Genomic DNA, 72,089 nt, shown 5'->3' on the forward strand with positions numbered 1-72,089 from the left:
CCAGCTGAGGGCCAGGGTGGAGCCCACATTTGTGTTGAAGAAGAAAAAGTGTTTCAGTGGAAAACTGTGCATCATCCATTGTGTGCTCTTCAGAGTTGGTTACCAGAATCTAGCCCTGTTCATTACCTTGGAGCTGTTCTGCGACTCCTAATTGTAGGCAACTGGTAGATATGTAAATGGTGTCCTGTCTGGGAATGATTTAATTGGCTTCTTCCCACTTCCTTGGAAAAAAAAAAAAAAAACTTTTGTCTATTTACAGTCTATCCCAACATTGCTTTGCCCACATGAATCTGTGTTGTTTTGATTATTTGATAGTTACAACATCTGCTTGCATCCCTCCTATTCCGAGAAAAGTAAAATCTTTGATATTACATTGATTTTTGTATTTGTAGGGAAGTCATGATTTTACCTTTTTCCAAAGATATCTGTTAACACTGAGTGTTATGTGGGAGCCAGGAGATGACTGATGGCCATGGAGGGGCCCTTTGTCATGTTAGCTCTGGAGCTGGACTGGTCATGGAGGGAGTGGCTCCAGGTCAGAGAGCAACAATAATGGCCATGAAGACTTTCCTAAGGATTCTTATTTGATTGTGAGGAAGATTTAACTGAGATCAAATTTCTCACCAGCTCTGATTAAAGTATATATTTCTGTGATTGGTGGCTTAGAGGTGGGATGTGATCAGGACCAGGTTTAATCGGATGTAGGAAAATTAAGAAATATGAAGCTTGCATCTAAGAGTTATAGAACAAATGCTGTGTAGGGCAGGCTCAAAATGCCTATCGTTAGGCTCCTTTGCTGAGACTTCCAGTAAGCTACATTTTTAGTGTGTAGTCAAGGTCATAAACACTGATTCAACATATGTACTCGAGGTCATAAACATTTGCTTGTGAGTCTGCACCGTTGATATAAACTGTTGGCAGTGTGCCTTCTTTAAAGGCATAAAAATAAAGGCCTAAAGAAAAGACTCAGGGCCTAAATGGAAATGACTGGGGGCTGAAGCTGGAACCGGGGTTTGGCTAAAGGCTATTATCACCTCCAAATGAAGCACATCCACTCTGCCAACTCCATCTTCCATCTTCTCCCACCTTCTGGGATCTCACATCTCTGTCCTGAGACCGAGCCCCAGCCCAACAAGCTGTATGTGGCTGCTGGATTTTGGAGGTAGGTAGGTCTGGATGTGCAAAGATCATTTATGCAGCCTATATGTTCACTGACTCCCAGCGACTCCAGTTGATTTGAAAGGCAAGGCAGGTTTTGGAGAACTGGTGTACAAAACACTGCTAAGGGGCTGGAGTTGTGGCTCCATGGTAGAGCGCTTGCCTCGCATGTGTGAGGCCCTGGGTTTGATCCTCAGCACCACATAAAAATAAAAAAATAAAGATATTTTTTCCAAAAAAAAAACAAAAACAAAAACAAAAACAAAAAACACTACTAAGAAAGGGAAGGACAAGGAGGTGATTTTAAGGATATTGAAATAATATAGCCTCTGATGATTGAATCGCCAGCAACAATTACAACACGAAAACTTCCTAGAATAAAACAGAACTAATCTCTACAAACCGGAAACCCTTCCAGGAAAAAGAGGGGTTTGCACAGGCAGTCATGAGTGGGGTTGTGGGAAGACTTGCTACGATCCTGAGCCTAAATTGTGCAACAGGCATCGACCCACCTGATGGGTAGGGGGCACAGCAGGCTGCCTAGAAAAAAATGAACCACCAGAAATTGAGGGCATTTTGGAGTGATGGCATGCCACCTTTGGGGAGAAGGGTCGGAACTTTTAATGGTTAGCTCATCTGAGATGCTGGGGCACTGGCGATCCCAGGCAGCCAGGGAATAACGTTCATGAGGATATGCTTCAGGATTCACAAGGTGCACATTCCAGTGACATTGGGTGCATGACTGGGGCCTTAAAACACACCAAAACACACCTTTGGACACTTGCCAGAGAACTGATTGTTCTAGCTTCTTAGAACCTTCCCGGGTACAGGCTGAGCTTTGTGACATGAATTCACTGGATACCTGTGGAAAGTTTTTGGTCTTGTAAAGTGAGAGACTGAATATATAGATGAATACCCCAAAACATATAAAAACAGGATTCTGACCCATAATGCACAGCAACCAGCCCAGGAAACCCAGCCATTATTCACAGTGACCAGCCTGCTCTAAATTAGACTTGTAGGAGGGCAGGGTACTTCTCTAGCAACCCTGCCAGGAAACCAAACAATAACTCCCGAATAACGTGGCTCCAAAAAGCTAGCACTTGGTCGGTAACTGACAGCTCCCCCCTAATTTTTGCTCCTGCTTCCAACTTACAACCAATGGAAGGGAGGCAAACATGGCCCCCACCCAAGCACACAGGTTGCCCATTTCTAGTTAGCCTACCTGCAGCTCCCTGGGCCAACAGCCTCCAATTAAGATCCACTGGAAGCCTTCCCCATAGTCCACTGGGAAGCTCTCCCTGCCTACCAGCCTGCTTCGAAGACTTTGCCAGATGCAAGTGATGGAGGCCAACTCTTTGCCTTGGCTTGTTTCTACTGGGTCATCTTTATTTTTTTTTCCCCACAAAAGCATGATTCTCATCCACAAAGAAACCTCAAAGAAAGTGGGTCAGGTCAGCTTGGAGTGTGTCTGACTTTGTAATCCTCCCCTCTGCCTTTAACTCCTGGATTCAGAGGAGGAGGAGGAGGAGGCAGAAGAGGAGAAGGGGGAACCAGTCTTTGGGGTGACTTCGGTGGCTCCTCCCTCCTAGGCCCTGATGGCAGGGAGAGGTGAGGAATTGCCAGAAGAGCCAGAGTCCTGACTGCTGCTTAGGCTCCGGGGAAGTTCCTGAGTGTAGGCCCTGAAAGTCAGCTGCTTACAGGCAGCCCCCAGTGGATCCAGGCAGAGGGACTGAGACTGGGAGGGGGAGACCCAGACCCACCTGCAAATGGGAGAAGCAGCCAGGTGTGAATAGCCATCGGAAGCTGGTGATGGAATTTTTTTTAACTTAAAAATTACTTGGATATAAATTTATACCTGGAGAAATATTATATGAATAGGAAGCAGAATTTCCATGCCATTTACCCAGATTCCCCAGATGTCAACATTTTATTGGATTTACTTTTTCTTTCTTTATCCTCCACCCTCTGTGTGTATATTTGTGTTTTTTTTTCCTGAATTATTTAAAGATATAATTGCCCTTTTATTTTATTCTTTTTAATTTTTCTTTTTAGTTATACAAGACAGTACAAACTACTTGGACATATTAAACATACATGGAGTATAACTTCCCATTCTTGTGGTTGTACATGATGTGGAGTTACATGGGTCATGGATTCATATATGAATGTAGGAAAGTTATGCCCGATTCATTCTAATCTCTTTCCCATTCCCATACCCTCTCTTCCCTTCATTCCCCTTTGTCTAATCAAATGAAGTTCAATTATTCCCTCTTCCCCTATAATTCCCCTCTAAGACTTTAGGGTATATTTTCTGCAGGCAATAAATTGTCATATAACCACGGTACAATGATCAAAACCAGGTATGATACTATTATCCAATATACACACCTTATACAGATTTTCCCATTTGTCCCAATAATGCCTTTTTATAGAAAAACAGAATCAAGATCCTTTGTGCATTTGTCGTCTCTCTGGTCTCCTACAATCTGAACAGTTTATAGTCTTTCTTTGTATTTCATGTTGCTACACTTTGGAAGAATGTGGTGGGGATTCCCCTGAGTTTTCCTCCATTTCTGTCTGGTATCTGTTTCTGATTAGGTTCAGGTTTGCACCTTTGGCAAGCTCTGCAGGTGTGAGGCTGAACTGAGCTCTTCTGATGTGTCTGGAGACTGACATTTCAATGGCAGCACATAGGGGTGTTGTCTTGTGTGGTACTGAGATTTAGCTGTACCCCAGGGGCTACAAGCACTTCTGCAAAGAAAACACACCAAAAGGGTCCACTGGACTTCTAAGAAGCTCATACCCCAAAGAAGGCTTCTGTCATTTATATCTCAATCAACAGCCAGCCCAACATCAAAGAAGGTTTTTATTTGTAAAAATAAAGACTATCAATGCTCAAGATTTGAGTTAGAAGTGGACTCTCATTGCTGAGACTAAAGGTATTTGAGATTGAGTTGGTTGGCAAAACCATTTTGGAGAGTATCTCTAATGCGGCATACCTTGGACAAATGCACCAATTTAGGAAAGAAGCCTGTTCATTCTGTACTTAATCTGGTCACTGGTGGATTCTGGGTTCCTAATTCTGGCTTTTGGCTGGAAAAACGATTTCCTGCCAAGTAGCGGTTGGAGTGTGTACAAGGACAAAGAACTAGAACTTTCTTGAGCCTACAGAACAGGATGCATGAACACATTTCTAGCTTTGCTTGCTAATAAACATTTAGTGTAAAAAATGTTTGTATGTATATGAGGCAAAGCTTGGTCTTAGACTTGATGTCATGGCATCTTGATGGCGAGGTTGTAAAGGGAAATTGCCAGCCCTCCTTACCTTCCTGCTTCTTCCAAGGCTAATGATATCCATCATGAGTTTGCAGCAGAGGGAAATCCTTTAGCACTGTCACCGAGTATTTAAGGAAGCCCAAGAGTCCTCCTATTAACTTTATGTGAGGGAAGCTGGATGTCTCTTGATAACCTGCATTAACAGGACACACAGAGGGCAATGCAGATTGAGTGTTCCTTATCCAAAATGCTTGGGACCAGAAGTGTTTTCAATTTTACAAATTGTTTTTGGATTTTAGAATATTTACATTTACATAATGAGGTATCTTGGTGATAAGATCCAGATCTAAACATGAAATTCATTTGTTTCATGTACATCATATATACATGGCCTGAGGGAAAATTTATACAATATTTGAAATGATTTTGTGCATGCAACAAAGTTTCATGGCGTGGAATTTTCCACTTGAGGTGTCATGCTGGCACTCAAAAAATTTTCAGATTTTGCAGTATTTTGGATTTTGCAGTTTGGAATCAGGGTGCTCAACCTATATGAAAGCTAAGTCCTGCTCAGAGTGTAGGGCTATGATTCTCCAGCTCAGCCAAACATTGGAATTACCCATCCATTAAAAATCTTATTTTTTTTTCTTCTTTTTTGGGACTGGGTATGGAACCCAAAGGTGCTTAACCACTGAGCTATGTCCCCAGCCCTTTTGAAATGTTTTATTTAGAGAAAGGATCTCGATACGTTGTTTAGGGTCTTTCTAAGTTGCCAAGATTGGCTTCGAATTTGAGATCCTCCTGCCTCAGCCTCCCCAGCTTCTAGGGAGCATGCATCATGCCCAGCTCTTTAAAATCTTGATGCCCAGGCCAGCTTCAGGAAATCAGAATGTGTGGGGTCCAGACATAGTAGTTTTTAAACTTCCTAGTGATGAGCAGACGCAGCCAGGTTAGGAAGCACTGGAGGAAGAATCCTGGCCCCACTGGTGGTAAGACGGCTGAAACTTGTTCTCCTGCCACCCCAGAGAGGGCCAACAGAGTGGGTGGGAGGAGACTGGAATGGTGGGTGGGAGGAGACCTAGGGGTGGACGCCAGGTGGGCTGGGGGCTGTTGTGCTGCCAAGGCCACTGTTCTTTTCCTCCCCATCCCTTTTTTAGGGGGCTCTAGCCAACACCTTGGAAAGGTCCAGGTGTGAAGACCTAGCTGTAGATGGGGAGGGGGTGGACTCCAGTACTGGCCAAATACAGGCCTCACGTGCCTTGAAGGCCACGGTGGAGGTCTCTCAGCGGGAGGAAGGCACCATGGGGGAGGGGCTCGTTTTTAAGGATGTCTGGAAGCTCCCTTCTAGGAGGTGAGGTTTTCTCACGTTCTATTCCTCTTCCTGCCTGTGGACACTGGTGGGGCTGTGCTGGCCCAGGGCACTGGCATTGCTCTGTTCTGGGTGGCCCTGGGCAGGGGGCTAATGCCCCCCTATGGCCCACCCAGCTCTTTAATGCAGAAGTCTATGGGGATGTCTGTTACTTTCTGTCTGATTGTTGGGGCAAGAGGAGGGCCCTGAAAGAACAAATAAAGTGACATCTCCCCGCCCCCTCTGAAGAGGAAGATAGCAGGAATTTGGGTTCAAGTTCTAGATCCCTGGTTCCAGTATTCATGGCTTTGCATTTCAGGGACAAAGGCCAATGCTCCCAAGTGACATGGCTGGTGAGTGTGGGCCCACTGAAAACGGTTCCCTTGGAGAGACCTTGGCTAGAGATAGGAGAGACCCTTTGGACAGAGGGGCTGGGTGGGACGAGTCTGCGTGGGAGCAGCAGCTGGGCGTCTGCAGAACCAGGACTCTAGTGACCGTCTGAGCCAGGAGGCTATGGCCGCGAGAGGCGGCTCTGTGGCTAGGCTTGCCTGTGGCCGCAAGGGCAGCAACCACTAAGGAGACCACCATGGACTCATCTAGCCCTCAGACTGGACCAAGTTCTGGTCTGATCATGGTCACTCTGCCGGGGGGGGGGGGCGGTAATCGGGAGCACTCATGGGCCTCTTTTGGTGGAGAACTTTGTTGGGAAGATGGATGATTCGTCAGCTCCGAAGGGTCTGCTTCGAACCCCTTATCATGGTAAAGTGGCTCATGTGTGTGGCAGCACCTTCTGCCACGTGGGGGAGACCCTCTGCCTCCCAGTTGTCACCCTGAAACCCAGGCTTTCTTAGGAAGCCTCGTGCTCTCACTTCTCAGCTTCACCCATTTATCCTGCACAACTAGGTGTGGTAAGTTCACCACTGTGAGAACTAGGGCTCCGAGGACCCCAGGACTGGCCAGACTGGGGAGAGGTGGCCCTCAGAATGGACCCTCAGCCCCTGGTCTTCGGGGGAGGTAGGTGGAAGGGTCAGAAGGCAGAGGCCAGACCAGCTGTGGGCAGCAGGGAGTCCAGCAGGGGGCTCCAGAGGGCAACGTTGGCCCCCAGAGGAGAGTGGATCTGGGAGAGAGAGCAGGGTTTGGATTCCCAGGGGCTCCTGGGTTTCTTACTAGCTGTGTGAACTTCCCTTGCTGACTTAGGTTCCCTATCACCTCAGCCGGGTGAGTTATAATTTCTCACCATCAAACGGCTGATGTATGTTGTCTATGGAACCCGGAGCCTGGAGCACAAAGTGGGTTTGGTATTCATCAGTTCCCTGTCCCCCCTGTTGTGGGAAATGGGGTGCATGCTGGAGCTGGTCTTGTGAAAGAAGTCAAAGACTCAGTCCCTGGGACCTGGCATTGGTGGGGACGGTCTGCTTCCCTAGGGAACAGACCCCCATGGCCCTGCTGGACTCCAGGACCCACCCTAGCACCAGAGCTATCTCTGGAGGGAAAATGGACCCATTTTCTTACTTTCTTCATAAATCCCACTTGCTCACAGCCACCTCAGTTAGCCCCTCACATCTCCCAAGTCCTGGCCTTGTGTCCTGGCCTCTGCCCTTACTTCCTCCAGGTGCCTGGCCCTAGAGACCTGTGCCAGGGATCTAGAACTTGAACCCAAATTCCTGCCATCTTCCTCTTCAGAGGGGGCGGGGAGATGTCACTTTATTTGTTCTTTCAGGGCCCTCCTCTTGCCCCAACAATCAGACAGAAAGTAACAGACATCCCCATAGACTTCTGCATTAAAGAGCTGGGTGGGCCATAGGGGGGCATTAGCCCCCTGCCCAGGGCCACCCAGAACAGAGCAATGCCAGTGCCTTGGGCCAGCACAGCCCCACCAGTCACGAGAGAAGCTCCTGCAGGTCCTGGCCTGATCTGGGAGTGGGGCTGTGCAGGAACAAGGTCAGAAGCTGGTAAGGCTGACCCTGAGCCAGAAGCCTGGGGCTCCCCAAGTTCCCTACACCTGAAGTGGGTGGGTCCCTAGCGCCTTGGATGGGGCTGTGCCCATGGGTAGGGGCCAAGGACCTGAGTGGCCAAGGCTGGGCCTGCTTCTTGATGGAATTCATAATAAATCTTTCTCCGTTCCTGGAGTTGTGATGTTTCAGGCTGGGTCTTTGTGTCCTGCACATTCAATTACTCCACGTAGGTTTTATAGTAGTTGCTGACGCTCACTGGATGCCTTTTTTTTTTGTTGTTGTTTTTTGGTGCCCAGCCTTTCTAGGTGCTAATTTAATCCTAAAACAACTGTAGACAGATATTATGATTGTACATAGAGAAAACTGAGACACAGGAAGGCAAAGCCCAGGCCCAGTGACTAACTGGTACAGAGTCCCATTCACAATTGCATTTTGACGCCATGAATCAGGGTGGTGCTCCCTAAGTGTGTGTGAAACTGGACTGAATTGGTGGCTGATTCGACTCTGTGTGGCTGGCTCCTCCTCCTACTCACTGGTGCCTCTATTTTTAGGGTGACTGTTTAAGATCAGAGGTGTAGGTGCTCCTCCTGGGGTAGGGGAGGGGGCTGCACTTCCACCCAGCACCCAGCACCCAGCACTCCACGTTGGAAGGGGCTGCCCTACACTTGTGCTGACCAGACTAGAGGAGGGCCAGGTTGGAGAGGCGCTCTCGCCTACCCCACCTGGGAAGGAGTTTTGCTCTGGCCTTGTTCCATTTGGCAGGAGCAGCAGACTCATTTACTCTCTGATGGAATTTACTAGGCTCAACACCCCCGGGAGTGAAATATCGGTTATGAAAGGAAGGTGGTAAACAAACTCATCCATCTCTGTAGGGTACATGACACTCTCGATGGAACATATTCTGTTGCTACATGCTGGGGAGTCAGGGGATGGTTTCAGTCTTGTTAGAGATGCTTGCCATGTTTTCTTTGTTTATTTTAATCTTCTGAGAATGTGGACGAACAACCTATAAGATGTTGCCTCTTCCATCTCTGCAGAGTTCTTAACTAACCACCACCACCATGTGTAGATGAGGTACCTCATGTCCATCACTAGTTTTTCCAAAGTTGCCGTAGCAAAGTGCCACAAATTGGGTGGTTTGGAACCACAGTTCTGGAGGCTGGAAGTCTGAGATCAAAGTGTTGGCAGGGTTGTGCTCCCTCCGACGGCTCTAGGGGAGAATTCTTCCTTGCCTCTCCAGCTCCTGGTGTTGTTGTGACACTGTGGCATCCCTTGCCTTTAGGTGTCACCCCACTCGCATGGTCATCTGTCATCTTTCCCCTTGTGACTTTATGTCATCTTCTCTCTGTGCATGTCTGTCTCTGTGCTCATCCTCCTCTTTTGTGTAAGGACATCAGTCATACTGGATCGGGACCCACCCTAATGACCTCCTTTTAACTTGCTCTGTAATTCTGACATGGTGGGGGTGAGGGCTTCCCCATACCTGTTCCGGGATGTCATGACTCATCATCTTGACAAGTTACTTGATGTCTTAGTGTCTCGGTATCTTTACCTGGGGCTGCCAATGCAGCATAGTACATACTTCAGAGGGTTGTTGAGATGAATAAAGAGCTTGGAGGACAGTCAGATGCTTTTTCACCTTGACCTTCTTATTACAGGAGGTTTGGGCACTTGCTAAGTTTTCCAACAAGGACTAGAAACCTCGGTCACTGGGATCCGGGCCTGGATCAGGCCCAGCAGTGTGCCTCGTGGACTGACCCTGAGTGGCGAACTGTGCTCACAAGCAGGGAGCCCAGCCTGCAAAATGATTTTTTTTTCATTTGTTTTTTTATAGAATTGTCCAAGTCAGCAAATTCAAATGCACATGGGGAAGTGCCAGAGAGCTTCATCCTTCAATCTTTAGCATGGGGGAAATCCACCAATCCTCACCTACAAATAGAGTGTTTGGCCTGCAGTGAATCTGAGGCCCATCCTATCAAACAGTCTGTGGGTCCATGGATCTACAAATAGAAGGCCCCAACCCCCACTTTGGTCAGACTAAGTGCTTCCAAGCCCCAGTGCATGTTCTGCTTGGTCCCTTCAGGATTGGGCCTGGGGTGGCCAAAAGGCCTGGGAAGGCTCTTGAGAGTGGGCCAGAAGAATCAGAGCAGGGGCTGGGAGCACATGGGGTTCTTAGATGCTCCAGAAAATTAACAATGGTACCAGTCCTGGAGAGCCCAGAGCCTTCCTCCCACCTGTCAATCAGGGCAGCATCATCACTTTATAAAGGCGGAAAGTCCCTAACACCCCTCCTGGAGAGGCCTCCCTTGAGAGCCAGGCTCAGGAGGGCAAGGCACGTGGACTTGTCTGCCAACGTGCCATCTTCACGTTGTCTTCTTCGTGACCGTGATGACTGTATGACTGTGTGACCATGAGCCAGGGTGACTGTGGAGTCACCTGCTCTGCTGATGAGAGGGGAGGCCTGCTTCCTGGGAGCATCAGGACAGGGGCTCTCTCTTCCCCCACCAGAAATACCAATGTGAGAGTCAATAAGGGGTGGGGTCCTTGGGCAGTGATTGAGTCAGGAGAGTGGAACCCTCATCAATGGGATTAGTACCCTATAGAAAGGACCCCATGCAACATTGTAGTTAGCTGGAAGGACTGAGTTCTAGAGTTCTGTTGCACAGTGGGAAGTCTGTAGTTGACAATGATGAAACACACAGTTTAAAACAGATAGAAGAGAGGATTTTAGACGTGCTCATGAAGAAATACTGCAAGTTTAAGGTGATGAGTATGCTGATTACCCTGACTTGATCATGGTACATTATGGATATGAACTGAAACACCACCCCATAGATATGTACAATGATTATGTGGTCATCAAAAATAATAACTGAAAAATTTAGAAGGCTCTCAGAGAGCTCTCTCACCCTCTTTCTGTCTTGTAAGGACACAATGAGAGGATAATCATCCACAGTCTTGGGGAGGCCCTCATCAGAACCTGACCATCCGGCACTTTGATTTGGGACTTTTGTTCTTCAGGACTGAGAAGAAATGTCAAGTTCCAGCCTAAGGTACTTTTTAACATGCAGCCTGAACTAGTGAAGGCCCTGCCCTGCTTAGCTTTTAGTCATTGCTTTGAGAAACAGATCAGCCTGAATTAGTGTAGAACTTGCATGTTTTAAAAAGCATTTAAAAGTCTGTGAAGATACATTCTGGACATGAATCCAGGCCAACAGAATGTTCTGAAGAGAGACACCTGGAACAGATAGTTATGATTTGTTATCAATGCATGATCACTTTAAGGCGTGTGACTGTTCATCTTCAGTGTGTGGTGTGCGCTGTTCATCATTTTGTTTGTGATTTTACTGAGCAACCCCTAAGATGGAATCAGAATAATATCACCTCTTCCAACAACGTCAGCCTCATTGGTGCCCTTGCTTCTCCTGGATTAGTGTAGTCAGATCAAAACTCAGGAACTCCAAAGTAACGTATTGCAAATGATACGGGTGGCAACAGATAATGCCAACTGCCCAGAACAAATCCAGCGAGAACAGACATCTGAATGGCTCTACCTTGTGGAAGGAATTGTCCAGTGCAAGGGACCTGCCTGGGTACTGCATAGAGAACATCTCACTGGCTATAATGAAGATGGCGCCTGGTTGACATCTTTATCATTGCTATTGTATTGCCTCTGGAATGTGGGTCCTTAGGACCTAGAGCAATGCTGAGCTGGGCGCAGGTGCTCAGAGCAGAGCACGTTAGTAAAATAAGCGAAAGAATGAGGATGTTGACACAGACCTTGCTTTTTTGTGAGCTTGGTTAGTATAAATCAAGTCCGATTTCTCTGTTGCCCTGATTAGATGCTGAGGTTCAAGTCCTGTTCTCATCCAGCCTGGCAACCTTGGCTTCACCTCTGTCCTATTAGCTGTCCTTTATGATTCAGCCTTGGAATTTTTTTTTGCACTCACTTGCTTATCTACCCGCAGGAGCCAAGGACAAAAGCCATAGAGCGATGAGTGGTAGAGCTCTCCACCCTGGGAGGCAACACATCAGAACCACCTGGGGAGCCCAAGGAGTATCCATCGGCCCCACCTCCTGTGGGCTGAAAGTGGGGGGGGGCGTCAGGTTGTGGGGAAAGCTTCCTGGGTGACCTACGTGTACAGCCAGAGCAGAGAACCAGTGGAGTAGTGCTTTGCAAAAGTTTGGTACCATTGGAATCATGTGGAGGTCTTGTTCAACATAGATTGCTGGGCCCCACCCCCAGTTTCTGATTCAGTAGTCTGAGTTGGTGACTGAGAATCTGCAGCTCTCATAAGCTCCCAGGATGTTGCGACTGCTGTCAGTCTGGGCGAGGCTTCAAGAACTGCTGCCATGGGCCTCTGTCATGGCTGCCCCTAATTCCTTGATCCAGCATGTTTCCTGCTTCCTACCCCTACTGTCCTGGCTCTTTTCCTTTCTGTAACTTGACTTTTTCCCTATACTAGTCTGCCTTTTGCCCTGGGATATTCCGACAGGGTATAGAAAAAAATATTATTTTTTCCAGTCCAAAGGAGATGGGAATGATGTCTTTAGTCTGTTTCTGTTACTATAACAAAATACCCAAACTGGGTAATTTATAAAGAATAGAGGTTTATTTGACTCATGGTACTGAAGGTTGCGGAGCTCAAGGGCATGGTGCTGGCATCTGCTTGGCATCTGGTGAGGACTTTCTTGCTGTATCATAATGTGACAGAAAGTATCACACAAGTGAGACAGAGCAGGTGTGCTGGCTCAGGTCTCTCTTCCTTTTTTTTTTTTTTTTAATAAAACTACTAATGCCACCAGGGAGGCTCCACCCTCATGACCTCATCTAATCCTTAATTGCTTCCCCCAAACCTCACCCCAAATATTGTTAACATAGGACTTTGGGGATTAAGTTTCTAACGTATGAACTCTTGGGCCACACTTGCAAACCATGGCAAATGCTTCCACATGGTGTTCTACTGGGGGGGGGTGTGGTTAATGGACCACCCAATAGGGAACTGAGCACAGAGTGCTCACCGTCTGACCTCAGGCGAGGCCTTAGGGATGGCAGAATGGCCCCAGGATTGGGGGCATCTGGGCACCACAGCCAGGAATGCTGCCACCTGGAGATCACCCAGAGCAGGGCGGCGGGGCTGCTGGGACCTGTGCCATGCTCACCCTGGCTTCTCTCTGCGTTTCTCTTCTTTTTATCTCTCTGAATTGTCACCTTCTGGCTCCTTCAGGCTCAGAGGGATTCGGTGGACCTTTAACTCTGAGTTTACGTAGGAGAAGTCCAGCTTCTCACAGAAGCTAACCTGCCTCTTTCTGGGGCCCAACTCCAAATTCCTAAGAAAAAGAATGTGAGCCTATTTCAGGAGCCGGTCCCTGGGGCACAATAAACCCGTGACTCAGGGAAGGGTGTCCTAAGTACAGGTATATTACTACTGAGGTGTGGCAGGCCTAGCAGATCAGGGATGACTACTACTGAAAAGAGTACTATTGTACTCACAGTCCCCAGAGGAGGTGGCATGCCATGGAGCCGTATGGGGACACACCCGGGTTGGTGCAGGAGGCAGAGGGAGAACAGGAACCGCCTACCTTGGATTTCTACTGGAAGTAGCGGGCAAGGCAGGGTGGTTGGCTTTGGATTGGCTAGTTTGAATAGCATCATCGGGCTCTGGGGCTGAGAGGCATCCCTAGTTGTCTGGTATCTGGGCCTGGGGTGATTGAGTCAAGTGGCAGTGGCCCAGAGGGGGAAAGCCCGATAGAGCAGGTGGGTGGGCCATGGGCTTTGGATTAGTGGGTGGGAGAAGTGCATTCCTGGGACTCTGCCCATTATCTCTAGGAATTGGCTAGTCCCAGAAGAGGCCATCCTGCCAGGGCCAGCAAGCCCCAGAGGTCAAATCAACAGAACACAGAAAATAAAGACATGGTGAATACAGGGTGGTCTGCAGAGAAAAGGTGGAATTATTGGCTTTCCTCTGAGTGACACGGAAAAGGTATAATCAACAGAACCTTCTTAAAGTCTCTTTCTTCAAAACAATGTCTGATCAGCCCTTGGCCGAGATTTGAGTTATTCCTGACAGGTGTAGAATCAAGTTATTTTTAAAAATTATTTTTCTCAGCTCAAAGGAGAATGCTAAGTCCATTTTCTATTGCACCCTGGTGGGTAACTGCCCCCTTCTCTAAGCGCAGTTGGTCTCTCCACTGCTAGCTTAAGGGGCCTGGCCACCCACTTCTCCCTGGGGAATCTCTGTCACAGTTCCTGGACTGGCAATGGCTGGGATATCATGCATCCAGGGGCAAGTTCGAAAGCTCCCACAGCATGGGGTGTAGTGAAACCCTGTGGTCCCCATACTGAGTGTCATTTCCAGTGGAAGAAGGAGTGGCAACTACTGGCAGGATGCAGGAGGAACGTGGATTCCCCTTGGTGGGTGACCTCATTCCAGCAGCAAGGCCTTCTGAGCCAAGATGCTGGGTCTGCTAGTGTCCACCTGCCCTAGGGGAGAGGAGTGTTTTGAAGACGACAAACCAAAGGGCCCTGCCTGAAGTTTTTGTACCTGACAGCCAGACTAGCATGTTGTGCTACACGGGTGGATTTGTTTGAGGTTGTTATTTTATATAACAGGACACAGGTTGAGAAGCAAGGGGGCCCTGCAGTGGGTTCAGGCTCTATCGATGCTTTGCAGAAGCTTGGGGCTCAGATGCCAGCTGAATAAAGGAAACTGTTCTTCATGTGACTGAGAGATCATTCGAAAGCAGAGCAGGTCTTGTGAGTCAGGGAAAGGATTGCCTAGAAGCTGAAGGTGATATAGCAGCTGGGAATGGATGAGGTGAGTGGTCAGGGGATGGGGTGGGGGGGTGGGGGTGTGAGCAAGGATGGCCAGAAAGGCCACTGACCCAGGACTCACAGTCACAAAAGGTTGTGGATGATGACTTTCAGGTTTTATCTCAAACGAGTTATGCATATGAGGTTACTTTGAGACCTAAACCATTTACTTTCTAAAGGTAAACTTTTAAAATAAAGCCTGATGCCAGTCACTCTGCTTAGGCATGGGTCTTTAAGATTTAAGCTACTAAGAGTTTCAAAATTGCAGTGGCTGGGGTCTCTCTTCTTACCTCCCGGAGGCCCTGCCACATATTGGCTAGAAGCAGTGAGAATTGGTGAAGCATTGGGGGGCTGGGCAAGCCTTGGGGAAGCTAGAAGGAAGGGCAGCAATTCATTAAAAAAAGGATCAAACATATCACACACACGCGCGCACACACACACACACACACACATATCACACATGCACACCTGACACACATCTGGGAGTCCTAGCTTAGAGACCACACTTAAAAATTTGTTTGGTTCCACTTTCACTGTAAGTCTAAAGTCCATTCAGTCAATCAGCTATTTGTAATTTGCACTTCTAACAGAAGCTGAGAGGAGCCCAGGAGACATTGGCTAGAATAGCTGGTGGGTGGGGTGGTGGGGACTGAGAGAGGGAAGGGGAATGTGGAGGATGGGCGGGGCGGGGGGGGTGGGTCTAGAAGAATGGCCGAGGCCGGTTTGGGCATTGGAACCCCATCATTTTTGTCTGATAGTCTTCCTGCTGAGCCTGGTAGGAGTGAACGTAGCATCAGATCCCGTAATGATGAGTCCGTGGCAGACAGGGACCACCAGGACTGGGGCTTCACTTTGAGTGGAGTGAGCGCAAAGTCAGGTGCTGGAGGCGGCCGTGTCTCAGCATCTCTCAGCTCCAGGTGCCTGACAAGACTGACTTGGTTGTGTCTATGAGATCATCAGGACTGGGGTCTTCTCTGCTGGCAACAGATGGGGAAGTGAGGCATCTGGACCACTGGCAGGAAATGTCCGTCTGCTTATTCTAGGGGGGCGGGGGAGAGGGTTGAATGATGACTGTGCTGCCCACTCGTGCAGAATGAAAATCAAGTCTGCATCCCAAGACAATCGTCCCCCTTTCTGGTTCTTAGGGAAAAGGAGTTTTTCATCTCTTCTCTGGAGCAGCAAGAGTTGGGCCCACCTCCAGGAGTGGCCTGTTGGTATCCTGTGAGGTCTGCTTCTAGGGTTTCTCAAGGGAGCAGGCACCTCCATCCCATGGGTGAAGGTTATCGAATCAAGGTCATCAAAATATTTTGTAAAACCCCAACAACCACAAAAATAATGATAAATAAAACAGGGAAGTTGTGAAGGAAGGGGATCTTGTGCGCTTGTGCCTCATTAGAATGATGGCAGAAGACGCTGCCAGAACCACAGCTTTGTACATAGGCAACCACAGTCTTATTCAAAAAAACAAAACAAAACAAAACAGAAAAATACTTCTGCAAAAATTCTGTCCAACAACTTCCTGTTTCATCTTTGACTGAAGCCACTCTTGCTATTGATCCTTATAGCCAAAAGTTACTATTTCAAAATAAAGCATATAAAGCTCTTCCTTTTTTCCCTTAAAAACTTCCCTTGGCCTCAGCTTCCTTGAGTACAGACACACATTGCTTATGACACATGTGTTTCCCTTGCAATATCTGTTCCTGAAAAAATTAATTATCTCTGGAGACTCTTTGTGTTATTTAGTTTTGGACATGTGCAAAAAAGATTTGGGACCCCACCATCCCACCCACCAGCTATTCTAGCCAATGTCTACCCATGGGTGGAAGGAAGTCTCCATGAGTGGTCAGAAGAGCACTCTGGGTCGTGGGTGATAGACTGGGCCTGAGTGCTCGTGGGAGGGGCAATAGGCATGGAGATGGGACTGAGTTCCAGTTGCCTGCCACCTAGGCTTTGAGTCCTGGGGGAGAACAGGCTGGAGAGAGAGTGGCCTGTGGCCATCAGTGTTGCAACTGGCCTCCCTAGAATTCTTTTCCTTTCCCAGTTTCTGTCTTGAAAACTCATTATGGGGGAAAAGGAACCAAAAGGAAAGACTGGAACACAAAAGCTCTTCCACAATGAAGATGGGACTTTCTCTGTACTCACTGGCAAAATCAAATTGCTCCTGTAAATCTCAAGGCATAGTCCTATCTCCTTTTCCCAGACAATCTTCACCTTGGGCGTGGAAGGAATTATGGCATTCCAATCCATAACTATGCAGAGTCATTTTCTTTCTAAAGAAATAGGGTCTTCCTGTGTTGCCCAGGTTGGCCCGACACTCCTGGGCTGCAGTGGTCTCACAATGGCACACCACCATGCAGGCCAGAACCTCTTTGTAAAGTCTCTGTTTAGAATTGTAAAGCTCACACTGAAAACTGGAAGGAAACTTTCAGCTCATGATGGGATGAACAATGGAGTCAAAGATGTCTATGTCCCTATCCCTAGAAACTGTAAACATGCCATGTAAGTTAAGGATTTGGGGAGGAGGGAAATTATAATGGGTTATTTGTGTGGAACCCAAAGGTGATCAATAGAGTCCTGCTAAGAGGGAGGTGAGAAACCCAAAGGAGAAGAAGGTGATGTGATATACTATGGGGTTACAGAAAGGAATGAGAAAACCTGCAAGTGCTCAAGAAGGCACAGGAACAGATGCTCCCGGGAGTCTGCACAAGGAAGTCCGCATTGCTCATATGTGATCATATCCCACTGAGACCCATGTCAGACTTCTAACCTCTGGAGCTTTAAGACAATTGTTTTAAGCCACTAGTTGTGGTCATTTGTTACAACAGCAGTAGCAAATGGACACAGAGCACTCACTGTACAGGTGAGGAGACTGAAGCCCACCTGGAGTCAATATCTAAATTGTCAGTATGTTTGTAAGTTACGTATGTGGAGGGAATAGTTATCCTTCTGCTCCATGAATAAGACGTAGAGTTTTTTTCTGTGATTGACAAGTTGACCAGGGCAGGCCTTAAAATTCTCTTTGTGAGGTTTTTATAGCTAAATTTTGTCCTAGGGGCTTAATGACTATATTTTCTAGCCGCTCAATTCTGGAACTCTGATCTGATAAGAATGAGTGAGTTGGTGACGGTAATATGCTGGAGTATTTGAAGCTGAGGTTGTCCTAAAAAAACTGGGGACACATACATGACATAGTGACCAAGAGGTGCCTTCCTCCTCTTTCCAAGCTTCCTTCTTACCTTCCCCCGTCCGTTGGCCGGCACATCACGAGGAAGCACAGAGGTCAGGGCCTAGCCACAGGGTTTTTAGAGGGCGCTGCTGATTTGTGAGCCAGAACTGACCGTGGAAAGGCCTCCTTCATTCTAAAAAGTGAAGGATCATTGCTTCAATCAGCGCAATAAACACCCTGAGCAACGTTCACCTCAGAGGATTTCGAGATACTCTAGAACATTCTGTGCCTTGCGCATTTCCCATCAGCTAGTGGAGAAGTTGAGCTGAAAGTTGCCATAGATGGTGGCTCATGAGTAGATGATGACAGGAAAAGTAGCCATGGCCCAGTGACTCCTACAGCAGGCTGGGGGGTTTAGTCGCAGGTGACCATCGAGTTCGAGGATTAGTTCTTGAAAGGACTCTTCAAGCAATCCTGTGACTCTGTGATTGACTTGTCCCATAGAAAAAAAATAAAAAAGGAAGGTTATGCAAATTCCTCTTTCTAGGTCACAGGATCAGCAGTTACCCTTCAGGCCAAGGGCAGATTGCATGATTTCACTTCCCCTCTGGGCAGCATTAAGCCTTGGGCTGCCTGTGTTAGTTAGCAAAGAAGATCCCCAACAAGGAAGATCCGCTGGGACGGATGTGTTCACTCAGGTCCAGTGAGCGTGGCCAGGAGGACTGGATGATTTGCATGTCCTTTTCTTCTGGAGAGATGATGGTATTTAGGAAAAGCTTCCTGGTGGGGGGGGGGGAATTCATACCCTCAAAATTTATTTGGTTTAACCCCAAATTTATAGCTTCCTTTTCAATCTTACCATGTCAAAAGGATGGGACAAGTATTACTCTCTCATCCGATGTTTGCAAAATGAATACACGTATGTGGGAATGTAATATATCCTTTGCCCAACAAACTCCACTTTGGGGTATTCCCAGCTTCCTTAAGAATGCTACCCTTCATGAAGTCAAAATCCATCAAGTCATTTCACTCTTGGCCCTCCTAAGTGCCTGTACCCCAGTTTTCTCATTTTAAACTGGAGAATGGATTTTATTATCCCTGAGTTTCCATCTAGTTCTAACATTTCTCAGATATTATTTACTCAATCTGAATTGAAACCTCTGAGAGTTACCTTTCTTGCTAGGAAGAGAATAACACTAGGGCCAAATGGGCCCTTTGACTTTGTGCCATTTGTTCTGGGTATGAAATTCCCAAGATTCCTGCAAAAAAGTTTTCATATCTGCCTTTTTCACCTATAAGAATGTGAAGATTTGAATAAACCAGGCAGAAAGTGTCATCAAAGTTAATAAGTTTGATTTTAAAGTATGTTTTGAAAAGCATTCTTCTTTTCCATCCACCAATAGGCGGACCCTGAACTACACCCCTTTAGGCTATGTGACATTTCCTAACATTTGTGAGAGAACCCAGGAGACTGCCGAGGCCGTGCAGGGCTGATGGCTCAGGAAGGTTCAAGTCTGGTTCTCGCCTTTTGGGGGAGGCCATGGCCAAGTTCTTATGCTCTTCTTCTTGGCTTCCTGTTCATAGCAAGGAGAGCCCTGGACCACCAGTTCTTTGAAGTCCTGTCTGGACTGACCCACATGGATTTGAATCAAGGAAGTAGGAGGTGTTGGTAGAGAGGACCAAAATTGGTTCTGTGCATGGTGTGGTCTGTAGAGGACCTGGGGGTCTATGAACAAGCTCCAGAGGCAGCTGCAGGTCAGGCTCACCGTTCATGGAGGGGACACGTGTGGGTCAGAGGAGCAAGCCAAAGCACCTTCAGGCCCCGTAGAAGGTAGATGAGATAGTTGTTTTATATGGATGTAATTTAGTGACGTAGTCCACTATCAATCGGAATAGAAACTACTCAGACAAATTCCACAAACTGGAAGAAAAAATTAAAAAAAATTAACACCTATCACCTGGCAATGAAAAAGTCATGTAAGAATGAAATAAAAGAGAAAGAAAAAAGAAGAAACCAGGGGCTGGGGTTGTGGCTCAGTGGTAGAGTGCTCACCATGCATGAGGCACTGGGTTTGATCCTCAGCACCGCATAAATGTAAAGTAAAGATATTGTGTCCACCTAAAACTAATAAAAATAAAAATAAACCTTAAAAAAAAAAAACAAGAAGAAACCATAGACTTAGCCTTAATCTTCCCTAGATCCCAGAATGATTCCTTGGAGGTGGGATTGGGGACCAATTGCGATGCTGGTTTAAAGATCTGCTTTTACCTTTAATGGGACCATGGTTGAGTCGAAAAACACATAGCACTTTAAAACCACTTCTCAGCTGGAAATACGTAATTTTTAAAAAGTCACAAAAAATAGGGAAACTTACCCAGAGTTTCCTTGGCCACTTCCCCATCTGGTGATCATGCACCAGGGCCTGGGGCGCTGCTCTGAGGAGGAAAAAGGTGTGTCCACCATCACCCAGCGGGAGCCAGTGACACAGCTTGGTTAGGAAATCCCAGTGTGCAGGAGGGTATAAATCCCTGCCTGGACAGCTGTGCTTCCACTGAAGGTGAAAGTCTGGCCTGGCAGCCGTCCCCAGGCAAGAAGCAACAAAGGGCAAGAATGCAGAGCTGCAGGTAAGAGGCTTTGGAGAGCAGGAGGGAGAGGAGGAGGAGAGGAGGAGAGGAGAGAGGGAAACCTGGGAGTCAGAACCCCAGAGTCTGCTTCTGGTACCACCTCAGGCAACTCTTCTGATTTCTCCTGACCTCAGGTAACTCATCTGGGTGACCTTCCTCATTGGTGACCTTCTTCACCTGTGTGAAGGTGACCTTGAGTGTTCCTTGATGTTTCTGGGCTTCAGTTTTTCTTCCATAAAAGGGGCTGGATCAGAGGTTTTCTAAGGACCTTCCTCAATTCCTCTGGAATGCCACAGGAGGAAAACGGACTGACCTATGCCCAGTGTGGAGGCTTTCTCCCCTGGAAGGCTCTTGGGACTTTTCTAGTGTAGAATGCTTGATCTTTTAAGAGCATGTGACTTCTCTAATACCTTAGCTCTCAGGGCTAGCTGGTGCTCACGTTTGTCTGTGAGAGGAGATACAGTGGTGTGAATTGTGTGCCCCTGGGGCTAAGTGGACTGGATGTTCAAAGTCCAGCTTTGCCTTTTACTGGCTGTGTGATGTTAGGCAATTTACCCTCTCGGTGCCTCAGTTTCCCCATCCCAAAGTAGTGATCATACCGTCCATGAATCTGAGTAAGGCTAAAACCACTTGGAATAGTGCCTGGCCCAAATAAGGCGCCACAGACGTGTTTGTTTGTACTCTTTTTAAGTAAGAACCCCATCCCCTTTTGGAGGGCTTCCCTCTTCAACCCCCAGCCCCTCAGGATTCCTCAACCCCTACCCTCTGGCTTGGCCTCCTAGCATGGTGTGATCTTGGGCAAAGCTCTTCATCTCTGTTTTCTCTGGTGTCAGCTGAGGTGGTGGATTTAACCAGCTATTCCCGGGATGTCCCAGTGCTCCCTGTCTGCAGTGGAAGGCTCCAGGATTCCCTCTAGGTGCTCCATCCCACCTCTCACCAGACCCACCCTTTCCCTGCCCTGTTTTTCCCTGCTTGGCCTCCCAGAGGTCCTGGGCTTGTTTTTCCCCAGCTCAGTGTGGTATTCCCACATGCACAAACAGAAGAGAGCTCCTCCCTTGAAGCCACAGTGAAAAGCATGTCCATTTTCTTTGTATTCTTCTGTGGCTCTCCTAAGAATTAAGAAGGAAGCCTGGCTTAGGGATGGTGGGGCTGTGGGGATGTAGTGTCAGTTGATCTGGAAGCTTCTCCACTCCTGGCACAACCTCCAACTGAGGGACAAGTAGAGCCAGGTGATCCAAACACCCACAGAGCCCAATCCCTCCTCTCTGTATCCCAGGATAGCAGAGTGGGTTTCGAGTGACAACGCGGTCCAAGTAGTATGAGAAGTGCAGATTCAGGTGGCCCTTTTATGTTACTACCAATTTCTTTCCACCTGGGGACACTTCATCTGGGCAGTACCTTTGGCTGGGGTTCTCAGACTAAAGTCTGCATCAGAGTCGCCGGCAGGTTCATTACGGCACAGATTGCTGGGCTCACTTACAATTTCTAATTAGTGGATATGGGTGAGGTCTGAGGACTTGCATTTTAATAAGTTCCCAGGTGACTCTGGAGTTGCGGGTCTAGGGAGCACACTTTGAGAACCACTTCTTGAGGAGATAGGTTTCATGTCCAGTGGAAGCCTGTCAGGGAGTTATTTTGAGACAAGGGTTTTTGAGATCAATGTTTCTCCCATCACCTGGGAGTCTTGTTAATATGCTATTCCTTAGGTCTCAAATGGGCCCTGAGAATCTATATTTCTCACGATTGCTATTCATTTTGCTGGCCCATGGACTACACTCTGAGTAACCAGGCTTTAGATAATTTTGAGAGACTGTTCCTATTTGGGAGCAATGAATAAGTGAATGTAAATATTTGGGTGGATCTTAAATTTCCTAGAACTAATATTCATCAGAAGGCTTTCTTATATGTGTGTGATAGGTAAAATTCTAGGATGACTCGAACTTCCACTGATTCATGCCCTCAGTGAGGCTAGGATATGTGACTAGATGGAAGAGCACACCCATGGATTAGGTGACCATATATGGTAAGGGCAAAAGGATTTTACAGATGACATTTAGGTTCCCAGTCAGTTGACGTGAGGATCATCAAAAGAAAGAGCATGCTCAGTGGCCTGACCTAAGCAGTGAGACTCTTTGTAGGAGGGGTAGGGGCCAGGGCCAAGGGACCAGAGATGTTGGAAGCAGCGACAGATCTTCTGTGAGCCTTGAAGAAACAAACTGTCCTGTGGTGGAGAGGATCATGGGGGTAGGAGAGCAGGTGGCCTCTGGGGCCTGAGCATGGCCCCTGGTGGGCAGAGATCAAGTGAAGGGAGACCCGAGTCCTCCAATCACAACCACTGTGTGGGCGGGGAACAGGGACCTAAGCTTAGGGAAGGAGCAGAGTTCACGCTTGACTTCAGTTTTGTGGGATTCTGTGCAGAGACTCTGGGTAAACTCAGCCCAGACATCTGATTTATAGCAAATAGGTTAAGTTGGCTGTGCAATCATACCATGTCCTTTGAGGATACTTCTCTTTGAGTGGCATGCATCCAATTTACACTGCAGGGGTAACATGGAACAGATCAACCCAGGACACTACCGTATTATTTCCTGTTCATGCTATGTCGTCATTGTTGGTCAACTGTGTCAGACCATGACGGCTCCACATAGCCACTCGAGGGCACGGGCCGCTTTGCAAACAGTACTTGCGCAGTCCACTTGCAGGAATCATACTGTTTTGATATGAGTGCTGGAAGGGGTGGGGATTATTCCTATTTAACCAGAGGAGGGACAGACAGGAGTCCACGGGTGGATCAGTAGATGGAAGCAGACCTCAGCCTGTCAGGAGGGCATGACCATGTTACCAGGGCAGCATTGATAGAGGAGGGCTCAGCCATCACCGTGGCAGGAGCAGAGAGGGCTGGAGGGTTGAACACCAGCAGAAAAATGAGTGAGTCTGGAAGTGGCACGATTCCTCCCAGTGCTGTGTCGCGCCTAACGCCAAAGGCATAGAGGCGAACTCTTTGAGTGCCCCAAAGTCAAAAAGAGCCAAGTGTTTTTGACATTGCCTGTGCTGTAGCTACCCTATCCTGCTGTTGAGGCAGGTGGGTTGGAGTGGCGGGGCAGGACACAGGGTTTCAGAATGTCACCTTCCTGGAGCTGTTGTTGCCAATGGCAGCGAGCTGGTGGAGCCTGGGGAAGCGGAGAGAAGCCAGAAGGGTGAAGTGTGGGTGGGAAGGGACACGGACACTTACCCACAGCCCCAGCGAAGAGCCAAAGGGTTCCTGGGGGGAGCTTCTGGAGCCTGTGGAAAACCCAGAGAGTTTTGGGCTGTCTTTGGACCAAGGACTGGGTTTTCTTGTGGCAAGGGATTTTCCCACACAGAATGCATGAAAAACTTCTTGGTATTTTTAGGCATTTGTTGTTGTTGACTTTTACTTTTCCCATCGATATTCTGGATTCAAGGGTCAGGATGGCTGCTGCCCTCGGTGACCCTCAGAGGACAGGCCATGTTAGGGAAACACATTTTCCAGTGAGTGGGAGATAATTTTTCAAAGCATAAAAAGAAAAAAAAAAACCCACATCTTTTCTGAGAACTTCACAATCTTGGAAGGAAATATTTCTAAAGTAGATGGAGCCTGGAGAAAATTTATTCTTATGACAAATCATTGTCCCCAAAGGTTACCTGGACTCACTCTTCCAGTGGGACTCTCACGGGGCTCCTGAGGCCCCTTCCTACCCAGGAAGAGGAATTCAAGCTCCCACTGGGTGTTATCTACCCACTTCCCCAATGCCACGCTGCCTCTCTTGGATTTATCCAGTTTCTTTTGGGTAGATGCTCAGACTTCCATGGTCTCACCTGGCCCTTTCTTCTAGCGAGGAGGATGTCTAGAATAGGGGGCGCAGTGTTCCTAGAGAATGGTCCTCTAGGAACACTGCTTCCTCTATTCTATCCACAGGGTGGCTGGTACACACCTGCTGATCTGGGGCTCTTCCTGGCTTCCCCAGAGATGTCCCTACATCTTCCTGGTTATGAGGTGATTCTACTACTGGGAACCATGAGTGGAATCATCTGCGATCTGGTGCTCAGGTGTGTCAGAGCCAGTCTGTGACCAGCTGGTCTTCTCTGTGTCTCTCACTGGCTCCACAGGTCCTCGGCATCTTGGCTGTGGTCTTGCTTCTCTCCTCCCAATGTCCAGGTGTGTCTAGATATTTAGCAACCGCAGGACACCAGCGCCTATCAATCAGAACAGATGCTGCAGCATCTGTTGCTGGACTACACAGATCTCTGGGGAGCCTCGGGAAAGTAGAGGTAGCAGAGGGCAGAGAGCTCAGTGCCTTGACAGAGTGCTTCTTCACTAACTGCTACGGCGGTGCTTTCTAGGGTGGCCCCCCTCTTTCTGAATACCCTGCAGCCTATCTCTCGGGGACCTTGTGCTTCAGCAGGGTGGCCCATCTTAGCCCAGATCTCAGTTTACCTCCCTTTCTCCTCCAGATACATAGCAGAAAGTCTGGATCTCTCCACAGGGACATAGAACTGAGGGCAGTAGGAAAGGAACACTCACATCCCTTCTATCAACACGCCATATACCATTCTTTCCATTCTTCCTTAGTGCCCCCATCTTGGTCAGGGCTCCTAACCTTAACAAAGAGGGGTTCCTGCAGACACCCAATTTGGAAGTGGGGCAAAAGTTCCTCTGCGTTAAGCTTCACTCTTTTTCATCTTTATGTCTTTGCTTTCAGGATCTAAGTCCAGAATAAGAAATAGGAACCTCCTGCAACTTCACTGTTTTCACCCTGGATCCCAGAGGACCTTTTCTTCTACTTCTCCTTCCTAGCAGCAAGGAATATCTTCCCCATTTCCTTCCCTCCTTCCTGTGGAGGGCTTTGTTCTTCCTCTTTCCTGGGAAGAATAATGGTAGAATAATATAGGATAGGAATGTATTTTAATTCTATTGAGAGGTAATTAAAATGTTATTTTTTGTAAAAAGTGTTATATCCTGTCCCATTCTAGAGAAAGAGGGTTTTGAACACAATTTGAACTGTTCTTTATGATTCAGGGAAGTCATTAGGAACCTTGGCTGTTTTGTACCCATAGCTCAACCAAAGCCCCTATACGTGGCCTCCCTAAAAGGTGGTCTCCAAATGGACAGGTTCTGTGCGTGATGGCCAGCTCTCCAGAGAGTGAGCATCCCACGGGAAGCCAGTGGAAGCTGCCTGGATTTTTCTGACCTAGCTCCAGAGGTCACATAGTATCACTCGGCTGCATTCTGTTGATCACACATGGGATACAGGCCAGCCCGCATTCAATGGAGGTGAGCTGGCCTCCACCAATTGAGTGCAGAGATTGTGACATTACAGAAGACCACGTGGGATAGGAGATGTGGTTGTGGCCACCTGCGGAAAAGACAATCTACTGCCCTGAAAGACTAGCCACACTCATACCAGTAAAGGGAAAGAACATCTGGAGGAAGCCTTCAAAGATGGTTTTGTGAGTAAATACACATGCCCTGTGTCAGGATCCTATTGGTTCTGTCAGCTCCTTAGGTCTTTTTGTCTTTGTCTCTTCTGTCTGCGTGGAGTTTTAGATGGGCAAATTTTCTAGATGTTTAATTATTCAAATATTTGAGTTGTTTCCTATACTCAGATTACAAGAGGTTGAAAGCAGCATTTGGTCTAAAGATGTGCAACCAGCCCCTTTCCCATCACCCTCAGAGCATATCTAGCAGTGGTCCAACAGTGCTAGAACTCTAGTAGCCAGGAGAACGCCAAAGTCCTGAGTGTTGGCTCTGCCATATGCTGGCCATGGAACTTTCAGAAAAGTTCTGTGTCTGATTAAACCCCCTGATTTGATGCTTTTGAAATTGAAGCTATGCCCAGGACCACAGCCTAAGCTCCAATCCAGATTGTCTTAGAAATCTAGGGTTTTTGTGCCTGGGAGTGAGTTCTCATTAGCACAACCTTTATATTTTGGAGATGAAGAAATTGTGGCCCAGATTGTGTAAGTGATTCTGTGGTTGCCTAAGATCACATAGCCAGTAAGTGGTAAAGCCAGGATCCAGTTCCAATCTCCAGTTCCAGATGCGCAAGGGCTGTAACACTAAGATGTTGGTCTTTGAATTCATAGCAGGCCTTATTAATGTGTATGTGTGTGTTTCTGGGTGTGGTACTTAGGATTGTGTGTTTATATGTCGAATATTTATAAAATTTGGATTTATGCACTTGGAGTTATTTGGTTCCCTTAGGTAATGATGCACTCATTTCTAGTGTAGTAACACAATTCTAGTATAGTATAGTAACTGAACTGACTGTGACATTAGAAAGTTCTCAGGCTATGGGATGGACCCAAAGCAGGAAGGAGGCAGAGTACAGACAGTAGAGCCTCTGCCTTCTCACTCAGATCTGCCAGCAGTGTGCCCTTCATCAAGTCACCTCCCCAAGTACCTGAGTCTGCTTCTGTGAAATGTTGGTGAAAGCTACTATTGCTTCAGTACTTTTGCTTTGCCGCTCTGTGCTGAGGTCTTTATACATCAAGTCATCTAACCTGCCTGAGATGTCCTTTAGATTATGTCAATTTTACAGACGGAGGCAGGCTATAAAAGCTGCTCAGGGTCATCCTACTACATGGAGGGAAGGCAGGACGCACACTTGCTCTCTCCTGTATTTTCCATGGGCTCTTCTGTATGGCCTCTCTAGCACTCAGGGACTACTGGAGAGGGCAGACAAACTCCTGAGCTGCTCCCGATGGTAGAATCTGACTAATGAATGGAGTTTAGTGGGAGGCATTTCAGATACTTCCCCAGACGAGAAGTGGACATCTTGTAAGGGGATAGGCTTAGTTGCTATAGGGGACCCTGGGAAGACTGGGTGGGTAGGCTTTGATGTTTCTACAGAGCAGAGAGAGAAGGTATTGAGACTAAGGACTGCACAACGTGGGTTCACATCCCACTTTATCATGCTGCCAGCTCTGAAGCCTTGGGCAAGTGACTTTGATAGATCTATTTCTACTGTTCCATGTTTACAGTGGGGATGCTGCACTCGGCTAGACTCAGACCAGACTCACGAGTTTTATCCCCTGGGGTTGTACAGAGCTGCAAACTCCTCTTACACAACACCAGGTTGGGAGAAGTTGAGGCCTGGGGGGATTTGTTCTGTGGTTGCCCAGAGGCTTGTGGGCAAAGCTTCCTCATCAGCCATTTTGGAGCATGTTTTTTTTTTTTTTTTTTTTTTTTTTTTGAGCTAGAGGAGTGCTCTTGTGAGGGCCTGAGGCAGGAGGAAGGTGAAAGAAACCTTAGTTGATGGTCCTTCATGCTGGGGGTGATGAGTAACCCAAGCTTACTGGGAACGGAAACTGTGACTAGAGGAGTGGAATGAACAGGCACATGAGTCGGGTTGATTGATGGAGGTGGCTCTTCATCAGTGGTTCTTGGGACAGAAGTTGGCCAAGGTTTGGTGAGAAGGAGTATTTGCTGTCCAAAAAACAACACAAAACAAAGCAAGACAAGATAAAAAGCCACAGAGGGTGTGAAGCACTTGGTGGAGCTGTGTTTCAGCCTCTCCAGGCCTGCTTTTCCTGGACCAGGAGGGATCTTTCTAGGCCATGACTTCCAGGAAGTGATTCTCTCTCCCCAGTCTTCCCCAGGGAGCTGGAGAGCCTTGTCAAGGATTTGCCAGCTGTCACATCCAGGACGAGGAATTCCCTTCATCCTGGACAAAGTCCTGCCCAAACTAGCTGTTCTCTTCTACAGAACAAAAGTACGTTTTGGACAAACCATCAGGAGTTCCACTTTGAGCCAGTGTCTTTTCCAACCAAAGCTGCCTCGCACCTGGCCCTGTGTTTCTCTGCATTTGAACCCAGCAGATATTCCCTATCCTACATACCTTTAAAATTCTGTGGCTTCCTGAAAGCTTGTCTTAAGACTTTTTTTTTTCCTACATATTTTGGATTTGTAGGAAATTCCCAAGCTTACTTTTGATATAAATATTTATTTTCCATGGGTTTCCAATGGTTTTTATATGATGAAACATGTGTGGGTTTTTAGGAATTCATTTGATACACTGGAAGTGACTAAGTGATGGGAGGGAATGAGGTCTGATAGCTAGTTGACCTCATTAATATTCAACTCCTGCCATCTGTTTTGTTCTTTAAATGACTGTTCCACCTGACTCAGAGCTGGGACAGTTGCCTGAGACCTAAGAAAGAGAAGTTTAATCTTCTGGATGAATTCAGTCCTGGATATATTCAAATATAACATACAATAAAAATTTTACTTCTTTTAAGTGCTTGAGATTCATTCCCAGAGCTATCATATATCTGCTCATTCTTAATCTGTTAAAAAATGTATTCCTACACATATTCTGAAGTGTTCAGGAGTGAAGTTTGACTTTCAAGTGTTAGGTGAAAATATGTACATGTACACTTGTGTGTGCATGCGCCTGTGTATATACATGTATACAGACAGACACACACAGAGACAGAGAGAATGAGGATAAAACAAACTCAGCAAAATATTAACAATTAGCAACTAAGTGGAACAAATAAAAAAATTTCAAAAAAATATGGAAATTGGACAGGATACTTCAAAAATATTTTCAACTCTAGGATTTAAAAGAGCATATACAGTGGGCTGGGGCTATAGCTCCGTGGTAGAGCACTTACCTTGCATGTGTGAGGCACTGGGTTCGATTCTCAGCACTGCATGTAAATAAATAAAATAAAGGTCCATCAACAACTAAAAAAAACATTAAAAAATATTAACAGTAAATCTAGGTGAAATATATACTGGTGTTGGCCATCCCATTTTTTCAACTTTTCTATCTCTTGGTGACTTTTAAAAATGAAATTAAAAGGTGATGTAGGAACCAGAGGAGGGAAGACAGAAGGTAAAATGGAAATACTGGGGATTGAGATGGAGTAAATTATATCTCATGCATGTATGAATCTATCAAAATGAATGTATAGCTAGAATGTTCTAATAAAACAAAATAAAATGTAAAAAACCCCATGTGGTGTCAATATCTACATATGCTTAGGCTATGCATATTGTCCATGAACAGGAGTCTGGGGCCAGAAGTAGACAGTCAGGGATCAAAGGTGACTTAGTGTCTCGGGGGCCCCAGGATGGTTGTCATGGCCTCGGGCACAGCTGCATTATTAGCCCTTTCTCCTTCCTTCAACTTTCTACTCATTTTCCACTTTTTGTCATTTTCTTATGCCCAGTCTTCCTTTTCACGCTAACCTTCTGTTTTCTCAGAGTGAAGGCAGTGAAAGAAATGTGGTTATTTGACAAGGAAAAAAAAAAACAGGGTCATAGATTTAAAACTCAAATACTTGGATTGAACAGCCCTTAAAATTTATTTCTTCAGGTAAGAAGGTCAATTCAGATTCCAACAGGAGCATCAAGTTGTCTGTGATTTTAGAACGCATTTCGAGAAAGTAGGGCAGGAGAAGAGCCTTTTGCTGAAAATCTCTGCAAATTAATTCTGCCCCCTGCTCTGGGCCTGCCAAAGACTTACTGTTTCCCACACTGCAGCAATTTTGGTTCCAGCCTTTTTCTGAGGTTTTGATTATTGAAAACTGTTACTACTATGTGCTTGTGGCTTGTTTCTCTGAAGCCACTTCCTGCAGAATCACAGTACAGCGCCTCTTTTTGCCCCAGTTCAGGGAGAGAAACCAAAACAAACCCCCCATGGCTGGGGGTAAGGGTGCCGGAGGACAATATTTTAGGATCTCATTCCATTGGTGCAGGGTTCTAATTGAAGCATCTCCTCCTTATCTGACCAGTTCTGCGATTTGGAGAAGAGGGTTTACTTCAAACTCACTTTCATGACTTGTCCAAAGAAGAGACTGGAGTAGCTTTCTCTAAGGCTCTTCAGCTCCATAACTCTGTGAAGCTTAGGGAGTGACTGCCCCTGAGTGGACACAGCTGGACTTTCTGGTGTTAGGGCCATTTAAAACACATTCATAGACCTTTGCATAACCCCAGGCTAAGCCTGACCCAGATAGAACGTGAGCCTGGGGGTGGGGGTTGCTTTCATGGGAGGAGAGCCTGAGAAGGGACTCCTGAGTCAAAAGGACTTTTCAGTCAATGAGCAGGAACTCTTCTTGAAACAGCTGAGTGTCAGAAAGAGGGCCATGAGAATGTGGCACCTGGCAGGACACAGAAGGGCACCATCCCCGGGGTTCTTTCTACAAATGCAGAGTCAGACAGATGACATCCTGGGACTGGGTTTGGTTGCGTGAGCCAGAAAGCCTGGGCTTATAAGAGAAGCCCCTCCAGGGTGGTGAATGGCTTCACAAGGCACCGAGGACTCAAGTTCCCTTCTCGCTGTCCCATCACTTTCAGTTAGCCATCTGTACCTTATGGTCCAAGATGGTAGCCACAGTCCAGCCAACATATTCATACCGAGCTGGAAGAAAGGATGGTTAGTGGAAGGATGATTTCTGTTGTTGTTACTTTCTTTAATGGCACATAATAATGGTGCACATCTTTTTATTTATTTTTTTTAATATTTAATTTTTAGTTATAGTTGGATACAATACCTTTATTTTATTTATTTATTTTTATGTGGTGCTGAGGATCGCACCCAGGGCCTCGCATGGGCTTGGCAAGCACTCTACTGCTGAGCCACAACCCCAGCCCTATGGTGCATAATTTTGGGGTACAATGTGATGATTGGATACACGTATATTATATGGTGGACCAAATCAGGGTAATGAGCATATCGGTTGGTATATTTATCATTTCTTTGTGGTGAGAGCATTCAAAAACCTATATTCTAGCCATTTTGGAATGTACAATACATTTTTGTTAACTAGAGTCATACTATTGTGTACTTAGAACAATTGTACTTCTTCCTCCTAGCTCCTTGTACCTTCAGACCCCCATTGGCCAATTTTTCCCATCTTCTTTGACCCCTCACTCTGGTGGCCACTGTTCTACTCTCTACTTCTATGTGGGCATCATTTTTTTTAGATTCCAAGTATGTTTAAGGTCATGCAATTTTTGTCTCTGTGTTTGGCTTATTTCATTTAACATAATATCCTCCAGTTCTGCCTTTATTGTTGCAAATGACAGGATTTCACCCATTATTATGGCTGAACGATATTCCATGGTGTATGTATATATACATCACATAATCTTTATTCACCCATTGTTGGATATTTAGGTTGTTTCCAAATCTTGGCTATTGTCAATTATGCTGTAATATGCATGGGTGTGCGGATATCTCCTCAATATACTCATTTTATGTCCTTCGGATATATACCCAGTAGTTGGATTGGTGAAAGGAGACTTTTAAATCTCCTTTTAAGGAGATTTACGAGGAAGTTCACACATTTCCACATTTAACTGGCTAAATTATTATTTTTTTTTAAACTGGCCAAAATTTTGTAACGTGGCTACTCCTACTTGCAAGAGAGGAGGAAATGTGGTCTTTGCGTGGGTTGTTCATGGGCCCTGTTGAGGATATGGGGTTCTGTTAATGGGGAAGCAGGAGGACAGCTAGAAGGAGAGGAAACTGGCTGTATCTTCGACAGAAAGTCCATTTTTGAAGATCAAGGACTTTGGAATAACCAATCCTGAATTTAAACTACAAATCCTGCTTAGTAGCTTTAAGACCTTGCCTCTTAACCTCTTTGATCTCTTCTAATACATCATCATAGAACTGGCATGGTGCTCACCTCCTGGAGATAAAATGAAAGAATGGATTTCTAATATTTGTCCTAGTAGCTACTACACTCACCCTTGCCTTGGCATCTTTGACTTCATTCTCCTATTCAAATACACATTATTGGCTAGACACAGTGTGTTTAATTTCTACTTCTTTTCATCCTTACTAGAAAACTCATGGGTCTGGTAGGGGCCAGTACAGATGTGGACCTCATACCCTGATGTGTGTCCAAAGAGGACAAAGCAACTTGGCTGACATTTATGTGACTTTTGTGTTGGCAAGCTTGAGAATGGGGTTGCAGCTGATGTTGCAGGAAATATTTGTGCTTCAGAAACATGAGAAGGAGAGAACTGCGTGGAAGCAGGCAGAGCCCTGGGGAGACAGCTCCAGTTCAGACACAAAGCTAAAAAGGGAAAACCTCAGGTCCCAGGGCTCCTTGTTCTGAGAAAGAGGAGCTGAGATGGCATTTCTGAGCCCTTGGATACTGAAGGTTCCCTAATCCTGAGGGAGGGTTTCTAGAGCATCCTCAGTGCCAATCCTGCTGGTTAATGGAGAACCATCTGGGTTTACTGAGAGTCACTCACAAGGAAACGCAGGACTGTTGGTGGTTCAGACTTTGTGCTTTTTATGGATTCACTTACCCCTTCCACAATCTTTGGTAGACCTTCAATTATAAATATTCTGGAACTTTCTGGGTCTACTAGGTGGACCATGAGGGCTGTGAACAAGACCCAGCCTCTGCCCTCAGGATTGTCACCACCCCCAGAGAGCCAGGTAAGCAGCAGGCGTGGTGGATGGCATGGCTGCTCCCACCTCTTTACCCTTTTGGGGAACTATTTTCCCCACCCCACTGATGACAGGTTTGACCCTGTGACGTGCGGAGGCCAATGGAATGTGGGCAGACAAGAGCGAGGTGGTTCTGAGCATGGCCTGTGTGCTTTGGTCCATGTTTGTGTTTCTGCCATTCCTTCCTTGAGATCATCTCCCAGAAGTTCACGGGTCCAAGCAGGATGAGAGACACAAGGAGCAGACTTGGGCCTCTGCCTGTAACTTGGAGCCAAGCCTAAGCCAGCCTGGCCTAGGTTTACCAACCTCCACCTGACCCGCAGACTTGTGAGCAAAAGAAACGATCATTGTTTATCCCATTCCCTTGGGGATGAAGGGTGAAGCTGCATGGTTGTGGCAGTGGTTAGCTGGTGAAACCAACAACTGTGATATGGCGTGCGAAGGACCACATGGGTGTCTGATACGCCCATGTTGGGGAAGAAATGATTCATGAACTTGTGTAAAATGTTCACTTTTTGTACCTCATGTTGCTTTTATTTTAATTTTAATTTTTTTTGGGTATTGGGGATTAAATCCAGGGGTGCTTTACCATTGAGCCATATCTTCAGTCCTTTTTAGTTTTTATTTTGAGACAGGGCCTTGCTAAGTTGCTGAGACTGATCTCAAACTTGCACTTCTCATGCCTCAGCCTCCCCATTAAAAGCATGTGCCACCATACCTGGCCTCAGGTTGTTTTTAAATATATGTTACAATGATTTAGAAAATAAAGAGTTAATCCATAGGGCATATAGCAGCTTTTCTATATCCATGGGGAATTGACTCAAGGATCCCCAGGATACCAAAATCTGAGGATGCTCACGTCTCTTATATAATATGGCTTATTATTTGTTTATAACCTGCACACACACACACACACACACACACACACACCCTCCTGTATACTTTAAATGATCTCCTAGTACCGAATACAATGGAAATACTATGCAATAATTCTATACTGTCTTTTCCAGGGAATAACGACAATAAAAACTCTGTGCATGCTCACTAGAGATGCTGAGACAGTATAAGGCCTGATTTCACAAGCACACTCTTTAAGGAAAAGAAGGTTTTTCTCAAGAGAACTCCATTTACACCACCTGCTTCCTTCAAAGCTTATGAAAAGCCATTGCTGCAGCCTTGATGTGAGCCTACTGCATGGCTCTGCCTGCCCGGGGGCGTGACAGTGAGCGCCTCAGACTAAAACACCTTCCTTCTTGCTTCCTCTGGGAGCCAGGCCTGTAGCTCTATCCTGGGTGCTGCTTCTCTTATGATTGAACATGAACCCCAGCAAAGTCTCAGTGGGGTGGAACTATTTGCCTTTTCTTGATTTTTGTCTCAAATTGAGCAAAAGAAACCAAGGCTGAGCTGGTAACATTAAGGGCTGGACGACAAATTGGTAACATCACTGGCAACTCTGGTCTCCCCTTAGACAGTCCTCTAGGGACCACCAACGTGGCAGTAGGTGCAGACCTGCTCACAGCTGATCGGCAGGGCTTCCTGGTCCCATGACTTGGAGGTTTTGCCCCGGCTGGACCCAATTGTGCAGCTCTCCCCATCTGAGCAAGGCTTTGTCCCTGCCCGCTGGGTCCCTCTGTAGTCTTCCTGTTTCTGTTGAGCAGTCTGTGGGCTTAGTTGTGCTTTGCAGTGTGTATTGCACAGTACAGGCCTGTGGGGAGCGCCATGGGCTCGGTCACCCTGGCATTTTAGACTGTCGCTCTGGTCGCACGTCTCTAGTCTTTGCAGGCTATTTGGAAATGCTTCTGGTACTTTCCTGTTTTGCAAGTGTTTCTGATTTTCTGCTCTTCCCCCCTCCACTCTTACCTGCTTATCTCTATCCACGCCTTTACTCTGGGGCTTTGGGAATCAGGAATGGCCACATATTCACTCAGATGCCTGCTCCCAGGCCCTACACCTGTCCCAGCCATTAGATTGTCAGTAAAAGAAGATGTGATGTCTCAACTGAAAATGGCAAACACATGGAAAATAGCTCCCTTCCCCAGCTAATGCAGGGAAAAGTAACTGTGGGCGAGCCGTGTGGCTCTAGACCTCAAACTATGGCACTGTGGCTTAGGAGGAGACAAGTTTACAGACACAAGGGGCAGGTGGGGAGAAGGGTTGAAAAACACCAAGATTCCCCAAAGTCAGCTTTCTTTCAAAATAAGACTAGAAAGAAGGACCAGTTGCTGAAGCCATGGTGACTTCCTACAATCATGCTACACTGGAAACCAGTTCTGAACAGTCCTGCAGGGGTCTCACCTGTACCTGCGTCCCTTCACTGACTGCAGAACTTTTCTGCTTCTGGGAATTCCAGGAGCTGGTATGCTGGTGTCTTGCTTTGGCTGACGAAGCAAACCCCATGTGAGCCTAAATTACCAAGGCTGTGTCTCCCCAGCCTTCTCCTCGTTTCTGTAAATCTTACCAACTGCTGTACCTTGACACACACACACAGAGCAGCAACTTCTGTGCACTGGTGGTTTCTGAAGGGAGTTACATCTTGTAGAAGCTTAAGGTTGGGTTTCAAATGAAGGTTTCTTATGCTGATGTTTTTTACTTTCTAAGAAGACACGTGTTCAATTTTTTTTAAACATGCCTTTGACTTTCAACACAGGGTGCTTCAGCAGAACCACTGTTTTAGCTAACTGAAGTTTTTTTTTTCTTAAAAGAAATAGGTGTAAATATTCTATGTTGAAGATAACAGCAGCAATCTTATCTTTAGGAGGGATATGTGTTCTCTAGAAGGAAAATATAGACTCTCTGAATTCAGCTGCCTCGGAGGGTAGGTATATACATTGTGATGATAACGAAGAGTAGAGCTATCTTCAAGCATCCTGTGGCTTTTAAGTCTCTCACCATTTTAATCTTAGAAAACAGAAGTCAGGTTTGAAGATACTTTAGAACCTGTGGCCTGACGCTCACCTTTCACTTGGATGTGAAATTAGAGAGGTGTTACCTCCTCTTCAGCTCTGAGGTCATTGCTAGACTCACCTGGAAGCATTTTTGTGATAGGTGAATGATCAGGAGAAGCTTTTTGTTTTTGGTATAGTGAGCAAACTTCATCTAGTAAGACAGATGGTGGTTACCTGGGACATTAAAGAGGTATTGTGAGGCTTTCTTAGGCTAACTGGAAAACACAAAAACCAAATGTCACAGGAAAGGGAATTAAGTGGCATCTTAGTGACAAGCTCTCCCTCCCCCCCCCAGCTTTATTGAGGTAAAACTGAAGTATAATAAAATGCATATAGTGACAAGCTCTTTAAGAACATGATATTTGTATTATTCAGCTTTCTGTCACTGTGACAAAATACCTGAGAAAATCAACTTAGAGGAGGAAAAATTTATTATGCTCACCTCATGGCAGCTGGGAAACAGAAAGAAGGAAAGAAGTCAAGGACCAGATATTCCTTCTAAGGCATGTCTCCAGTCACCTAACTCTTCCAACTAGGGATTACTTCCTGAAGTTTCTATCACCTCCCAATAGTGCTACCATCTGGGGACCAATGGACATGCTCATTATCCTGATTAGAGTGAACTTTAAATTGTTGGCCATCAACTCTATTGGCATTGGAAATACTCCCAGGATTCCATTAGGGAGCCTAAATGTTAGTGGGGATCAATTGACCTAGATGACGTCAAGCTTAGAGAGAAACCAATTTCCCTTTGCAATATCGCATGGCCTCAGTACAAATTAGGGGGCCAAGAGCCTGGAGAGTGGGTCTTTAAGTTACAGTGCTATTCTTCAGCTCCATTTGTTCTGTAAGAGGGAAGAGAAGTGGGGAGAAATACCCCCTGTGCAGGCCTTTATGAAAGTAGATAGGACCCTGGATTGAGAGACTTCTGTCTGGTCTGTGTGGTGACAGCCTCCAAGTCCTGTAGACCTACAGACCTGACCCAGGCGTCCTGATTGATCGTTGCCTTCAACCAGTGCCTTGGCCAGAATCCCGCCTCCCTTCTCAGAATTCTACACCTCCCAAATAGTAGAGTGTGTGTTTCCCTCTAAAGCTCTTCCTGGTGGAATTTAGAAAAAGCAAAACTATTTAGATTGGAATTCCATTCACCTACAAGCAACAGGGGCCTGAAGGGGCCACATCAGGTCTGCATCCTGGATACCTGGGGAAACTGAGAAATCTGACCCTGGGCTCTCCTCTCCAGGTTTAATTGACTGGGGAATATGGTAATTTTCGAAAGATTCCTGATGATTTCAATGTGTGACAGAGCTGAGAACCACTGGGGTCTAAACTGGAACTTCTTGAGAACACCCTAAATGAATGAGAATCTGGTGTTTAACTTGTCTCTTGTGCTAAGCCAGTAAATTTATGAATGCCAATCCTGGTTAGCCTTCATCTGAAGTCAGAAATGACTCTAGGGCTGTCACTTTTGGGAATTGGGCTCAAGTCCTTTACTAGTATTATTTTAGAAAAACACGGTAGGCTGTGCTTCTCCATGCATGATAAATTACACTGTCGTACCATGATAATTTAGTACAAGTAAGATTTGATTGATAAACTGTATTTTTTCAGAATTTTTTTTTTCATTCTCGCTATTGCTTTTTGAGTCAGTTTTTCTTCTCTGACCTCCAGATCACCTGCCCCACGATCCCATCTCTAATGAGACTGAGGTTAGGAACTGATACCTTACCCTACTCAAGGGAATCTGTTTCTACTATGGGAAATGCCAACGAAGACAGAGGAATTATCAAGATCCATGTCCCCTTTTCAGTAATGGAAATGACTCAGTGAAAGGAAAGTTTTGGTAGCTGCTCAGAGAACCCTGGCAGATTCAAGGATGAATTCCTTAACTTTTGTCTTGACGTGCAGGGATATTATTGCAGTATTAACCCATGGTCACACCCTGATAAAAGGAACGGATTCTTCAGAAGACTGCTGGTGTAGCTGACCACCCAGCATCCTGGACAGAATGTTCAGTGACCTGGGGAAGATGCAGTTCCCTATAGAGATTCCATCTGGGACCCTGCAAACTCCAACAATTCAAGCAAGAATGGAGCATCTTGTAACCCGTGTTTCTGATGGAATGAAGAGAGGTTTAGTCGAACAAGATAATTATAAAAGTAAGAAGGTCGTCCGAGAAAATCAAGAAAATCCTGCAGTTCTTCAACTGCTTATCAGAGACTTTCTGAAAACAACCAACTGATCCAGAGCCTTAGTGGTTATGTGTTTCATGACAGAGGTTGCCACAGCTTTATGGGGACGTAACAAAAGGTTGAAGAAGGACCCCACATCCTGCCGCTTTCCTTGATAGATGAGGCCTTCGCAGTCTATAAAAACAGACTGGGCACCTTTTTGGCTGTCCCGATTTGACCATCCCAGGTAACCTCACAGCTCCCTGAAGATCTACAGCCAACTTCCAATGGGAGGCCTGGTGCCTGGGTGAAAACCAGGGTGACTACCTGAGAAAGAAGGGTGCTAGAAGGGAGGTTGCCCAAATCACCCTCAGGAGGGCTGGCCAGACAGCATCCCACTTCAAGCCCAAATCTGGGCCTGATCCCACAATGGGTAAGATCAGCCCTAGACCGAAAAGAGGTCCGAGGATACTTCAGGCTCCAGTGCACTCAACAAATATCACCTTTAGGTCAGTGGAGCTTTGGGTAACCCTTGATGTGACACTTGGGTCACCTATTCTGTCCTGACTCAAACTGTTGGCCCTCTTCCCATTGTTGACTGTGTTACTTTTCCCCTCGGCTGTGAACCTTCTTATATGTTAAACTGGATGCCTTTGTTTTCCTAAAAGGAGAACAAATACAAGTTTCTGTAGACCCGAAAAAGGGATTCATTCACCAGCTCTCCTTGACAATTCTAATTCTAAGCCCCAACACATTCTTGATAGCCCACTAGAATACAGTTTAAGCATGGAATAGGTTATGAAGGAGATTTCTATAGATTCAATGCAATCCACACCAAAAACACCAATGACATTCTTCGAAAAAGTAGAAGAAACAGTCCGAAAATTCAGATGAAAGAATAAAAGACCCAGAATAGCCAAAGCAATATTGAGCAATAAATGTGAAAGTAGAGACATCATAATATCCCATCTCAAATTAGACCACAGCCAGCTATCGTCACAAAACGGCATGGCATTAGCATAAAAACAGACATGAAGGCTGATGGGATAGAATAGCAGACACAAATAAATATAGACACAGGCATCGGACAGTCTTTGAAACAAATGGTGCTGGGAAAACTGGTTATCCATATGTAGAAAAATGAAACTAGACCCTTATCTCTCATCCTCCACAAAAATCAATTCAAAGTGGATCAAAGACTTTGAATTAGTTCAGAAACACTGCAACTGCTAGAAGAAAGCATAGAGTCAACACTCCAATATACTGGTACAGGGCAATGAGTTCCTTAATAAAACTCCTAAAACTCAAGAAATAAAATCAATAATCAATAAGTAGGATGGCATCAAATTAAAAAGTTTCTGTACAGCAAAAGAAACAGCATGTGAAGAAAGAGCTTACAGAATAGGAGAAAATCTTTTTCAGCTACTATTCCAACAAGGGATTAATATCCAGAATGTATAAAAACCAAAAAAATCTTAACACCAAAACCCCCAAATTTCTACAAACAACCCAATCAATTAATGGGCAAATGAGCTAAATAGTCATTTCTCAAAAGAACAAATAAAAGTGACCAATAAATAAATGGAAATATTCAACCTCTTTTCCAATCAGGGAAATGTAAATCAAAACACACTGAGATTTTATCTAACTTCAATTAGAATGGCAATCATCAAGAAAACAAATATAATTTTTGGAGTGGATGTGGGGGAAAAAAGGTACATTTATACATTGTTGGTGGAACTGAAAATTAGTACAAACATTTTGGAAGGCAGTTTGAAGTTTCCTCAAAAGACTAGGAATGGAACCACCATGTGATCCAGTTATTCTGCTCCTTGGTATTTATTCAAAACAACTAGAATCAGTCTATTATACTGATATAGGTACCAATTCACAATAGCTAAGTTATGGCCCTGGTGCCTGTCAACAGACAAATGGATGAAGAAAATGTGGTATATATACACCATGGAGTTTTACTTACTCATAAAAAAGAATAAAATTTGTCACTTTCTGGTCAATGGATGAAACTAGAGAATATTATGCACCTTTTGACTTCCAGTAGTTCATTTGCTTACTCATTGACCCAACAAATGCAGTTGAGGCTAGATGGTGGATGAATGAAGCAGTCATCCCACACGGTGCTCACAGTCAGGCTGTGGGTGCCATTAGTGATGATGAAGCCGCAGCGAACACAGAGCCACAGAGGACCACAGGGTAAGGGGTGGAGGGGTGATGCGATTTTGCACAGGAAGGCGAGGGAAGGCCTCAAAGCCATGGTTGTGAATACCTCGGGGAGGGGTGGGCAGTGGCCTCTGCCGAGGAAAGGGTGCCTTGGGGAAGGAGCAGGGGTCTGTGAGGTACATTTCTGGGCAGAAAGATACAGGATATGAAACTCCTGCTTTAAGGAGTCATTAGGCCTTCCAGGGTTGCCTGAAGGAATGATCAGTGAACAGAGCCATCGAGAAGCAAACATAAAAGTTTTGAGTTTTCTTATTAAAAAATCTAGGAAGAAAATTTCCATCATCAGGGGAAGCGCTGAGATGATTCCCTGGGACCATCTTCAAGGGATTCTCTCTGTCGGGGCTCCTGACTGTTGGTGACCCCTGGGTCTCCTCCTTTAGGCTACAGCAGGCTGGACCTCAGATCTCCACTTCCTGTGTCCTCTGGAAATTACCAGGAACAATGTGCATCTTGTATGTGTTGATAATGGGTATTTCAGCCTTCACCGTTCAGCCCGAAGAGCACACAGGTAAGGAGCAAATCTTGTAGGGAAAGGGCTGGCCTGAGCTTCTCTGGGGAAAGTTCTCTAGTGAGGTTTTCTTATTATCAAAAGGCAAGATATAAATATGCATGCCTTGGTGGGTGGCAGGGGCTTCTGGCTCATCCTGTGTGCTGCAACCTGGGTGAGGGTCCTGCCAAGAAACTCAGCAAAGAAGTGGTGGGCTTGCCCTGAGCACATGGTTCCTTTGAGTTTTAACCACACAGCTTGTCAGAAGTAAGATTTTCCATCTGAATTTAGCTGACATCTATTTTTAATGTCAACAAATAAAAAACATGTCCAAAATTTTGAATTTTTTGGGGGGGAGAGGGGGTCACAAAGTAACCTGATTTAACTTTCCCAACAGAATGTGGATTAGAATTGAGAGTAGCCCTGAACTTGTCATCTGAGATTGCAGCAGAGGGTGTTCATGGCCTGTGGGTGCAGTCACTTTCTCTCAGAACATGGGACATCTTCTTCAGATGTGCTATGTCCCTCTGTCAGGACCAGCCTTAGTCTGGGACCCAGGGAGGTTCTGTGATCTGGGGAAGTTTGGGGCCCAAAGCCTGACTGTCACTTCTTTGTCCTTCAGTGGCTGCAGGAGACTGCCAGTTTCGTGGCCAGCATTACAAAACCGAATTCAGGGTGGAAGGGGAGCCTGTGGTTCTGAGGTGCCCCCAGGTGTGGTCTCAGTTTGGGGCCTCCATCAGCCCCCAGGCCCTTCTGACCTGGCGTAAGAACAACTCTGCTCAAATGATCCCAGGAGAAGGGCCACGGATGTGGGCAGAGGACGGCACTCTCTGGGTCTTACCAGCCTTGAGGGAGGACTCCGGCACCTACGTCTGCACTGTCAGGTAGGCCCCTGTGGGGTGGGCCTGGGCAGTGGGGCTCTAGCAAAAGTGGACCCTTGGGCTGTGCTTTAATTAGCTTTTTTTTTTTTTTTTGCTGCTCTGACTAAAAGACCTGACAAGAACCACTGTAGAAGAGAAAAAGTTTATTTGGGGGCTCACGTTTCAGGGGTCTCAGTCCATAGACAACCTGCTCCATTCCTCGGGGCTCAAGGTGAGGCAGGACATGATGGCAGGAGTGTGTGGCAGAGGGAAGCAGCTCACACGATGTTGAAGAAGCAGAGAGACTCCACTCAGCTGGTACAAAATATATGCCCCAAAGGCATGTCCCCAAGGTCCCTCTCCTCCAGCCACACCCTATCTGCTCGCAGTTACCACCCAGTTAATCCCTAACGGAAAAATTTACTGATTAGGTGAAGGCTCTCATAACCCCACCTTTTCATCTCTAAACCTTCTTGCATCCTCTCACACAAGAGCTTTTGGGGAGCAGTTCATATCTAAACCACAAAAGGAGCTTCTTCCATGTTAGTCTGGATTTCAAAATCCAGTGCACAGGTAAGAATCCACATTATGTTCATCTCACTGCTCCTGAAATACCCCTCACCTGTCTCATTGTGGTTTTTGAATCGTATTTTGCTCATTATTAGCATCTTCTGATGTGTTTCTTGGCCATTTGTGTATCTTCTATGGAGAAGTATCTATGCAAGTTGCCCATTTTTAAAATTGTATTTGTTGTTATTGTTGAGTTGTAGGATTTATTTATATATCTTGATATTAACCACTTATCGGATATATAACTTGCAAACATTTTCTCCCATTCTATGGGTTGATTATTCACTCTAATAGTGTCCTTTGATGCATATACTTTTTTTATTTAATTTTTTAAACTTGTTTTAGTTAGTTATACATGACAGTAATTCCAGTTTTACCTATTTTTTTTTCCTTCAATTGCCTGTGCTTTGGGTGTTAAGAACATTACTGCCAAATCCAATGTCATGAGACATTTGTTTCTTCTAGGAATTTTGTAGTTTAGCCCTTACATTGGGTCTTTCCTCCATTTTGAATTAATTTTTATGTAAGGTGTGAATGAGGGTCCAGCTTCATTTTTCATGTGTTTATCTGGTCTTTCCAGAACTATTTGTTGAAAAGACTGTGCTTTCCCCACTTGAAGGATAAAGTTCTAGGCCTGCTGGAGGTGATATTAAAAGTTTCCTGCCTGAGTTCTTCTGAGAGGGTAGGGCAGCCCCTTAGCTTGACTGGGAAATAGCATTTCTGGACTTTTCTCTTCATCCCTCCCCAGGGTTCTGTTCACCCCCTTCCACCAACTGGCTTCAGAGTCCTTGAAGATTTCATAAACTCATGTAAGGAGTTATTGTACCCAGGAATATTTATATGTAGAATGAAAACCAAAGAAATTGACATTCTTAGAACAGGGAATTACTGGTGAATAGAAGAGCCTCAGACATCAGTCTCAGACCTAGGTAGTGTGTGTATGTGAGAGAAAGAGAGAGAGATGGAGTGGAGTGTGGAGAGAGAGAGAGAGAGAGAGAGAGAGAGAGAGAGAGAGAGAGAGAGAGATTGTGTGTGTGTGTGTGTGTGTGTGTGTGTGTGTGTATGTGTGAGTGATGCCAAGAATCTTCAAATCAATCCCATCCTGACACTACCATCTATACACCTAGTTCCTGCTGTAATTTGGGGCCAGGTTCAAACCTATCAATGAACTTCACCTGGGAAGCAGGCAAGCCATCTCCTACTTCCATATCAAGGAAACCTGGAGGTGTGATTTCAATGCATAATTTTTCTGTCTTTTTTTCAGGGTAAAAAATTCTAACTTTCTCTCGGGGGCATTATTTGGAAAACATAATGGTATAGTACAAAGAAATGAAACTTGGGGTCAGAAAAACAGAGGAGAATCTTAGCCCTTCTCTTTCTATCTGGCTGGAACCTTGGTCTTATTACTTGACTTTTATGGGTCTTAGTTTTTCCCCTGTAAAGAGATTTCTTAAGATGGCTATGTGAGGTAATAGCATGTGAAGAATTCATGGGGAAAGTCCAGGTTGGTGGTTAATAAATATGGAAATGCCCGGTCCTTCTTAAGGAAGTACTTAGGTCTCTCTTTCAACTGTAAGAGTGGGATTTAATAGAGTGAAAATCACCAGCAGTTGCTATAACATTCTTTGGCATTTACAGTCATAGGGCATAAGGCTGCCCTATCCTGTGACTTTTATGATCTTGTGATTTAGAACCCATGTAGCCTTTCTGTCACTCAAAATAGTCAAAATGATACTGCTGGAGCAAGCAGACCTCCCAATCTCCGTTTCTTGCCCAAGGGGAATTACCAGATCAATGATGTGAACAAGTTTGTGACTCTAGTTATGTCTGGTAAATTTGGTTTGCCCTAATTTATGTTTTTTTTCTCAGAAACCCACAGGGTTTCCATACTTGATTTCATTTCTTTGTAGCTACCCAGCCTTAGGAAATTCATTTTTTGTTATGAATTTCCCTCATCTGAAAATGATATAATAACCCTACCTCAGAGGACAAATGAAATGATGCAGGTAGAGCACCCAGCTCAGGACCTGGCATGTGCCAAGTCGCCGTGACCAGGTCTTGATGATGATTGTTCAGGTGTGCACTGTTCTTTGAACCTGTCCCCGTTTGCATTTCTTTAACCTGCAGTGAAATTATGTAATTTTAAAGGTGAGAGTTAATTTTTTTTTGCATTTCTTTGTGCATAAAAGGTTTGTTTATCTATTTTTCCTTTTCCCCCCCAAACCAGATATGAAATATAATACAGATACTGACTGGCCTTATACATTTGAATTAATTATTTTTTACTCTCAGATAGTACCTTCTTACCACATTTCTTTCATGTATTTTTCACACTTTGTAGCTTCTTTGAATAGATGTTGTTATATATTTTTCTGGGCAACTAATTCTTACCCCACATACAAAACCCATCCTCATTGCCTCTGTTGATATGTCATGTGTCTTAGGTAGCTAGGAACTTAGCTGAGATAATTATGTTTTCCTACTTTATTGTATATTTTGGATGCTGGGATTGAACCGAGGGTCTCACACATGCTAGATGAACACTCTGCCACTGAGCCCCAGCCCCAACCTTTTTATTTTGAGCTAAGTTGGTGGGGGTCTCGCTAAATTGCTGAGGCTGGCCTTGAACCTGCTGTCCTCCTAAGTCTTGGTATTGCAGGTATGTGCATCATGCCCAGTTTAGTTAAACCCTTTTGAAGAGGACTTGGGGATTTCTTAATGGCTTTGAATGGTATTGAAATCAGGCTCATGAAGGGTCCCTTTGTGAAAAGTGTAGGCCACATTCCTGCTTCTGTATAGCAATTATGATGTTATGTTCTTTGTACCTAAAGATTTAAAAGAAACAGACAAAACTAACCAAGAAAATGCAGACTCAGAATTTGGTAGGGTTGGGGAAATTATTCTTAATTTCGTTTACTTTTACTTTGTCTTGCCATTCATTATCTCCCCCCGCCTTTTTAAAACAGAAATGCTTCTCACTGTGATGAAATGTCCATTGAGCTCAGAGTTTTTGAGAACACAGAAGCTTCCCTACCGTTCATCTCATACTCGCAAATCCTAACCTTGTCTGCCTCTGGGTTGTTAGCGTGCCCTGATCTGAGGGAATTCACCCGTAACAGAACTGACGTGAAGACTCGGTGGTACAAGGTACAGCTCTGAAAATTCCATTTGATTAAAATGTGTTTGGACAGTCATAGAAAAGATACATGATATCCATTTCTGAAGACAATACTTTCACTTGTATTCATATGTGTATATGTCATATACTTATCTTTGAAATGCGTATATATTAAATGATTAAAAATTGTTATAATTAATGTCTTCTTTACATGGCTTGAGAAACATTCCTCAAAATTATGATTTGTGAAGTCAGAATTTAAAATGAACCCAGAATAGGAACAGCTAAAAAAAATATAGATTTTTACTTGGTCATTTGTTATTTTATGTGACAATTGTATACATTTTAAAGTTTTTTTTTAAAGCACCTGACAATTAATCTTTGGGCTAAAGAAGTAAATATGAACACAGGTTTCCCCCTCACTGGTTGAATAAATATCAAAAATGATAATGGTTCTCAGTGAGATCATTGGAAAGTTAAAGAAAAGAGCCGGCTCTTAGACTCATCAACAGGGAGCTATGTGTAGACCTCACCTGTTTTTGTGCAATTCATAAGCTAAGGATAGTTTTCACCTTTAAAAATGCTTTTTTTTTTAAAAAAATGGAATTGTCCCATAGCATTAACTGTTATCTAAAATTCAATTTTCAGTGTCCATAAGTAAAGTTTTACTGAGACTCAGCCACGGGCATTTGTGGCTGCACTGTCTGTGGCTGATTTCACACTGCAGAGGACCAGGCAGACTGTGAGCTTCCAGAAATATTTACTATCTGGCCCTTTCCTGAAAAAGTTTGCCAATATTTGACATAGGCCATTGACCGGTAACTGAAAACTACATCTACAGATAGATATATATAATTGGTTAACAGTGGAAACTATGAGATGATTTTCTTAAAGTAGATATTAGCCATCTCCTATGAAGAAGCCCAGTCAGCTGTATAAGACTTCTCTTTTGTTTTAGAAAGAGCTTGAAGAGGGCAAATAAAACATTTTTGCCTGGAGAGGAAAAAGAGAACAGATCTGGCGAAAATAGGTCTGGATTTAAACCCTGTTCCTTCATTTAGCCTAAGCCAAACGACTTTCTTTTTCTTTTTGTTTTCCCCTTTGGGACCAGGGATTGAATCCTGTGATATTTAACCACTGAGTCATCTCCCCAGCCCTGCTTTTAATTTTAATTTTGAGACAAGGTCTCACTAAGTTGCTTGGGGCCTTGATAAATTGCTGAGGCTGGCTTTGAACTTGCAATCCTCCTGCCTCAGCCCATTGAGCTGCTGGGATTAGAGGTGTGGCCACAGTGCTGGGCTACTTCACCTCTTTAACCTGTTTCTGTTGTAAAACAGCATTTAGTTAATCTGCTTTGAAGTTTCAATGGAGTGGTATGTATGAAGCTTAGTTCAGTGCTTGATGGATAAAGAGGCTGGACGGCACTGGCTCCCTCCATAATTATGCTAAGCATTACTGAGCATGCACTATGTCCAGGCCCCGTCTAACCTTGCCAACAAGTAGCCCAGCCAAGCAGGGATTGTTGATCTCTCCGCTTCCCAGATGACAGGAAACATAAGGAATTTACCCAAGGTCTCCCAGCTGGTGGGTGGTGAAGGCCAAACCCTAACCCTGTTCCCCACATAGCATTGGAACAACTACCTTGCATATTTGACTACTCACGCTAGGAAATATGAGATCCCTCCTTTTAATTAGATGTATGATAAAGCAATACTGCGTGAGCCGTGTGGCTAACTATTTCAGTTTTTGTCTGTGTCATTTCAGAGTAAGATTCTGAAATGACTCATGATTTCATTTGACTATTGTAAGCTTTGGTTTTGAAAGAGATGTCCCCCAGGACATGGTGTTCTCATTAGGATGTTTTCTTAAATTTTATTCCACTTCTCTGAGTGTATTGGAGGTCTCATTCTTGTGGGTTCTATTCTTCAGAGAATCCGCAGAACTTGGTGTTTATAGGAAAAGTGTAGATCATTTCTCCCACTTAGTTTTTTTTTCCCAACAAATCTTTCTTTATTGTACCAACTCCTAAAATTGAAATAATTTTTAAAGTAATTACCGAATCATTATCTTTTCTAAATATTGTTGTCCAAAGTCCTCGTGACGATTTAATAGTGATCTTCCTGGGTATTTCCTGAAGCCAGTAGGAAGCAGTTGAACAAGAAATAAAGTTGTATTTTAAATGGCCTATTTTTCCAAGAAGAGTTCATCTCTTTTTCATATCTGTACTTGAACAAATATGCTTTAAATATCTTGGCTAAACAAATCAAGCCAGTTTATTTGTTTTATATGTTGACAAATTTCTTTTCCTAAAAATACAGCTAAAATTATGCCCAAAGCAAAAAATCAGTGAAGTAAATGCCAGGGCAATTCTTGGGTTGCAAATTCAACACTGGTTGATTTTGATGATGCAGATCATAGCTTTTGAGGTATGTATTATTATATAATGTAATTATCAAATATATTTTCCCTCAAGGGTTCTGTCCCTTTGGATGAAAACAATGAGAAATTTATAAGTGTGGAGGGGACCACACACTTACTCATACATGATGTATCTGTGGAGGATGCGGGCTACTACAAATGTGCCATAACATACGCCCATGAGGGCAGGCAATACAACGTCACTAGGAACGTCAAACTCCGCGTCAACAGTAAGTACTTACCACCAAGGTGCCTGTCCTTCCTGGTTCAAGAACAAGCGTCAGAGCAAATTCAGTTCACAAAGAATCCCTAGAATATCTTTGGTATGAAAGCAAAGGAAAATAGATAGGACTGTCCCAAAGCATCAGGCTAATAAGCCATCAGGGTGGTGGTGTGAGGAAAGGTGAATTACCCTGAGTGGTAATAAGATGGAGGCTAAAACTCACCACAATGGTTTCCTTGGATATTTTCTTCCAAAAGTCAGCCTCAAAGATTTGCTCCTACAGGCTGGCGATCAGAACATGGCTGCTGCAACTTTATATATAATTTAGAATATTAGGATTTTACTGGATTTTTCAACCAGAAGGTTCTGCATCAGCTTATCCAGTGGAAATTCCTTTCTCTACTTTTTTTTTTTTTCTCCTAAGGTGTGTTGGATGGCCTTTGGTACAGGTTGAGTACCACCAATCTGAGATACTTGGGACCAGAAGTATTAAGGGTTTTTGATTGTTTCCCTCCAGACTTTGGGATATTTGCATATACACAATGAAATACCTTGGGAAGGGATCCAAATCCGAACATGAAATTAAATTATATTTCATGTACAACTTATGCACATAAGATTAATTTTATAAAGTATTTAAAATAATTCTATGTATGAAACAAAGTTTCATGGTGTGGAACTTTTCACTTGTGGCTCAAGAAATTTCAGATTTTGGAGTATTTCAGATTTTGAATTCTCGGATTAGGGTTGTTGGCCTGTACCAGGATTAATGATACTTGAAAACACTGTCGTGAACAGGATTGGCTAGCAGTTAACATTTGCTGGACATATATCGCTTACCTCCTGTGTGCCAGACATAGAATTGGGTGCCAGGGGCAGAAGATGCGTGAGTCTGGGACTCTGTCCTGGGAAGTAAGCCACTTTCCTGACCTACCGAATGGCACAATGGGATTCTTCTTTAATGAGCCGGTGAAGGAGACTTTTCCTAGAGAATCCAGAGATTGTTTTATTATAAGGAGCATCGCCTCTCCCCAAAGCGGAAGTCCCTAGATTCCATTTCTTTCTCTTTCATCCCGTCCCTAAGGACCATCCCACTCATGCGATACTGCCCACGAACACTAGGGGGCGGCCGACCGACGTCTCGCACGGCGCAGCGAAAGGACCCGCTGCCGCGCAGTGACTCTCCAGGGTGGCTGGGTGGGGGGATTCTGGACCAGCCGGGGCCCCATCACCTGGGTACGGAGGACCCCAGCAAGATCTCAGGTCCCACGCAGAAGTACTAAATCAGAAACTGGATGCCGAGGGGCTGCCGTCGGTCCCCTCGGCCCTCCCTAGGGCGAGGCTGGTGCACCCTCGCGCCGGAGTCACGGAGATAGCAGTCTGGGAGGCTTCTTCTCTGACCCACTGCCTCCACCGGCCTCCGACCGCAGTGTGACGTTGAAAGAGGAATCAGCCTCTGGCCCCAGTCCCGAATCCCTCTGCTCCCCCGCCCAGGCCGGCCTGCAGGCAGCTCCCAGCTCCCGCCGCACCCACCCCGTGGTCGGTTCTGCGCCACTTCAGGTGTCCCGTGCGTTCCAGCTGGCTCCCATTCCCAGAGTCGGGTCTCCTCAATTAACAAGACAGGGAGCGCCACAGCTGGGTTCCTGCGTTTCTCACCCAGGATGGCATTAGCTTTACAAACACATGGCCCTCCAGCCCCGTGCCGGCTCTTGAAGAGCTTCAGTATTCTGCATCCTGGGGTGGGGGGACCTCTGTGTCAGGCCTCTCCCGTGGGCATCATCAACACACATGCAGGAAGCCTGGGAAGGCCAGGGTTAATGGTTGATCACCAAAGAACAAAGCCCCAAGGTCAGAGGGATGTGTCACTGTGGCCTCTTCCAGTAATGTCTCTGCTGGGAAAAGCATTGGCCAAAGATGCTCCATTTCGTGGAGAGCCTATTTCCTTTGCCAGACAAAAGGTCAGTTCCCACAATGACCGGCCCCACTGTGAAGGAGAACTTGGTTGATTAGCTGAACAATGAAACCTGAGTCTCACATTGAAGTGAAGGCTTCCCTAATGGAATCTCTTTTCCTTACATCTTTCTCAGAAAGAAAAGAGGAGACCATTCCTGTGATTATTTCTCCCCTCCAGACCATATCAACATCTCTGGGTAAGGCATGCCAGTACCGTACCACCCATGTTCCTGCCGTGGTGCCTGAAATCACAGAGTCAGGGGGTTGGGACCTTGTGTCTGCTGACCACACCATACCTGTCCCTGGAGGGTGGCAGTGTGCCCTGGCTGGGGACCTTAGAACTCAGTGTCGGGGCTGAGATGACAAACGGGAGGGAACATTTTTGTTGTTTAAAACGATATGATTAGAAAGCAAGGATACTTCACTTCATGAATATCCTACCTACAAAAATTTAAATGTAGAAAGCTGAACATTTTGCCAGCTGTTATTAATTGTAGGAAAAGATGAACAGCACAAAACCCTTACAGAGCTTCACTTTTAGTAAATTTAAAGTAATTCACATTACCAAAATGTGGCTGATCTTTCTGAGACTCCACTGGTTAGGTGACTTCAGCAGTGGTCAGAGACAGTTTCTTGACACTGCAGTAGCTATCAACAGGTTGAGTAACATGTTGAAGATGACCAGCGAAGTTCCCTTTTTTTCACCCTAATTGAGCACAGGCTGTCCTGGTCGGCACACTTCCTTTTCAGTCCCTCGTAGTAGGCAGTGAGGGTGCATAAGTGGGCGGTACTAACAGTGGTAGATGAGAGTGTTGAATTGGGATGGCTGTGTATTGAGCATTTACGGTGTCTAATGGGATCTATTTGATCCCAATATCCTCTCTGTGGGAAGGTGCTAATTCCATTTTTCACAAGGAAAAGCCGCCCAGGGAGACATGGCAGCTTAGCGAAGTTCAAAAAGCCACACTCAGGGGCAGGCTGGGCTAGAGATTGAGGTCTGTATGTCAATATGCACACCCTTTTGTGTGTTTGTGTTGCTATAATAGACTGGTAGGTCTGATGCTCATTTATCAAGCCCTGGCTATGGAGTGCTTTAGAAAAATGGTTTTTCACTTCTGTTTGGCCTTGGGTTTGAGTTTTTAATTTTAAATGGAGGCCATAGGAAGAGGGCTTTTGAGCTGTTGCGGGGATAGCTGGCTGCTACATGAATTGCATCCTGCATGGCCACCTTGACTCTGGAAACTACTAGGAAACCAGGGTAGTGGGGACACTGGTTGGTGCTCCCTGGATGCCAGTTACCCAGCTCCCATTGTCCCTCTGCTGAGTGAAACCTGGTTCCCCACCAATTGCTTTCAGCGAACTGCAGTGCATGGTGCGGTCATGTGACCTGGATTTAACGCACTCCCATGGCTGGGGGAAGCGTTTAAAGTCACTGGAGTGGCAAAGGATGGGGAAGGGAGGGCATTCTGAGCCTGAAGTGGAACTAGGTGCATTAAAAGACACCCCATAGGATACATATTCCCAGGAGGAAGAAACAATTGGGCAGGATTTACCTTTTCCTTTGGTGACTTACCAAGAGGCATTATAGGGGTGCCCAGCGCCATCACACTACATAACTGTAGAGGGCGCTGTCCTTAGAAAATGAAATTGGAATTTAGAGGGTTAATCCTAAATGCCAGCCACCTTGGAGTTCTCAGGGGGAAATGTTCATGTTGAGAGCAGCCGTGGGCAAAGAGAGAGAATCTGCACATGGATCTGGATTTGTTTTGGATCCATGGTGGAAGAAGGCAGCCACTGAATTCAGAATGTCCCAGAGAAGAGGAGTGGTCATGGTGAAGTCAAGCTGAATATTAAATAGTAATGCTCTGTGTGAACAGAATTATTTTGGGAAACTAATTTTCCTTCTAGAAAATAACTGGCCAGTGAGGAGTGTTTGAGAAGACAAGGAGGGGGGTCCCCTGCTTTGGCTTGTGGACAGACGTGAGGATCTGGGGTGACGCTTTTGCCCATGCTGGGTGCTGATGCTGGATGTGTGTGTCTTGCTAAACACAGGGTCCAGCCTGACAATCCCGTGTAAGGTGTTCCTGGGAGCCGGCACACCTGACACCACCCTGCTGTGGTGGACAGCTAACAGCGCCCAAATCGAGAGCGCCTACCCGGGAGGCCGAGTGACCGAGGGGCCGCGCCAGTAAGTGGGTGAGGGCCTTCTGTCGTGAGACCTCTGTAGTTTCCCTCTTCCTTCTGGAGACAATGTCACATCCAACCTATCAATCTGACACACATACCACAGTAAAAGTAACTTTTGGGGTGGTTTCACACTGTTTGAGTTTTGAATTTTAAAATTTCTATTTTGCTAAAAATTATCTTGAGAATCAGACTTTTTCTAGACCCATGTGAGTTAAGTTTCAGTTGACTAGTTGGTATGGATGTTGCATTTTGCCGCTGTTTTTAAAGATTTATTTCTTGATTTTTGCAGGCTTAAAAAAAACCATTTTGGAGTTAATACATTTCTCTTTGCCACTTGGCAACCTCACTCTCGAATATTTTCATAAATCCCGACAAAAGACTGAGAGCTAACTCCAGTATTTGTACTGATGCCTCTTCTTTTTCTTGGGGGAATTGTAAGCTGTCAGAGTGTCTAATAAAAGAAAGAATGCAGTTCTCATAAGCAGTCATCTCCAGAAAATGTTTCCTCACTCTGAATCTAGAAGCACCAGACTTCATAAATGGGAGGCATTTGTGTGGGAGAAAGGGAAACCATTCCACGTTCCAAATCCTAAAGTGTTCTTTAAATTTATCGTTTTGATGCTTTGGATTAGCCTGAACTTTTGCTTGCTTTTCTTTTGTCTTTTTTGAAAGAAAAAAATTCTTTCTGGATGCGATTTAGTAGATAAAAAGGTTGTGGATTAGCATAACAGTTGGCTTGCGAGTCTTTGTTGTGGAAGACTTGGCCACGACTAAATGCCCTGTGCCAGCTCACTCATGCTATTCATTTCCTTAAAGGAACACATTTTTCTTCCAGATAAAACAAAAGCAGTCCCAGTGGATCCATTCCACGAGAGGTTTTTTATTCATGTAAATAGATAGCAGTGAAGTGTCTTCAGCTTCCGCTGACATTGTGAATGGCAGATATCCTGACTAGAGCTCTTCCACTCTGTTGTCTGCAGCCCTCTGACCTGGACTAGAGTTTCAGAGTGACAGTTGGCAATAGAAATGAGGAGGTGACACTGCTGAGGGATGGAGTTCTAGAGGTGCCCTCCTCTTCAATATGTGAATGATTTCTTGGTGAGAGACTCAAGATTCCCCTAAACAAATGTTTCTGTTCCCACTACTGGATCTTTGTTTGTCAAGGGTCTTTAAAAATAAAAATTTTGATTGGGCATGATGGACATGCTTGTAATCCTAGTGACTTGGGAGGCTGAGGCAGGAGGATTGCAAGTTCAAGGCCAGCCTCAGCCATTTAGTGACACTCTGTTTCAAAATAAAAATAAATAAGATGATAAGGGCTAGGGATATAGGTCAGTGGTACAGCATCTCTGGGTTCAATTCCTAATACCAGAAAAAAAGATTTTTTTTTTTTTCCATCAACCAAACCAAAATGAGAATGTAAGTTGTCAGTCTAACAGAGGTCCTGTTACAATGACCAGCATCTTCAATGACACTCTGTCTTCTAAAAGAGGCTTAGAAATTCTCCCATAATTATGATGAAAAATTCTCCTAACTTTATGAAACTTTAAATCAATTTAAGCACAATGGGTGCTTCTAGTTTGAGACTGTTTATGCCTATGTTTGTACCATGTGTAAGTGAATATTTTCTCACCTAGGGAATATTCAGAAAACAATGAGAACTACATTGAAGTGCCGCTGATTTTTAATCCAGTCTTAAGAGAGGATTTGGATACAGATTTTAAATGTGTTGTCCTTAATACACTGAGTTTTCAGACACTACGAACCACAGTCAAAGAAGGTATGTATATTGGGGACAGAGGAGAAAACAACACATTGAATGGATGCTGAACAAAGCTACAGGTTCTCCAGAAGATTCCTTGGGTGGTCTTCTTGCATTGCCTGCTAGGAGAACCCAGAAAAAAAAATCTCCTACGTTTAATTTTTTTTTTTTTTTTTTTTTTTTGGTGTGATGGAGGCTGGACACTGGGAGATCATACTCAAATACAAAGTTCCGATAGCAAAATAAGTTTTGGCAAAGGTTAAATAGCAAAATAATTTCTGCTATGAACTTTAAGCTACCCTGTGTCCTCCCGTGTGGTTCTGCCTTGGATCACCAGGATCAGCTGTCCTCACATGGCTTCTAGAAGAGGGTGGGCCATTCTTTATCTTGAAGTTGAAAAATTCCATCCTACAAAAGCCGGATACTGAAAGACACCAGAGTTCAGGGTGGCTTTAAGGTCAAAGCCATTAGGTTACAAGGAGTAAGAGCAAGGCTGTAGCCAAATTAACCCAGTGTGCACTTAAGGAAATTGAAAAAAGGAAAGCAAGACCCTCATGTCATCATTTTTGACATTTTCTTTTTTCCTGAACGTTCAAACATTGAGCAGGAAAGGGAGGTGCCGATGACGTCCTCTCTGTTGACAGACTGCAAAGACAGCAGCCCCTAGCCCAAAGCAGTTCCCCTCAGGGATCTCAGGGATGCCTTCTGACCATGCTTGCACAGGTCCACATTTTGCTAGGAGGAAACTGTTGGACGTACTTTAATTTGGAAGTTTGATGATTTGGCCAAGTTTCAGGAGAGGTATCAACAGCCGGCACAGCTTTGCTCAGCTCTCTGTGCTACCAGAATTGCACCACCTGAGCCACTAGTTAAAAACACAGATCCGTGGACTCTTCCCAAGTATTCCCAGGTGCGTTTTCCTGGTGGGCAGCTGAAGGTTGCAGTTTCTCAAACTCCCTGCCTATTGAAGTTTGAGAACCAGGACATATGTGTGAAGCGTGGTGTTTCTGATCATTTTCATAACGAGCAGGCTGGCAGAAAAGACAGTGAGATTGTCACTGTACAGATTTGGACATGGGATCCCATAAAAAACAGCTTTCTCCCTCTGGGAATCAGACTAGTGAGCCAAAGGAACCCATGCTTCGTCTGGTCCTGATGCTGGAAACCTTTCACATTTTTCTGTCACCAGAGCCCTGTGTCTGTGTGTCCTTGGCTGGGCATGCTGTGACTGAACCCAGAGGGCCCAGGCTGAGCCTTTCCTAAGGACCAATAAGCATATTCAGCTGGCTGCTGAAAAATCACAAGCTTCATTGATTTCTAATCTGGGTGAATTTTTAAGGTATAGGAATCCTCAGGAGAATCAGGTTGAGAGTATATTGATTCCTGAGTGTCTAACCAGATTATGGCAAACAAAAGCTTAAAAAAGGTGAGATTCTGACTTCAAAAACAATGTGTTTAATAACACCCTGCTCCCATATTTACCATTTAACTTTTGGTTTACAGTTTCTTCCTATATTTGCATAGCCTAGAGATGTCAAGGAATAGAGTATGCAATTGCTGGATTTGAGCAATGATCTTGGCATCCGGGACCTTGACTCTAAGTTTGTTTTCCTTGGTAAATCCTCATGATCTCCATGCTCATTGAAGAAAGGCAGACAGTTCCCTGGCCAAGTCACAGATGGCTCACTGAGGTGTAAGACAGCAGCTTAAGTGCACACTGTCCACATTTGGAGCACTCGGTCCCTTGGCATGGGCCCCTACTTGGTGATGTTTTTGATTAACAGATCTTATCTAACTTGGATTGTGTCTCTAGTGCCTCAGATGTCATTCTCAAATGTCCTTGATCTTGGCGTAAGGACCCTACTTTCTGGAAACCAGTACGCATTTACCTGCTTCCTTCTCTCTCTGGAAGCCCACCCTGCCCCTCCTGTTTTGCTGTGAGACACAGTTCCATCCTGATGTGCCTCTGCTTTCCCCACAGCTTCCTTCACGTTCTCCTGGGGCATTGCACTGGCTCCCTTGTCGCTGGTCTTCTTGGTTTTGGGGGGAATTTGGATGTACAGACGGTGTAAACACAGAACTGAGAAAACACGTGGGCTGACAGCGCTCAAGACCGGCCTCTGAGACTTCCCGTCCCAAACCCATGCAATAAAGGAAGTGGGAATGCCAACACGATCACCATCCTCCTCCTTCTTCTTTTTTTATGGGTTCTTTTTGGTTGTATATGACAGTAGAATCCATTTTGACATGATTATCGAAGCACGGAATGCAGCGTGTTCTAATTCAGCCCCAGCACTCCTCCTTCCCTCCTCTCCCACACCTCTGTTCCCTTCCCTCTACTGATTTTCTGCCATTTATCCAGTTATTATTATTTTAAAAAAATGTTTTTAATTATAGATGGACACAGTATCTTTATTTTGTTTATTTAGTTTTTTTTTTTTTTTAAATGTGGTGCTGGGGATCGAACCCAGGGCCTCACACCTGCTAGGCAAATGTTCTACCACTGAGCCACCACCCCAGCCCCCATCGTTACTTTTTAAAGAAATTAATTTCGTGTGGATGTTCAGGAGGGTGGGATGCCCTGTGGTGTATTGTTATATGTACACAGGAAAGTTATGTCAGGCTCATTGCACTGTTTCCATCTCCTCTCCCCACTCCCTTCCCTCCATACTGGCTGGGTCCTTTTGAGGGACTCTTCTCTCTTCAGTTGTTAAACAAAGTTGTGGGGGCTGTACTGGACTGAAGTCTTGTAGTTCTTATTTTTCTGAATCTCAGTGATAGGAGCAAATGTGCATATGGGTGGGCTTGAATAGCTTTCCGCTACTTGTGATGGATCTTAAAAAACGAGGAGTGGAAAACCTCTGAATGAATTTTGAAACTCATCTGTTCACTCAACAAAATATAAAGATTGTCTAGGCTGTGTGGAAGGTGGTGTAGATGCCTAGCTGACAGTTTGCCATTCAGAGCGGGAAGTCTTGTTTTGATCCTGGCAGGGATGACTTAGAAATGCTCAGGCAGAAGAATCCATACAGTCGGTGAATTCTTTGGGAAAGATGATCCAAAATTAGTGATTAATAAAGAATTAGCATGATCCCCAAAAGACACCAGCTGGTGCATATCGGCAAGTGGAGAAATGGACCCAGCTTCATAACAGCACTTCTGAAAACAAGAAGGACACTGAGATAATTATATGCAAATTGGAAAAAAATAGAACCAGAGCCTCTTTTATATCATACTTCAAAAGAATTACACACGGATAAATGGGCTGAATTAAAACAAAAACAAATGGCAAGGAAGATCAGCCTGGCTCACTCCTTCACCTATTTATGGCATTTGATTATAGCAGCCCAACTAGATGAAGAAAGATACCTTTCATAAAACTTTATGTGTTAAGAGTTATTAATTCTTTAACTTATCTGACATGATTTCCTTCAAATTTTATCTTTGCTATTTTATCGTATAGAAATTGTGATTAAGCTTATCAGTCTTTTCTCTTGCAGTTAGTTCCCTTATGGGGAGTGAACACAAAAGGTTCATCTTCTTTTCTTTTATTCCATAAATATTCACCAAATGCCACCTTCACAGGACTGGAGATATACCTGTGATCAAAACGACACAAACATGGGTCTGTTTAAATTTAGATGTGACTTTCTCAGAGGCTTTTTCGTCCCCTCAAGTTGCTCCGTCCTTTGATGCTCTCCCCACTGGACCTCCCGTTGTATGTGTGCCTGCTCATTTCCTGTTTGTGTTCCCCACCTGGATGGAAGATCTGCCAGGGCAGAGATGTCATTTTGATCACAGGTGACTCCTCAGCCCTGTGAAGGTGGCATTTAATGAATATTTATCGAATAAAAAAATAAAATGAACCTTTTGTGTTCACTCCCCATAAGGGAACTGCAAGAGAAAAGATTAATAGGCCGAATCACAATTTCTACACCATAAAACAGCGAAGATAAAGTTGGAAGGAAATCATGTCAGATAGGTTAAAGAATTAATAACTCTAACACATAAAGTTTTATGAAAGGTATCTTTCTTCATCTAGTTGGGCTGCTATAATCAGATATCATAAATTGGGTGGCTTATAAAGAACAGAAACTTAATTCTCCCATTTCTAAAGGTCGAGAAGTCTAGGATCAAGATACCAGCAGACTGGGTGTGTGGCAAGGGCAGCTTCCTGGTTCAGAGAAGGCTGTCTTCATGACTCGGTCACCCCCCCAGGGCATCACCTCCCACTACCACACCATAGGGGTTTCAGGTCTCCAAATACAAATTTTAGGAAGACACAAACATTCAGTGTAGTAGCTCGCCATCCTGCTAGACACCGTGAGTAGGGACCACATGGAAAGATGAAAATCAGAGATGCAAATTAAAGCTGCTCAGAGATACCAAGGCTCGAGAGTGAGATCCAGGCTGTCAGGAAGCCATCACTTACACACCCTGTAATTCAGTTTAAAATTTGGTCCTGGGAAATACAGAGGCAATATGGACCAAGCCAGGGGTCCAGGGGGCCAACTTGCATCCACTTGTCAGTGCTAAGCATCTGCCTCTCTTCCCATTGCTGTTCAGTGATGTCATGTTGGCAATTGAAAATCCACCATCATCAGAGAATTACCCCATAAAAATTGGCAAATGGCACAGATCAGCCCTCTCCTCCCCAACAGATCGCTTTAAGAGTCAGACTGGTGCCAAAGAGATGCCCAGGAATTTAGCTTAAGAAATAATCCCTTGAAAGAAAATGGTTAGAATGTGTGAACTAGAAGATGGCGGTGAAGGGAGTGCATCACCCCAGTGCGCCGCGTCACTGTGCGGGAGAAAGACGAGGTGAAACAGCTGAAGGCTATCTTGTTGGGAATTTCCAGTGAAATTGAGGTGCTCCAGAATCTAGTGGACGGATTTCCATTGCACGAGGTTCAGCTGCGGGGGCTCGGTCGCGGGCGATTTCTCCGCACGGAGGGTCGCAGTGCCTGATCGGTGGACTGCCCCGCAGCTGGAGTCTGCGGCGCGCGCTGGGAAGCGGCGAGGTGCCGGAGCGTGAGTGCAGTGATGCGGATTCTGGGGGCTCCTGCCAGTGGTGCCATGGCCGTGCTTAGTGCTGAGTTCCGGCTTTGAGACAGAGGAGAGAAGCGGTCCAGTTCGGTTCTCGACACCGGTCGGACCATGGAGGAGGACAGCAGCCACCATCTTGGAGAGCTGATGTAATCATCCCTGTTTTCTACTGATCTCAGCTCATTCAGCTACGGAACAGGTGATTTCAGGCTGGTATTTGCCTGTGTCTCGCAGACAGATCGCTCAGGCTTGGGGCTGGAGAACCTGTGGAGAATACTCCTTGGGGCTCGCTCCTGGCAAGGCGTGCGCCAGGCTTTGAGCGGCCGGATTCTGGTTCCCCGGGCTGCTTTGGCCCAGGGCTGGAGAACCTGCGGAGACTGCGTGTTGAGGCCAGCTCCAAATGGAGCGTGGGCTGAGCTCGGGGCGGCTGGGCTCTGACTCCCGGAACAGTTTTGGCCTGGGGCTGGGGAGCCCACGGGGACTGCGTCTTTGAGCCTGCTCCCAGCGGAGCGTGCACCGAGCTGGGAGAGCTTGGAGCGGCCGGGCTCTGGCTCCCAGGGCTGCTTTGGCCTGGGGCTGGGGAACCCGTGGGGGTCGCTCCGTGGAGCCTGGTCCTAGCGGATTGTGGCCGGGATCGGAGAGGCCGGGTTCTGGCTCCCGAAGCTGCTTTGGCCCAGGGCTGGGGAACCTGCGGTGACTGCTTCTCGGTCCGGGTCCTGCTGGGTGCTGTGGGGGCCAGGGGGGCAGAGTGGAGCTGCCGCCTGCGCCCAGAGCAGGCCAAGTGACCCGCCGGTGTGGTATCACGACACCCCAACTGCAGCAGGGGCCGAAGAGAGTAGCTGCCCACGCCTAGAACAGGACCAGCGACCCGACGGCACGGTAGCCAAGTCACCCCATTTGGAGTAGGGGCTGTGCAGAGCCGCCGTCTGAGCCTGCAAGGTAGGCAGACCTGCGACCCACTGGCAGGACAGGCCCGGTAGCCTGCCAGCGTGGTGGACAAGTAGCACCGAGGCAGTCACATCACACTGGTTGGAGTGGGGGTGGAGCAGAGCCGCTGCCCGTGTCCGGAAAAGGCCCAGCGCCCAGCGACCCGTTGCAGAGGCAGTCAGGTACCCCCATTGGGAGTGGGGGCTGAGCAGAACTGCCGCCCGAGCCCGCAAGGTAGGCAGACCTGCGACCCACCGGCGGAACAGGCCTAGAGGCCTGCCAGCGTGGTAGACACGTCACACCAATTGGAGTAGGGGCCGAGCAGAGCTGCCGCCCACATCCGGATCAGAACCAACGACCCGAGGGCGTGGTAGTTACGTCACCACAATTGGAGTGGGGGCAGAGAGAGCCGCCACCCGCGCCCGCAAGGTGGGCAGACCTGCGACCGACCAGCGTGGTAGACAGATCACCCTAATTAGAGGAGGAGCACAGCCACTACCCGCCCTGCAAGGGAGATTTCCCAACTATACAAGAGCAATATAAATAAATAGGGGGAAAATTTCAAAAACACAACAGTTTCACCAAGCAGAAAGAAACGCGAGCAGTATGAAAAGACAAGGAAAGAAAGGACCACAAGCAATGCAGGTCAACTCAACTTTAGAAGAGGTAATAGCTGCAACAGATGGAATGTCAGAAAAAGAGTTCAGGATATACATGCTTCAGATGATCTGGAGTCTCAAGGAAGACATGAGACAGCAAAATCAGACAATGAAAGATCACTTTGACAAGGAACTACATAAACAAATCCAGGAAGTAAAAGATCAATTACACAGGGAGATAGAGGTTATAAAAAACAAACAAACAGAAATCCTAGAAATGCAGGAAGCAATAAACCAACTTAAAACCTCAATTGACAATACTACCAGCAGAGTAGATCACTTAGAAGATAGAACATCAGACAATGAAGACAAAGTATTTCAACTAGAAAAGAACATAGACAGCTCAGCAAGACTGCTAAGAAACCATGAGCAGAACATCCAAGAAATATGGGATAACATTAAAAGACCAAACTTAAGAGTCATTGGGATACAGGAAGGCACAGAGCTCCAAACCAAAGGAATAAACAATCTATTCAATGAAATAATACGAGAAAACTTCCCAGACTTGAAGAATGAAACAGAATCCCAAATCCTAGAAGCCTACAGGACGCCTGCCGCAGTCTGGCTGGGCACAATTCAGGAGCCACTTGTCAAAAGAAACTAACTTTATTTTTAGAACTACAAACGCCAAACAAAACAGCTCCTCAGGAAAAAACCCTCAGAGCCCAACTGCCACCACCGGCTTCCCACAAGCCTCTCACCCACACAAGCCTCACCACCTCCCACAATCCTCCTGTTCTTGAGGCCGATTGGCTGGGTTGCGTGGGCGGAGCCAAAGAAGTCCCCCAATGAGCAGCTCTGTGGAGGAGCCAATCAGCTAGATGTTGCTGGGGCCTCTGTGAGCCAATCATCAGCTGGCAGTCTGAAGGGCAAGGAAACAGCCCAATGAACATCACCGCAGAGGAGCCAATCAGCTAGATGTTGCTGGGGCCTCTGTGAGCCAATCATCAGCTGGCAGTCTGAAGGGCAAGGAAACAGCCCAATGAACATCACCGCAGAGGAGCCAATCAGCTAGATGTTGCTGGGGCCGCTGTGAGCCAATCATCAGCTGGCAGTCTGAAGGGTGGGGAAACAGCCCAATGAACATCACCGCAGAGGAGCCAATCAGCTAGATGTTGCTGGGGCTGCTGTGAGCCAATCATCAGCCGGCAGCTGGAAGTTTGCTGGCAGCTGGAAGTTTGCTGGGGCCCCTTTGGCTGTGGCTCTCAACAGACGCCGAATGTGCAAAATCATAAGAGATCCACACCTAGACACATTATAATGAAGATGTCTAACATACAGAATAAGGAGAGAATTTTAAAAGCTACAAGAGAAAGGAAGCAGATTACATTTAGGGGTAAACCAATCAGGATAACAGCTGATCTCTCAACACAGACTTTGAAAGCTAGAAGATCCTGGAATAACATATTTCAAACACTGAAAGAAAATGGGTTCCAACCAAGAATCGTGTATCCGGCAAAATTAAGCTTCAGGATGGAAGATGAAATTAAAACCTTCCACGATAAACAAAAGTTAAAAGAATTCGCAGCTAGAAAACCATCTCTTCAAAAAATCCTTGGCAAAACATTACAGGAAGAGGAAATGGAAAATAACATTGAAAACCAACAGTGGGAGGTAGGACAGTAAAGGGGGGAAAGTAATCAAAGAGGAAAACAAACCATGTTTAGTAACATAAATAAACAAATATGGCTGGAAGAACAAACCATATCTCAATAATAACCCTAAATGTTAATGGCTTAAACTCACCAATTAAGAGACACAGGCTAGTTGAATGGATCACAAAACAAGACCCAACAATATGCTGCCTACTGGAGACGCATTTGATAGGAAAAGATATATATAGACTGAAGGTGAAAGGTTGGGAAAAATCATACCACTCATATGGACTTCGGAAACAAGCAGGAGTGTCCATACTCATATCTAATAAAATAGATTTCAAGCCAAAGTTAATCAAAAGGGATAAAGAGGGACACTACATACTGCTCAAGGGAACCATACACCAACAAGACATAACAATCATACATATATATGCCCCAAACAATGGTGCAGCTATGTTCGTCAAGCAAACTCTTCTCAAGTTCAAGCGTCTAATAGACCACCATACAATAATCATGGGAGACTTCAACACACCTCTCTCACCACTGGACAGATCTTCCAAACAAAAGTTAAATAAGGAAACTATAGAACTCAATAACACAATTAACAACGTAGACTTAATTGACATATATAGAATATACCACCCAACATCAAGCAGTTACACTTTTTTCTCAGCAGCACATGGATCCTTCTCAAAAATAGATCATATATTATGTCACAGGGCAACTCTTAGACAATATAAAGGAGTAGAGATAATACCATGCATCTTATCTGATCATAATGGAATGAAACTGAAAATGAACGATAAAAGAAGGAATGAAAAATCATGCATCACTTGGAGAATGAACAATAGGTTACTGAATGATCAATGGGTTTTAGAAGACATCAAGGAGGAAATTAAAAACTTCTTAGAGTTAAATGAAAACACAGACACAACATATTGGAATCTATGGGACACATTGAAAGCAGTTCTAAGAGGAAAATTCATTGCTTGGAGTTCATTCCTTAAAAAAAGAAAAAACCAACAAATAAATGATCTCATACTTCATCTCAAAATCCTAGAAAAAGAAGAGCAAAACAACAGCAAAAGAAGTAGAAGGCCAGAAATAATTAAAATCAGAGCTGAAATTGATGAAATCGAAACAAAAGAAACAATTGAAAAAACTGACAAAACTAAAAGTTGGTTCTTTGAAAAAATAAATAAGATCGACAGACCCTTAGCCATGCTAACGAAGAGAAGAAGAGAGAGAACCCAAATTACTAGCATACCAGATGAAAAAGGCAATATCACAACAGACACTTCAGAAATACAGAAGATAATCAGAAATTATTTTGAAGCCTTATACTCCAATAAAATAGAAGATAGTGAAGGCATCGATAAATTTCTTAAGTCATATGATCTGCCCAGATTGAGTCAGGAGGATATAGACAACCTAAACAGACCAATAACAATAGAGGAAATAGAAGAAACCATCAAAAGATTACCAACTAAGAAAAGCCCAGGACCGGATGGGTATACAGCAGAGTTTTACAAAACCTTTAAAGAGGAACTAACACCAATACTTTTCAAGCTATTTCAGGAAATAGAAAAAGAGGGAGAACTTCCAAATACATTCTACGAGGCCAACATCACCCTGATGCCTAAACCAGACAGAGACACTTCAAAGAAAGAAAACTACAGACCAATATCTCTAATGAACCTAGATGCAAAAATCCTCAATAAAATTCTGGCGAATTGGATTCAAAAACATATCAAAAAAATTATACACCATGATCAAGTAGGATTCATCCCTGGGATGCAAGGCTGGTTCAATATACGGAAATCAATAAATGTTATTCACCACATCAATAGACTTAAAAATAAGAACCATATGATCATCTCAATAGATGCAGAAAAAGCATTCGACAAAGTACAGCATCCCCTTATGTTCAAAACTCTAGAAAAATTAGGGATAACAGGATCATACCTCAACATTATAAAAGCAATCTATGATAAGCCACAGGCCAGCATCATTCTGAATGGAGAAAAATTGAAGGCATTCCCTCTAAAATCTGGAACAAGACAGGGATGCCCTCTCTCACCACTTCTGTTCAACATAGTTCTCGAAACACTGGCCAGAGCAATTAGACAGACGAAAGAAATTAAAGGCATAAAAATAGGAAAAGAAGAACTTAAATTATCTCTATTTGCAGATGACATGATTCTATACCTAGCAGACCCAAAAGGGTCTACAAAGAAACTATTAGAGCTAATAAATGAATTCAGCAAAGTGGCAGGATATAAAATCAACACGCATAAATCAAAGGCATTCCTGTATATCAGCGACAAACCCTCTGAAATGGAAATGAGGACAACCACTCCATTCACAATATCCTCAAAAATAATAAAATACTTGGGAATCAACCTAACAAAAGAGGTGAAAGACTTATACAATGAAAACTACAGAACCCTAAAGAGAGATATAGAAGAAGACCTCATAAGATGGAAAAATATACTCTGTTCATGGATAGGCAGAACTAACATCATCAAAATGGCGATATTACCAAAAGTTCTCTATAAGTTCAATGCAATGCCAATCAAAATCCCAACAGCATTTCTTGTAGAAATAGATAAAACAATCATGAAATTCATATGGAATAATAAAAGACCCAGAATAGCAAAAACAATGCTAAGCAGGAAGTGTGAATCAGGTGGTATAGCGATACCAGACTTCAAACTATACTACAGAGCAATAGTAACAAAAACAGCATGGTACTGGTACCAAAACAGGCGGGTGGACCAATGGTACAGAATAGAGGACACAGTAACCAATCCACAAAACTACAACTATCTTATATTTGATAAAGGGGCTAAAAGCATGCAATGGAGGAAGGATAGCATCTTCAACAAATGGTGCTGGGAAAACTGGAAATCCAATTGCATCAAAATGAAACTGAATCCCTTTCTCTTGCCATGCACAAAAGTTAACTCAAAATGGATTAAGGAGCTTGATATTAAATCAGAGACACAGAGTCTGATAGAAGAAAAAGTTGGCTATGATCTACATACTGTGGGGTAGGGCTCCAAATTCCTCAATAGGACACCCATAGCGCAAGAGTTAACAACTAGAATCAACAAATGGGACTTACTCAAACTAAAAAGTTTTTTCTCAGCAAAAGAAACAATAAGAGAGGTAAACAGGGAGCCTACATCCTGGGAACAAATCTTTACTCCACACACTTCAGATAGAGCCCTAATATCCAGAGTATACAAAGAACTCAAAAAATTAGATAATAAGATAACAAACAACCCAATCAACAAATGGGCCAAGGACCTGAACAGACACTTCTCAGAGGAGGATATACAATCAATCAACAAGTACATGAAAAAATGCTCACCATCTCTAGCAGTCAGAGAAATGCAAATCAAAACCACCCTAAGATACCATCTCACTCCAGTAAGATTGGCAGCCATTATGAAGTCCAACAACAACAAGTGCTGGAGAGGATGCAGGGAAAAGGGTACACTTGTTCATTGTTGGTGGGACTGCAAATTGGTGCAGCCAATTTGGAAAGCAGTATGGAGATTTCTTGGAAAGCTGGGAATGGAACCACCATTTGACCCAGCTATTCCCCTTCTCAGTCTATTCCCTAAAGACCTAATAAGAGCATGCTACAGGGACACTGCTACATCGATGTTCATAGCAGCACAATTCACGATAGCAAGATTGTGGAACCAACCCAGATGCCCTTCAATAGACGAATGGATAAAAAAAATGTGGCATTTATACACAATGGAGTATTACTCTGCATTAAGAAATGACAAAATCATAGAATTTGGAGGGAAATGGATGGCATTAGAGCAGATTATGCTAAGTGAAGCTAGCCAATCCTTAAAAAACAAATGCTAAATGACTTCTTTGATATAAGGGGAGTAACCAAGGACAGGGTAGGGACGAAGAGCTTGAGAAGAAGATTAACATTAAACAGGGATGAGAGGTGGGAGGGAAAGGGAGTGAGAGGGGAAATCACATGGAAATGGAAGGTGATCCTCAGGGTTATACAAAATTACATATAAGAGGAAAGGAGGGGTAAGAGAAGAATAATACAAGTGGAAGAAATGATTTACAGTAGAGGGGGTAGAGAGAGAAAAGGGGAGGGGAGGGGAGGGGAGGGGAAGGGGGATAGTAGAGAATAGGATAGACAGCAGAATACATCAGACACTAGAATGGCAATATGTAAATCAGTGGAAGTGTAACTGATGTGATACAGCAATCTGTATACGGGGTAAAAATGGGTGTTCATAACCCACTTGAATCAAACTGTGAAATATGATATATTAAGAACTATGTAATGTTTTGAACGACCAACAATAAAAAAAAAGAATGTGTGAACTAATTTAGTGAATGCTATTATTTGAATGATGAAAAATCATGCTACAATGATCGGTTATAACTGTCAAGATTGTGAGACAAATATTTATAATGTTAAGGGACAGCAATGCATTGTTTCATGCAGAATTTATAGTTACAGCAGTATTGAAATTTGCATGTGGACAAACAGGAAAGTTAGAAAGAAGAACTTTTAAGAGATTTTCTGGGTTCAAGTCCAAGTGCTACCCATGTGGTTTGGGGGCAAGTCCTTTAATCTCACAGTTCATTAATTTTGTCATTTGAAAAATGGGAATAATCACAGTAATTGTTTTGACTATTAAGCTCTATTTTACATTTTATCTTTCCTTTAAAAAAATTTTTAACTGTCGTTAACTATTAATAATTAAAACCAGAGTAGGAACAGACCAAAATTTAGAACAGTTGTATTGTTTAGACTGTGGATAAACTGCAGCCTGGGGGTCAAATCTGGTCTGTCCTCTGGTTTTATAAAGTGCGAATTATTAGAAAATAGCTACTCCTGGTTGTTTACGTACTGCCTCGGACTGTTTTCACTCCTTGTAGACAGAGTAGTTGAGGAAGCAAAGTCTAAAATAGCAACTCTCTGGCCTGTGATAGAACAAGACTGCCTCCCCCTGGTTTAGACTAAGGAAACCCCCCAAGGTTTTTGACCTCAGCGGTTGTATCTTTATCTCCTCTTCCATCCTTTCTTCTATTTTCTAAGCATGCGATGGGAGTGGGGAGGAAGTAGGAAGAGGAAGCAGAGGCCTTTGAGCCCCTCATCAAAGCAGGATTTTATCCACTAAAGGAAGGAAACAGGTTTGTGACGGAAGGACCACATGAGGACATCACCAATGGCTTCTGCATCTGCAGGTTGGGTACCAGGGGGCGCTTATTTCTCTTCCTTCCTGGGACTCCTCCAGGGCTCTCTGGAGTTCCCCACCTGCAGATTCTGGCAGCTTCGGCACTGACCCAGAAAAGAAGCTGACTGCAGCCAGGAAGAACTGCCGACGACTTCTCAGCCCGGGTCTGCATCTCCTCCTCCCCAGTGGGTGAAGCATGGGGCCATGCTGTTTAGGAAAAGTACTGGGAGCAGGAAGTTGTGAAACCTGGATTCATGCTCACCTACGGGATAAGTGTGATATTGGGGTTGATACCGTTTTTAAAGAGTTGTTTCTTTGTAAGAGACATACTGAATTATTTATGGGATGATAGCTGAGATAGGATTCAAAATTATCCAGTGCTGGGTGGAAGAGTAAATAAGGTTGGCCAAGTGTGGATGACAATCGACACCCGTGGTGGCTACTCTGGGCTCCTTAGGCCATTCTGTCTAGATTTGTGTGTATTTGAAAACTTGCTTAGTAAAGAGTAAAATGAAATCTCGGAGCAACCCCCATGAGTAGGGTACAGGGACTGCAGTAAAATAGGGCGGTGGATTTTATAGTGGTGACTACTCTAATAAATGACCTGCTTGCAACAAAATATGGATGGATCTTAGAAATACATTATTGAGTCAGTAAGTCCAAGAAATGTTTGCTTATACCTTGTTGCTCTTTGACATAAAGTGAAAAACAACTAAAACTAAGCTCTCTCTCACACACTCGTACATCTGTGGTTAAAGTTGTGTCACATACGTGCTTTGGCATGTGTGTGTGGATAGTGATTATGTCAGGCAACAGCCAACAAGAACTGGGATGGATAGGAAGATGTAAGTTGCATCGGGTTCTTCTTGGTCTCATGTTGGGCAGAGTATTTTTATTGTTTAACTTATTATCAAATAAACAGATGAAGAAACAGGTCCTTCAGGGACCAATGGAGAATGTGCATCTTGAATCAAGGATCATGATTAACCTAACTCTCTGCACCTGAGTCCATTTTTAAACCCACAAGTTGAACAAGTTGGCTTCTTAATGTGACTCATTTTTGTTAGATTGAGCCTGTTGTTTTAATCTTCAAAAGGTTAAACTGTGCCTTTATGAAAGATGTAGGGAAGGGGGAGACAAGGTGTGGAAACTTGACACTTCCTTGCACTGCCTCTGAGAAATAAAATAAGCCTTAGGTGATAAGATGTCACCTCTTGAGACTAACCAAGGACAGCCGGGGATAGCCCCAACAGACACAAATAATTATTTATGCACTAAAAGGTAAATTGGATGTCTCTAGTATTTCAAATATCTGTGAGAGACGGTAGGGGTTCTTATAAGAGTGGGATGTATAGTTCCTGTAAACTTCTCAGGGCAGGGGTTTCATGCTCACTGATGCAACCCCAGCACTGGGCCCATCGTCTTGGCACTGGTAGCAAGCCGTTACAGAGTGTCTGCTGTGTGGACAGATGACCCATTACTTGGATTTTCCAGGCCTGTGTGAACAAATGGGGTCCTATTAGCAGCACTCAGCTAAATTCCTCTTCTGCTCCTGCTCTCAAACTTGCACTGCTTTTTTACCATGACTTCCTGCCAAGAGCTCGCTTGGACACACAAATGCTACTTGTGTTTCTGAGGTTGTTTTTCTGTACGTGTGGACTCCACCCATGGACGTCTGCCATGCATGCCACTTTCTCAGGGCTACTTGTTAATGTCGTTGGGCTCCAAGAAGTTACTGTCATTCCCCCAAGGGCACTGCCCTGGGCGTCCGGAGGACCAGCTGTCCAGCTGTCATTCTGGGCTACAGCCTCCCTGTGCACTCATGGAAGCTCCCCTTCCATGGCTCCTGTGGCTGGCCAGGCTCCCAAGCAGAGGTGGTGTGTTATCACCTTTTCCACAGGGCTTATACCTTTCCAGCAGCGCATCCTTCTCTCTGGCATGTTTGCAAAAACCACTTCCTCAGACAAAGCAAAGAGAAACAAAGCTTCCTGCAAAGAGACTCCTGCCCACTGGTTCTTCAGAAACCGCTCAGTCTCTACAGTCACCAGGTCCCTGAGGGAGGCCAATCCACTAGGGCCAGGTTGACACAGATAGATGCAAAGATTGGGGGAGAGAAGGTTTTAGATGAAAAAAAAAATTGGGAGGCAAGGTAAACAGAACGAAGAACGGAAAACCAACATGTTATTGTCTGCACTGTGCTAGACTTTACCCAATATAAGGCTAAAAGTAAACTTTAACAGGCAAGTATTTTACAGTGCATTCTCAAGATAAGGGCACTGAGGCTTATTGAGTTTAAATGTTACTTACATCTTAGAGAGTGTAGCTTTTTGGTGCAGCAACCGTGGGTGTCCTGAAACTAAATCTCAGAACTGAACACAGCTGGAGAGCAGCTGGGCCCTAGCAGGGGCTGGTCTGAGTCAAGGTTAAGGCAGGAAGGAGCAGAGTAAATATTTGCTTTCCTGAGTCCTGTTAGAGCAGGACGCAAGAAAAGACCACTGACTCCAATTAAAATCAAATTAAAGCAAGCTTATTATTTCCACCAGCCGGGCTGCCTCTCCCTCCCAAAACGGTGGGAACAAGACAGCCCCAAGGCTTCTTTGTGGCCCAGTTTTATAGCCCAAAATGTTACACAAAGGGGGGTTACAGATAACAACACTCTGAGGAGCATAACACAAGTTTACGTTTTTGCTGGCCCCGGCATCAGAATTTATGGAGATCTTAGAGACTCAGAGAGGGTCATTATCCAGCCAGGGAAGGCCAGAATTTATGAGGCGTCACTAAGGTTTAGGAAAGGGTTGTTATCTGGTCAGGGAAAACCAGACATGGGTGAGTTCAGGGCACGGGCAGGCATTCCAAGTAGGTTCAGAATTTGCAGTAATTTATAGTAAAGCCGAAATTATCTTTTCATGGTTTTATGGCGAGATGCCCAATTTTAAGAAAAGATCAGGTTGGGTCTATCAGTCCCAAGAAGAGATGAGCCACACCCATTCAGTCCCCCTCCAAACTCACCAGAAGATGTGTCTGGAATCTGTGAGGGGACCAGAGTGACTCTAACATGATCCTAGGAAAGGAAGCATCAGAAAGGGGGACAAAGTGTCCCTCTTTCCTACAGTGCTTCCCAGTGGTTTGTTGGCTTAACCTCTGGGACCTCCAAACAAGTCCAAGGTCCATTGAGGCATTGCTGGGTTTCCCGGGCACGATGAGCTGTCCATCAAAATAGTCCTGCTCCTTGACCTCCCTGAGCCTGCTCTCCTAGGGAAATACAGGTGTGACTCCCTGAACTTTCCTGAGCCCTTCAGGGGATAATGAAGATTTAGCCCCCAGAAAGCTCAAAAATGGTTGAGAACTGTATGTAAATTAAACTAGTTTCAAAACCGTGCTGTCCCTAAGGCTGACAATTCACCTTGTTGCATTCCCTATTACAAATTGCTGTTTGAAAATATAGGTGTTATTATTATGCAGATAGGGTGAGGCCAACAGATCAAAGGACAAGTGCATTAAAGGAAATACAGTATACACTACAGAGCCCAAGAGGAGGGGGCACGCCACATCATGGGGAAAGGGCATAGGAAGCATGAGGCTTGGTCAGGAGGCAGAGGGAGCCAGGGAAAGTTTCTGTGGGGGCAGAGATGGGTGAGGCAGGGAGGCAAGATATGATTGGCTGGTTTGAATTATCAATGAGCTCTGGGGTGTAGGGTCCGTCCCTAGCTGGGCAGGTGTGTAGTGATCCAGAGTGTGAGAGCTCCTTAGAGCAGGCGGGGAGGGGCAGTCTCTCCAGGGCCGCAGGCTTGTGACCATCAGAAACACACAGTCAATATATCTTCATCCGGCATCGCCTGAAATGAGCATCAGAAGTTTTGCAAGGAAATTAAATAGCCCAAAGTAAAGATCCAACAAAATAGATGCTCCCAATATTATTATTTTTTCAACAAGAATACCAAGTATCCTTTATTAAGTGCAGTAAAGCAGCCACCATAAGACCTTGAAAATGTGAACAGCAAAACGTTAGTGTTGCCCTGAAATGTTGGCAATATCTAAAAGGGATGTAAAGCAAATCTCAAAATTTTTGAAATCAAAATCTTAGTTTCTCCTTCCATAATTCCTTCTTGCTGAGCCCTAACAAGAGGGGTTGCAGTCTGGGTTGTCATTTTTTTTTTTTTTTTTTTTTTTTTTTTTTTTTTAGGGAAGGGTCTGGCTCCTTAGGATCTTGGGCACTGAACTGGCCTCTCATCTGTCCCCTTTTGAAGAGTTCCAGGTGTAATGTAAGATTAGCACAGCCCAACCAATCTGCACTAGATTTTTTTTTTTTTTTTTTTTTTTAGGAATTAGAAAGGAGTGGTTTTCTTAACTATAGATAACATGATTGTATATCTGAAAAACCACAGGGGGGAAAAATATGGGAGACATAGGTAAGTTGGGTGTGCCTGCAAAGGAGATAAAACAGGGCATGCTATATACTGATTTGATGGTGTTTACACAACTTTCACGTGGTTACATGAGCCAAAATTCATAAAACTGTACACCAAGAGAAACAAGTCAATTTCAATAGGAGAATGTCTTATAAAATATAAAATAAAATAAAATAAAAAGTTACTACAAATAATCCAAGAACAATTAGAAGAAAGATTGATACATTTGAAAAAAATGAAAAAAAATCAAACTTTTGCATGGCAAAAAATAGTAGTGTAGACCAAATAGAAAAAAAAGGTGAAATAGCATTTCAAAATTATGTTACAGAAAAACAAATGATATTTTCGACATATGAAGTGCTTTAAAAGAATTGACAAGAAATGCAAAAATCCTATGGAAAACTGAACAAAAGAAATGAATAGGCAGTCTACATGAAGAGAAAAAGAAATTGTGTTTGATCACGAGATCAAGAGATCAAAATTCAGATCATGATCTATGACTCCC

General features: G+C 44.8%; 1 protein-coding gene across 1 annotated transcript; it reads left to right on the top strand.

Annotated features, from left to right (window-relative positions):
- Positions 1–20,223: 20,223 nt before the first annotated feature.
- Positions 20,224–56,048, top strand: IL1R2 (interleukin 1 receptor type 2). The gene is made up of 9 exons (XM_081265389.1): positions 20,224–20,345; positions 40,517–40,644; positions 41,246–41,507; positions 45,020–45,200; positions 47,645–47,819; positions 49,900–49,962; positions 51,818–51,953; positions 53,590–53,732; positions 55,696–56,048. The coding sequence occupies exons 1-9, from the start codon at positions 20,332–20,334 to the stop codon at positions 55,836–55,838; spliced, it is 1,245 nt and encodes a 414-aa protein (XP_081121515.1). The 5' UTR covers positions 20,224–20,331; the 3' UTR covers positions 55,839–56,048.
- The last annotated feature ends 16,041 nt before the right edge of the window (positions 56,049–72,089 follow it).

The sequence above is a fragment of the Spermophilus citellus genome, assembly GCF_964194105.1.
Source record: "Spermophilus citellus genome assembly, chromosome: 13".
In the NCBI taxonomy this organism is placed as follows: Eukaryota; Metazoa; Chordata; class Mammalia; order Rodentia; family Sciuridae; genus Spermophilus; species Spermophilus citellus.

Bases quoted from the DNA above. Each gene is read 5' to 3' on its own strand.
- IL1R2 (XM_081265389.1), top strand. The intron at 47,820-49,899 runs GTAAGTACTTAC...CATCTTTCTCAG, and splicing joins CGTCAAACTCCGCGTCAACA to AAAGAAAAGAGGAGACCATT. The intron at 53,733-55,695 runs GTATGTATATTG...CTTTCCCCACAG, and splicing joins ACGAACCACAGTCAAAGAAG to CTTCCTTCACGTTCTCCTGG.